Here is a 72,089-nt window from a genome sequence, read left to right as displayed (position 1 = left end):
AAGCAGGGTTCATGTTTACCCAAAGTGGGGCTCTAACTCACCATCTGTGAGATCATGACCTGAGCTGAAGTCAGATACTTAGCTGACTGAGCCACCCAGGTGCTTAAATGACTCCATCGAACATAGGATTCAGAGAGGGGAGAAGCGAGTATTGAACAAGTGTTCTGCTCATGAATTCCTGAATAGTGGGAACTAATGAGTGCCATTTTGCTCAGGAAACTGAAAGAAGGAAGGAGGTTCTTTTTCTAAAAAAAATTCCTAGTCTTTACCCGAGCCGACAAGACTTGCCCCACCTAGAACCAAGATCTTCTTGAGTTCTCTGCCCGCCCTGCGCCCCCCCGCCCCCAACACCATGCTCCTGCCTCACCTGCCTTCCTTCTACTCTGCCAACTGCTCACCTATTCTCTCCCCTCCTCTTCACCTGGCTGAATCCAATCCAGTTCTCCCAATCCCCTTCAGCCTTCAGATTAACTGTCCCTTCCTTTATTCCCCTTCTAAGTAGATTCCCCCTTATTCTCCATCACTGGTTCCTGGTTTATCCCACGACGGAATTCATCACAGTTCCCAGTTATGCTTTGTTGCTGCTTTTCTTGGCATACTGGTTTCCTGCTGGTTACTTCTCATAACGAAATATGAGTTGTGCACTAATATTACCTCCATTGACAGCTCCTCTGCTGGTCTTGGGGGAGACACAGTCCGAGTGAGATCTTGGTGCCTGTGCCAAAGGTTTACAAACTTTGCTATCAACAAAAACAGTTAAATTTTATTAAGCACTTACTATGTATAGGTACCAAGTAAATACTTTTTAGGTATTATTCAAAATTTTTTAATGCTTATTTATTTTTCAGAGAGAGGGAGTGCAAGCAGGGGAGGGGCAGAGAGAGAGAGGGAGACACAGAATCTGAAGCAGGCTCCAGGCTCTGAGTTATCAGCACAGAGCCTGATGTGGGCCTCAAACCCACAAGCCGTGAGATCATGACTTGAGCTGAAGTTGGACACTTAACCGACTCAGCCACCCAGGTACCCCTTAGGTATTATTGTTGTGGTTAATTCTCATTACAAAACTATGAGTTGCATGCTAATATCTCCATTTACAGGTGAGGAAATGGGGGCCCAGAGAAGTTAGGTAATCAGCTCAAGTTTGCAGAGTTAAGAAGTGGTGAGGTTACTTATTAAATCAAAGCCATGTAGTAAGAATCTGAGCTTGCAACTATCCCATTAGAAACCCTTGAAGAGATATGAATCCGCCTTCCTCTGGGCCGGGCTGGGTGCGCCTATCTTCAGCATGCTCCTTGCTGATTCTGTGCACACTGAAGTTTGAGGCCCACCGGCTCTAGTGAGAAGGGTCTAGAGTTCTAACAGCTTCCATGGTCTCAGCAGGACTTTTCTCTAAAATCAGTGGGATCCCCACCCGTGTTGAGGGCGGTGACTCCAAACGTCAGGTTGGAGGCAGAAGTGTGAACACTGTGTGCAGGACAGAGAACCCTCTTCAAACTCACAAATGTTGGAAGGTTTGGCCAGAATAATGCACCCCGTTGGGCTGGGAATGATAAAGGATGAGAATAAAGGAAAGCTTGATGAAGTCTAGCTAAAACACGCTGGGTGCTGAAAGACAATTGTAGTGGAAAGACAACGGGCCTCAGGGTCCAGATCGCCCATCTGAGTCCCAGCTTTGCACCTCACAAGTGGGGTGACCTTCCTGAGCTTAACCATTCTGAGCCTCAGTTTTCTCATCTATACAAGAGGGATAATGACTTGTATAAAACATCTGTAGCAACCTCAGTGCTTTCTAAAATGTGTTTCCTCTCCTGAGGCGCCTGGGTGGCTCAGTTGATTAAGCGTCCAATCTCGGCTGAGGTCATGATCTCACAGTTTGTGGGTTCAAGCCCCGCATCAGGCTCTGTGCTGACAGCTCAGAGCCTGGAGCCTACTTGGGATTTTGTGTCTCCCTCTCTCTCTCTGCCCCTCCCCCTCTCACTTTCTGCCTCTCTCTCTCTGAAAAATAAACATTAAAAAAACAATTAAAATGTGTTTCCTCTCAACCAGAGAGAGGAAACAAGTGAGAGGAAATGAATGTGAGTTCAGAAAAGAAAGAGGGGTATGAACCCGCACAAAAAACCTCTGCTGGTGAGGTCAACTTTGCTTCACTAAGCTCTTAAAATTCTAGCTCAAAAGGGCAGAATGTTTTGTTTTACAGATAACATTAACAGCTAGTATCGATTACCTATGAACACTGCTTTTAGGACACTGATCCATACTAGAGAAAAGCCAGTATGGAGGTGGATATTTATGACGGCATAGTATTGTTAAGGACGGAAATAAGAAGGGAAACAGAAGAAAGGATTGTCTCACACAGAAGTCTCAATGTAAGAGGCAGCTTGCTTTCATTTTCTCAGGTGACAATGTTTACACACACTCCTCTATATTCACATTACCCGCCCTAAAGAACCTTGAGGCCATCTGGTCACCCTTGTTCTGCTTGTGTGTGCAGATCACCATTCTGCTTATTTCTTGAGTTCCGTGTACCCGCCCCCCAAACCCCAGCCCTGAGGGAACAAGCTTGGGGTGTCATCAAGCTACCTTGCCATCCTGCTCAGCCCTCTCCGTTGCTTTGAAACATGCTGTTAAGAAGTCACATTTTAATATGCTTTGAAAAAAATATTTAGGTCCATGAGTATACAAGGCTCTTTTTTTTTTTTTAATGTTTATTTCTGAGATGAGAGAGAGCGAGACAGAGTGCTAGCAGGGGAGGGACAGAGAGAGAGGGAGACACAGGATCCAAAACAGGCTACAGGCTCGGAGCTGTCAGCACAGAGCCTGACACGGGGCTCGAACTCGGGAATGAGGAGATCATGACCTGAGCCGAAGTCGGATGCTTAACCAATTGAGCCGCCCAGGTGCCCCAGGCTGCGTTTTTAATAAAGTTAACACAAATGAAAATTTTACTACTATTGAGAACAGCTACAATTATTGAGTACTGACTTTAAAATCCTGGCAGCATCTTTAGGAAGCATAAGAATTATTACTTCCATTTTACCGATGGGGAAACTGAGGCACAATGAGGTTAAGCATCTTGCCCAAAGTCACGTGGCTTGTAGGAGGAGAAACCAGACCAGCACTCAGCCAGGTCTGCGGCCACATTTCCCTGGGCAGGGGTGAACTCCAAACTTTCCCTGTCTCAACTGATTTGAGGGCTTGGTGATTCTGTTCTCCATTGCCCTTCCTGCCTCAAGTTTTGAATCACCAGCCTAGAGGTTTAGTTCCTTTGCCCAGTACATACATTTATCTAGGGAATCTGTACTTACTATGTTCCGTCTACACATGATCACAAGATTGCAAGGGGGGTTTACAACTCAAAGCTATAGAACCAAAGATTGCTGATTATCAGGAGCTCCAGGGCTAGCAGTCCTCTGGTGGATGCTGAAATTTAACTATCAACCAGGGCGGAGTGCCTGGGTGGCTCAGATGGTTGAGCATCCAACTTCCAGTCAGGTCATGATCTTGTGGTTTGTGAGTTCGAGCCCTGCATTGGGCTCTGTGCTGACAGCTCAGAGCCTGGAGCCTACTTCGGATTCTGTGTCTCCCTCTCTCTCTCTGCCTCCCTCCCTGCCTCCCCTCCACCCTTGGCTCATCCTCTGTCTCTCTCAAAATAAATTAATTTAATTAATTAAATAAACAATAAAAATAAATATCAACCAGGGAGTTTAGCATATTCTATAGGAGGCTTGGAATGTATAACACCAATATGGCCTCAAGTTTCAGACCAAACTGAAGGCCTCTGAAATATGAAGGTATCTCCTCCTACCCAGCTATAAATCAGGCCCCTCAATGTCACATCTATGCCTTGGGTGATTCATTAGTGTCACCACTAGATATGCTGAGCAGCCCAGGGTGAGGCCATTGTTTGAGTCTTCAGAATTCCAAAGGAGGGTGGGTATGAGTAGTGAGGAAATGGTAGCAAAAGTCAGACAAGCATGGAATGCAGCAACCAGGAATGATGCCAACCCTTTCCCATCAGGACCCAGAGTGGGGAAGGCGAGCCTAAGAACACGGACTGATCACATCAAAGGCTGGTCCTCACATGTGAATGTCTGAGTTCTTTCGGAGATACTGGGTCTCATCCATGGTGCTGATGTATTCTGCATTTTTCATGGTGACCATAACTGCCGGCCCATATCAGGGTTCACCTGCATTCCATTTTCTTCTTGGTGTAGCAGCGATAACCATCAGCCTGCCTCGTTGAAGTATCTCATATTTGACAAATCATATGAGAAACCCAGGAACTAGCCCCCCCACCCCCGTCCCATTTATCTTTAGTTCAGTTAGCCCTTAACCAGATTACTTATGACTGGAAAAGAAGAAAGACCTTGTTGGCTTCCTAGTGTGATGTTTGATATCATCAGTAAGTCTTGTGTATTCCCAAAGATTACGGTTCAGAATTCAAGAGTCCCAGGAAGCATTTTGCATAATCACAGGCACGAGATGCATACTTCACACTCGTTTCTAAAGAAAATCTGGCATCTACAGTGTGAGGAAGTAACACCTGAATAGATGGTTACAACTTTAAGGTGGAGACACAGGTCACTGCAGAGATATTCGTCTCGTTCTGAAATAACTTATGGATGGACCACAAGGGCTTGGCACTCCAGAACTTTCCCTGAAGAGGCCGGGACCTACTCAATCCACCAACAGAACATGTAGAACGCATCCACCAAGCAGAACATGTAGAAATGATGGTAAATCTGCAGCATTTGACTTGCTGGCTTTCCCACCCTCTCAAGGATCTGCCCCGACCCTGCCACATCTATGGGTCTGGGGTTCGCACCCCTCTTTCCATAAATCCCAACTGCATGAAAACCATGCCGGAAATATGTTCATGTAGAGGCGGAAACAAGTTGATGGTGCCCATACGGCCTTTCCTGGTCAGTAAGTGATAAAGCCCATAACGTAAAGGAACTGAATCCTTGTGGAGTTTTCCCCTTAATCAGCAATGTGCCCATGTGCATGTCTGTGAATTAAGTGACACGTACACTCTGGATTTCTTGGCCAGATTACTAGCTTCTTCTCAGATCTCCAGAAGTAGATTGAAAGTCCCACCTGACCGAGCACATGGCTGTTTGAACAGTTCCTTCGGATGTCATGACCTTGTGCCCTGCAGCCAAACACCTTCTCCAGTTAATCTCCTTCAAGCACAGCTGTGTGCCAGCCACACGCTAACCCTTTCCACTATACTCCCCGCCCCCAGCATCCTCACCCTGCCGGCGGCGGCGCGGGGGGGGGGGGGGGGGGGGGGGTGTTACTCAATAGCTCCTCATTGTGGCTAAAAGTAAAACAAGTTTTAACTGACAGCTAAAGACGATTTTGCCCTTCAAAAAGTGGTCCAAACCTCCATCAGCAGCTTTAAAACACCCACTATCCTAATTCACGCCGCTTCTCAGCTACCCTGGGGACTGAGTGTGAGAACAAGAGATCCAAACGCTGACCCTGGGTGGGCCAATGCTGAGAGCACTGGACAGTGAGAGGGATTTAGCAAAGAAAGGCAGAATGACATGGCCAATAAAGTAGGATGGCAGAGCCAATGTTTAGCCAAGTAAACAGTGTCGGGGAGGAGGTCATGAGCAGTTTGATTCAACGTTGCTAATGGATGGAGCTGGATGAAGATCAGAGAGAGCGACCCCGCTGGGTTGGGCACTCTGAGCTCACTGGCGGTCTGGATCCCAGCAGCTTGGCCGGGCCAAAACCCTAACGGAAATAGCTTGAAAACAATGTGGGATGAGTGGACATGAAGACAGAGTATGAGTGAGCTGTTTGAGGCATGACTACACAGAGGCACAAAGACACAGGTGGAGGCTGGAAGGGAATGTGGAGCCAAAGGAAGTTTAGGCTTGTTTTTCAAAAGATGGAGGGTATTGCTGCATGTTTAAACACTGCATGGAAGTGCTTCCGTGGAAAGGGAGGAGGTGTGACGCAGGAGAGGGTGGCCGTTGCAGAACCAGATCCTTGCTCTGTTGGGTGGGGGTGGGGAGGAACCTTGTGTCCCAGTGGACGCCCAGGGCCAGCCATCCAGATAGTCACAGAGAGATGAGCAAGTGGTGGAGGTGGGTGCAGGCAGGAAGCCTGGGACATCAGGTGCTTGAAGGATGAGGAATTTTTCTTTTCTTCTTCAGAAAATGGATTGCTTCCATTTTCTCAACACAGTCGAAGGCTGGCAGGCAGCAGAAGGAGAAGGTGGAGAACATTCCTCCAGGAAAGAGCAGCCGGGTGACAGGTGAGCCTGCCCTGGCTCACCTGTTTTATATGTATATATATATAACACCCACTATCCTAACTCACTTCTCCGCTTCCCTGGGGACTGAGTGTGAGAACAAGAGATCCAAACACCGGTATATATAAACCCCTCACCACACTCAAGCTTTCTTGCTCCGATATTCTTCAGCTTCACCTCCTTGGGCCCCTTGGCCAGGCACATTCTAACCCTTCTGCTTCAGTTGCACTCCTAACCTCCCTCCTGGCTTAAGCCAGCTTAACTCCCATTCAGTCCTTAGGTCACACCTCATATATACCTCCTGTTCTCAGGAAAACCTTTATACCCTTAATCATCTTAATTACCCCAAACTGTGATAATCCAAATAGCTCAGATAACTGTAAAACCCAAGGTCAGTTTCAGGCTTGATAAAGGTCAGAAAAAGTCACCAGGACCTGATTATCTCCTGACCTCAGGCCCCATTTCCTTGGCGTTGGCTCCATGGAGAAGTTCAACCTTCATGGTGGCAAAATAGCTGCAGCTGGTCCAGCTTCCTCATTCACCTTCAAATCCAGTAGGAAAAGCGAATATACTTCTCCAAGAGGACGCCAAATAATGTTCCCATTTTCAGTTCCATTGGCTTGGGTTCCTTGACTCAAGGTATTTGCTTATTTTAAAACCAGTCATTGTCGCTGCAACAATGCAATGCTCTGATTGGCTAGGACTAGGTCATGTGTCGTCTCTGAGGCCACGAGTTTGTGTGTCGGTTGGGTCCCAAACCTAAACTGAGAGTACAAGAAACAGAGGCATGGATCCAGAGGCAAACGATATATGTCCAACATGAATTTTTTTACTACTGGTTTGCATAGCACCTTCTCCTTCCCTTTCCTAGCATTTGTGATAACTGTATATTTATGTATGCTATTATTTGTTCGGTATTTGTCTTTACCATGACCCGCTGCACTTGCTTTGAGAGGGACTGTGTCTCCTTTTTTTAACTCGTCTATGCCTGGTAGCCAGCATAGTCCATGGCACAGAGCAAATGCTCAATTAACATTTGTTTAATAACTATGGGACTAACCCCCACACCAAAAACCAGCAGACTGTAAAACAATATATATGATAGGATTCCATTTTTTGTTTTAGCAACTACGTCTCTCCCCTCCTCTGTCTCTACAGATTCCAAACCTGAAATATACCACATAGAACAGTGGTTATTTCTTGATATTAAGAATGGGCTTTTATTTTATTTTATTATTTTTTTATTTCTAGGAGAGACAGAGAGAGAGACAGCGTGAGCAGGGGAGGGTCAGAGAGAGAGGGAGTCACAGACTCTGAAACAGGCTCCAGGCTCTGAGCTGGCAGCCAGCACTGAGCCCGACGCGGGGCTCGAACCCACGAACCGTGAGATCATGACCTAAGCGAAAGTCGGACGCCCAACCGACTAAGCCACCCAGGCGCCCCAGGAATGGGATTTTAAAATAACACGTTTCTTGATTTTCCTAATCGATAATCCTAATTCCTAATAATAACCTACGTTATTTTTAACTGAAAATGTTTCTGAAGATATTCTTTAGAAATATATTAGAGAAGGTTCTACTTGGAATCAAAATGTCCTGATTTGACAAAAAAAAAAAAAAGGGATTTTCCAAAGAACAGAAGGCCTTCAACTAAATGTTTCCCCATGACAGGGTGAATTCCTATACCCTGCGGAAGGGCTTATGGGACATGTTGATTACTTTAGACATTAATAGGAGGGCACTGGGGACCAGCAGTGCCGGGCTCCAATCAAGTGTGCGCGTTGCTGTGGAGATATCACATAAGATGGCTTTGAAGTTGGCCTCTCTTTTGCTTCTTTTATTTTTTAAATTTGCAGCCTGACTTCTCTCAATCTATGGAAAGTGAGTATTTTGGTTTACGGACTATCGCTGTTTTACGTTTATGATCATGTCCCTAATTTGTCCCCTTCCCCCACCTCCATGGTTGGCAGTGGCTTTTACTGCTTTCTCTCCGTCTTCTGTTCCTGAGTACTTATGCAGCCATCCGAGGAGTGAAACTCATAAATCCAGCTGATCTATTCCCAGGGCATTGTGTTGTGAAGAAATGTACACAGAGTCTCATTCAGCAGCCCACAACCTCATCAGGAGCACGTTGGCTCACTGTGCACGCTGGTCTCTGCCTGTGACAGCAGATTTCGAATCTAAGGACCCCATCAGGATTGAATCAGGAGCCTCTTCTCAGGGTGGGACGTCTTGACCTCTAGGCTCTCTGGGTTGGGCTTGGGGTCTGCCTCCTTGTTAGTTGGTAGACCCCTTTGATGTAGAGTTCAAAAGGGAGTACATATGGGATAGGGAAGTCAAGACCCAAAAATGCAAGTTATTCCTCAGGGGCGCCGGGGTGGCTCAGTTGGTTGAGCGTCTGGCTCTTGGTTTTGGCTCACGTCACGATCTCACGGTTTGTGGGTTCCAGCCCCACATCAGGGTCTGTAGTGGCAGCGGGGAGCCTGCTTGGGATTCTCGCTTCCCTCTCTCTGTCCCTCCCCCACTCGCACTCACTCTTTCTCTCTCTTTCTCAAAATAAATAAATGAACTTTGAAAATGCAGGTTATTCCTCTGAGACACACAGGCATTCCGAATAAACATCGCTTACCGCCCACTGTTGTGTCCTGAGTGCATTTGTCACGTGTGAGGCTTCAGGAGGAATCGGCTAGAGGCTTGGTGCCGTGAGACCTGACTTAGCTCTGCCTCTTCTTAGCTGTCTGTGTTCAGGCTCTCATCTGGGCAATGGGCACAGTACCCCCTCCCTACAGTCTGTCTTGACACCAGATAAAATAGCCTATGTGACGGGTCCAGCCCCGAGGGGGATTTGGATGCAATGTGAGAATCTGCAGATCTTCCACTGTGCACCTGAGCAAGGCTATGAGAGAAGACAAAGGATGCTATTTGTTTGTTTGTTTTAAGTTTATTTACTTATTTTGAGAGAGAAAGAGCATTACGCAGGGGAGGGGCAGAGAGAGAGAGCGAGAGTGAGGGCAAGAGCATCCCAAGCAGGCTCTGCACTGTCAGCACAGAGCCCGACACAGGGCTCGATCTCAGGAACTGTGAGATCATGACCTGAGCCAAAATCAAGAATCAGACACTCAACCAAGCTGAACCACCCAGGCGCCCCAGGATGCTAATGGATTTTTAAGTTACATTCCCCTCATTTTCTAATCAAACGCTCCCTAACAGACCCTACTCTACAAGGGAGCTTTCTCTTGCTCTGATCTTTTACCTAACCCTCTAGGCAAGGGCACTGCGATTTCTTTATCTTTCAAGTTACACCTTCAGGACTCCAGCTCTTTGTACTCGCAATAAAACCCTCAAAGCAGGGGGCGCTGGGAGATTTTCACAGGCTCAGCAAGGCAGGAGGGGCGGGGCACAATCAGTGGAAAGAAAAAGACCCACCAAGGTTAGAGTTGGACAGGGTGAAGTCGAAAGGCCAGAGATAGGGAGAAGGCGCACAATCAGCAGCTCTCCTAAATTCACAGTGAGTAAATCGTGCATCACCTGTCAAAAGGCACCCTGCACTCACCCCGTTGGACTGCGATGTAAATTGTTAAATATCCTCTTCCACAACCCTCTGGAAGATGCCACAACACCAGGCAAGGGAGCCAACTGGAGGTGTGAAGCGTGATGGAGGTGAGCTTTGTGAAACTTTGAGGTTGGCATCTTGGTGGCTGTCAGCGTACATGATGCCAGAAAGCAGAGAACACCCACTGGCTTCTGGTTCCTGCTGTCTCTCTGATGTCCTGTCAAGTCCAGCCACAGGGACCTACTGTGTTGGGGTCTTTTGAAAGGGACAACTCTCTTCTTTTCCTTCCCAGCACGGGCTTCTACCCTCCAGGTGTTCCGTCACTGCGTTAGGGGAGGCCTTCCCTGCCCCCTGAGCTCAATGAATGTAGCTTTTCCTGAGCCCCTCCCAGCCATCTGCCCTTACCTTCCTTATTCCTCCTTTACCTTCCTTCTTTACCTACTTAACACTCCTCTTACTTTATAATTACTATTTTGAATCATTATTTATTTACCTGTTTATTATTTGTTGTCCCACAAGAGACTATAAGCTTCAGAAGAGTGGCTGGCTCAGTTGGAAACGCAGGTGACTCTTGATCTTGGGGTTGTGAGTACGAGCCCCACAATGGGTGTAGAGATTACTTAAAGAAATAAAAATTTTTTTAAAAACTTCAGAAGAAAGACAGCTTGTTTCTTCTCAGCTGCCCCCCGCCCCCCATGTCCCTTCTGTAGGACCTGACACACAGTTAGCACTGATAACTGTGGCATCGATGCATGGGTGGGCGGAGCATGGCTTGTAACCCATCTTCTCGGCCCACACCCCGTGGACATTACACTATAAATCCTAGGAAGGTCTTTCAGCAATTTTGGCTTCCAGGGACCACCCGGGCAAAGGTTTTTAACTTTCCGCCATGGATCTCTTTAGGTATTTGATAAAACCAACAGAGTCTCCCCAAAGAACATACATATAAACTCAAACTCTGCTTCCAACGTGCGGGTCTGGGGACTCCCACCGCCCCAGGTAAAAACTCCAGACCTAAGAAACATCAAGCGGAGAAGGGGACAGACCGGACACTCGTCGCCGCAAAGTCTTAGGAGAGACGTCCTAAAACCGAGCTTGTATAAAATGACCTATGTCCTGGGATTGCAGGATGAAAAAATACACAAAGACAGAAAGAAGTCGGGGGCGGGGGGGGGGGGAGACAAGAGATTGCTTCTAGTTCCGGCTCTGCCAGCCGCTCCCTCCCTTCGCGGCTTAGGACCAGCCAGCCTCGGCCACTTTCCCTAAGGGTATCCGCAAGCGCCAGGGCAGCAGATGCACATTTCTGGAACAAATGAAGAACACGGTCTCCGTGCAGAATCGGGAGAGCAGCACCCCTCGGGGCTCCCTGCTCAGGGGTTCCCAGTGGCCCTAGGGCACCTGCCGCAGCCGGTGCGCGCACAGGGCGGGAGGGCTGCGGGGGCGGGGCGGGGTGGGGTGGGGGAGGGAGAGCAGGGGGAGGAGGGGCAGGGGGGAGGAGGGAGAGCAGGGGGAGGAGGGGCAGGGGGGAGGAGGGAGAGCAGGGGGAGGAGGGGCGGGGGGAGGAGGGAGGGAAGGTACTCGGGGAGAGAGGGGAGGGAGGGGAGGGAGAAAGCGGGAGAGGAGGGAGAGGGGAGGGGCGGAGGGAGGGGGGGAGCCGCGCGGGGAGGAGTCTGCAAACTTTCAGTTCGAGGGCATTGTGGGAAGCAGCCATGGTCTGAGGCGCGCGCCTCACCTGTCGGCCGCCGGCGCCTGCGCTCGCCCTGCGCGCTCCTGACCGCCGCGCTCCTCGCTCCTCGGCGGCCGGGGGGCGGCGGAGGCCCGGCCACCATGGTGAGTGACCCGGGAGCGCGCGCCGGTGGGAGGCACCTGCGGCGGCCGGGGTGGGGGTGGGGGGGGACCCCGGGGGTCCGGGTCCGCCGCCCGACGGTGCGGACGCGCGGGGCTCTCCGGGCCGCAGGCGCCGCTCCTTCATTCATTGGCTCGTGCGCCGAGCGCGGGGTCCGTGCCAGGCGCGCGGCCAGGCGCAGGGTGTCGCGGGGCACCCCGGGGACCTTTGCTTGGCAGGGGGGTTGCGTGCTGGGACGAGGGTGTGGAGCCGAGATGGGGAGACGGGTGGTACACCAGGAAAGCCAAGGTAAGGCCGCCGCGACTGAGTGCTCCCCAAGTCTGCAGTGCAACCGGGTGGAGGAGCGGAGGGGCCACTCTGGAGAAGATCGCGGCGAAGGCCCTTTCCTGGAGGCGACATCGCAGATGCCGCGCAGGTAGTTGGGGCCGAGAGAGCAAAGACCAGCGGAGAAGGGGACCCTTGCCTGTGGCACAAAGACAGAGGCCAGGTCCAGTTGAGGCAGGTCGGTAGAAGCCACGTGAAGGAGTTCGGGCTTTACTCCCACTGAGTTGAGCCTTGGGAGCGTTCTAGCGAGAGAACTGATCTCGTTCCTTCTCCGCGTAAAAAAATGCCTTTGGCTGTTGGCGGAGAGTCGCCTGAAGGATGTGTGTGCGAGGAGGGGTTTCAAAGTAGAAACAAGGAGACCAGTTACGGTGCCCCGGGTCGGAGGTGGTGGCCTGCACTTGGGCGGAAGCAGTAGCTCCAGGGGCCTCTCTTCCATCGCCTTCTGTCCGGGAGTGGGGTTCTGACACCCCGAGGTGGCCTGAGCCGTGCCACCACACTTCCCCAGGTGCGCTCACTTCCCACATCAGAGAGGTTTGGCCGCACAGACTGGAGGTGCCTGTTGTTTCTTGAGGATTCCTTGCAAATACAACCTGATGCAAAAAGGAGGCTGTAAATAATGGAAAAGCTCTGTTGGTTTGCTTCTGGTTCCCAAGTACAAGGTGCCAGCGTGTGGAGCTCTCCAGCATCATTTGCCTGACGGAGGGCGGAATAAGGCCCTGGAATTTCTGAGTAGCAACAGGCTACCTCTACGCCAAGAGTTGGGGCAGCGTCCTGGCTCTAGACAACACTTGCCGTGGCGCTTTGTTGTTTTCTTGCTGGTGTCGTAGAATCAGGTAATCAGAAATGTGTGAAGTTTCGCGGCTTTTCCACCAGGCCTAGCCCAACAGAAAGGTTCATGCGATCGAGCACTTCTGGTAGGCCAAGCGGGGTGCCCAAGCCTGCCACTCACCACCTCAGGCAAATCCTTGCCAGCGGCCGAATGAAAGTAAGTGTTCTGCTCTCTGCAGTTGACCTGCTCCGATCTGCTCTGAGCAGTGTGTCCTTGGACAGTCCCTTGACCTCTCCGAGTCAGTTGGCTTATTTGTAAAATCAAGGTTATCATTCTTCCAAAGTTGTAAGAAGGGGTTCTCTGCATGCAGTCTGGGTGCCCTAGGGAGTCCCTAAAACTTTTCAGAGGTCCGTAAGACCCGATGATTTTCATAACAGTTTATCATAGCACTCTGATATTATTTGCCTTTTTCACGTTCAATCCTACAAGACTATATGGGGAGTTTTCTTGAGGCTAACCTAACCTGTCCTGGGATTATGTGACAGACTGAATACAGAAACAGCTAGGAGAATCCAGCCACCTTCTATTGAGCCAGATAATAAGAAGATTTGCAAAAAAGGTAAAATAGGGGCAGCTGGGTGGCTCAGTTACTTGGGCTCAGGTCATGATCTTAGGTTAGAGAGTTTGAGCCGCGCATCGGGCTCTCTGCTGTCAGCGCATAGCCTGCTTTGGATCCTCTGTCCCCTCTCTTTCTGCCCTTCCCACCCTCATGCTCTCTCTCTCAAAAATAAGTTAAAATATGAGGCACCTGAGTGGCTCAGTTGGTTGAGTGTCCGACTCTTGGTTTCGGCTCAGGTCATGATCTCTCGGTTCGTGAGTTCAGGTCCTGCATCAGACTCTGTGCTGACAGCTCAGAGGCTGCTTGGTATTCTCTCTCTCCCCCTCCCCCCTCTCTCTCTGCTCCTCCCGTGCTCTCTGTCTGTCTCTCTCAAAATAAATAAATAAAAACTTTTAAAAAATTAAAAAAGCATTTAGATTAAAAAAAAAAGAAAAAATGTAAAACAGTGTCACTCTCCTCACCATTTTTTCCCCCTTTGCTTTGGAAAATATTGCCACTGTTCATAACAAGTTCTTTCTGTTAATGTGTAATCCTGGTGTAAAAATGAATTAGTGGGGCGCCTGGGTGGCTCAGTCAGTTAAGCATCCGACTTCGGCTCAGGTCATGATCTCATGGTTTGTGGGTTTGAGCCCTGCGTCGGGCTCTGTGCTGATGGCTCAGAGCCTGGATCCTCCTTCAGATTCTGTGACTCCCTGTCTCTCTCTCTGCCCCTCCCCTGCTCATGCTGTCTCTCTCTCTCTCTCTCTCAAAAAATAAATGAACGTTAAAAAAAGAATTAGTAAATATCTACACTTTTTCCCGATTTAAATATACATTTCAGTCCATACCAAGGGTTACAACCTTTGGAGCTATCTATTTTTTAAGAATGTAAAGGGGTCACAGGCAGGTTCTGTGAGTCAGTGCAAGGGAATGCATTTAGAGGAGCAGCTTTGCTCCCTGTCAGGGCTCAGGAACTATAACATCTCGTCTGTCGTTACTGCCACGTGCTGGGAGGAACAGGTGTCCTCCCTATGGCCCGTTGGCTTTCTGGTGAGGGCCACTTTGTGACTCCGTGTCTTTCTCGTGCTCCGTTCTTGACTCTTGCCGGCTCTTCCTCTAGGAAACTGGAAGATGCTTGCACTCTCCCACCTGCTACCTCCGCACAGGGAATCGTTCTTCATTCCTGTGCCCATCGGCCAGGTGTCTAGCACCGAGATCTCATACCTTCTGAATCTGGGGACTGATTTTTTTTTTTTAATCTGAATTGTCTTGTTTGAACCAACTCTGTACCTCTGCACCCTGTCATTGTTTTAGAAATCTCTGCCCTGGGAAACAATGCGAGGGGTATTGTGTATCAGGGATCCCTGAGGTTTCTGAGCCCAGTGTGTTTAAACAGCTCAATGGGAAGCTGTTACTACTGAATGGTTGACAGTGTTGATGGAGGAAGGAAGATGTTCTTTTGTTTGTTTTTCCCCCCTGTAAGAAGATGGCAGTGAGGATTTAGAGGGTGAAGTTTGAAGAGCCACGGGACACCTTTAATTAAAATGCAAGTGGACTTTGCTTTAAGCAGTCCACATGCTTTGGATAAGTTGAAGAGACTTTTAAAACCACATTGTGAACAAAGTAGAGGAACTACCCATTGAAAGATACTCCAGGGGTTACTCAGTTTTGAAATGGGTCTTGTGTTGCAGATCATCAAAATGTATGCTGCTCCTCTAAAGTGAGATCGACCTATGCTAAAAAAAAAAAAAAAAACAAAGATTCATTGGTGTGATTTTATTTTTTAATTTTATTAAAATTTTTTTTATGTTTTATTTATTTCTGAGAGAGAGAGAGAGAGCACGTGAGCCGGGGAGGGTCAGAGAGAGAGGGAGACACAGAATCTGAAGCAGGCTCCAGGCTCTGAGCTGGCTGTCAGCACAGAACCTGGCGTGGGGCTCGAACCCATGAACCGTAAGATCATGACCTGAGCCGAAGTCGGACAATTAACCGACTGAACCACCCCAAGTTCTCCTCTTTGGTGTGATTTTAAATTGTACTTTAGAGAGAGGCTTTGCCGCGCTGAACTGTGAGGTCAATTCCTGATCAGAGTTGACGTCAGCACGAGGGCACCCTTCTCCTAAATCAAGTACATCAGAGTTCCCCACGTTCATCCCGATCTCACTGCGTTGCCCGGAGTCAGGAAGGATGAAGTGGGGTTGCAGTGGGTTGAGGAGGGAGAAACCTAACTATGAATCTGTAGATCCTGCTCTGATCACCCCCTCCCCACCCAGTGTATCAATCTAATCATCCAGGGCTTAAGTGATCTGTCACAAGCATGTAGTCATTTTGGCAGTTTAAATTCTAGTTCCAGGGTTGAGGTAGATTATTACAGCAAGGAGCGCTTTCCTGCTCCAAGGCCTGGTGTTGGCTGCTGGCCAGTCCTTAGTGTGGGGTGGAGGGGGTTGGGAATAAGGGAGGGAAGTGTAGCTTCAGGGTGTTCGGGTTTTCCCCAGAGGGTAAACCACGGACAGCCCTTCCTCCCCTCCCCCCAACACCACCGGTGAGGGTGAGACTTGTGTATTTACCCAGCCCCGGACTTGTGACTTGTGAGTTCCCATTCCTGGTTTCTGTGGCCAGTACTGTCAACAGCTTATGATTTTTGTGTGGCATTTCACAAACAGCTGGAAGGAAATGGTCCCCAGATTGTGTATCTGCCACAGGGTATTTTCAGTGTGTGTCCGTTTGGGTCCCATGAATGATTTCATTATTGACTAAGACTTAATAGATAAAGCGAACCCCATCCCCCTACACGAACGAGGAAAACTCCTTGACGAGTCCCCAGAGGTACGCATTTGGGGACATCTTCACGACCCATTCATTCCTTTGATAATATTTTATTGTTACTATGGTCAGGCTAGAAGTTCTCACAGTGATCAGAGACTTCGCTGTGGTTACTTCTCCCCGGGGGCCTGTCTGTGCCTGTCCTAGCCATTTGCCCAGGAGAAACCCGTTTTGAGCCTCTGGAGACCTAACCCTGCCCCCGATCCTGTCCTATGAGAGAATGCACGGGAAACCAGAGGCCAAGCCTCAAGGTCCTCCTGGTGTGGCTTTAACCTGTCTTGCCAGCACCTTGACCCTGTGAGAGAAGATGTGCTAATTACACCCTGACGGGCTAGAGAAAATATGCTAATTTCGTGGCTGCTGATAGCAGGATAAATGATGATTTTTAACTGTGAAAAGGAAGCACTACAAATCATTAGAGTTAGAGATGAAATGCCATTGACTATCATCAGGAAGCTGGCCTTTGAAACATCTCTGACCCAGTTCCAAGCCTGAGAACTTTCCGGCAGGTAGAAGTGAGTTCTGAAATAGCTCTGACTACTTTCTGAAAAGCGCCCGAGGGATAATAATCAAGCGTTCCTGAGTCTCTCGGTGTGATGGATCGTAGATCTACAGTTCGGTCAAGAATAGGGCGCTCAGGGGGGCGCCTGGGTGGCTTAGTCGGTTAAGCCTCCGACTTTCGCTTAGGTCATGATCTCACGGTTCGTGGGTTCAGGCCCCGCGTCGGGCTCTGTGCTGACTGCCAGCTCAGAGCCTGGAGTCTGTTTCAGTCTGTGACTCCCTCTCTCTCTGACCCTCCCCTGCTCACGCTGTCTGTCTCTCTCTCTCCTAGAAATAAGTAAATAAATAAATAAATAAAAACATTAAAAAAAAAGAATAAGGGCGCTCAGGATCTCCTGTGTTCATGTCCTTGTTGGATCTTCTCTAGTAGGGCTTTTGGGCTGGTAAGAAACGATGGGTGTGTGCTGGGGCTCAGCGCATCTACTTAAATTTCTGCACCGGGTTATGAAAGTGAAGCTAAGGCCATGGTTTGCAAGCTGGGGCGCCTTGTACCCAGTGTTGTAGAGAGGGGACATCATGGGAAAACCATGACTTACGCAGATCACTTTAGATTTAAAACTTCTTTGCGCTAAAACATGAATGGGGTGCCTGGGTGGCTCGGTTAGTTAAGTGTTCCGACTACTGATTTTGGTTCAGGCCACCATCTCACAGTGTGTGGGACTGAAGAGCCCATGTCATGCTCTGTGCTGATCTCCCCTCTCTGTCTGCCTCTCCCCCACTTGTGCGCCTGTGTGCCTAAGTCCTCTCTCTCAAAAATTAACATTAAAAAAAACTCACAAATGCGTTTGAGTCCAAGCTGCAAAATTCATACATACTTTAAAGATAAAGACCCAACAAATAGCTTGTGTATGGCCAGCTGCTTAAGACTGGCACCGTATAGGGGCGCCTAGGTGGCTTAGTCAGTTAAGCATCCGACTTTCGCTTAGGTCATGATCTCGCTGTTCGTGGGTTCGAGCCCCGCGTCGGGCTCTGTGCTGACTGCCAGCTCAGAGCCTGGAGCCTGTTTCAGTCTGTGACTCCCTCTCTCTCTGACCCTCCCCTGCTCACGCTGTCTGTCTCTCTCTCTCCTAGAAATAAGTAAATAAATAAATAAATAAAAACATTAAAAAAAAATAAAAGACTGGCACCGTATAGCTCACAGGCTACCTGCTTTTTCTGCTTTTTCAGTGATTTGGGTAGAAAAACTTGAGATGGTGTTCTAAGGCAGGGGTCAGAAAAGTTTTTCTGTAAAGGGCTGGATTGTAAGCATTTTAGGTTTTGTGGGCCCTAAAATCTCTGTCACTGTCACTTAACTCTTATAGAGTGAAAGCAGCCATGGGTGAGATGGAAATGGGTGTGGCTATGTTTTGATAAAACTTTATTTATAAAAACAGGGGGTGGGCCAGAATCAGGCTGCCAGCTGTAGTTCATTGACCTGCGTTCTAAAGTAGCTTCCATTAATTCCCTATATATTTGACAAGTGACTTGAACACCTGCCACAGGACAGGCAGTGCTCCACGTAGGACCAGCTATATAATTTGTCACACCTAATACAAAATGAAAATGTTAGGTTCCTTGGTCAGAAATTATTGAGAATTTCAGGATGACTGCAGGGCATTAAACCAAGGACAGGGATCTTCTGAACTCAGCGCTGTAGGCAGGAACCCGGTGTCCATGGGAACCAGCCCTGGGTCTAGGCCCCAGAACTTGTGTTAAAGAAACTAGAAGCTCGCTGCTGACCTGCAGTCCATGTTCTTGATAGGAAGTTCTCTAAACTTTCTAAATATTTTGTATTGATGACACAGAAGAGGACGTTATAAAGCACTGGTAAATCACCCTCTCTGTTTTACCTCATTTAAGTTAGAAGTGTTTCTGATGTGGGCAGTATGGGGACCCGGTGGGGGCATGTGGACTTGGGGGCAATCCTGGCCTTGGTGGCTACTTCAGGCCCTGCAATTTCACCCCTTCTTGGCCTGAGGAAGTGGATCCATTCATCAGGCCAACTCAGCTGACCCTTGGTCACTTCCTGAAGCAGTTATGAGTGGAAAGAGAGTTCAGGAGCTGTGTCCTTCTCCCGGGCATTGCTCTCTCCACGTCTCTGTGAAGCCTTGGGCGCAGGACATCAAGAGGCTTCCCCAGCGCCTCCCAGATTTGCCCTAAAAGACCAGGTGTGGTGTAATTTGTCAGCGTAAATCCTGGACATTAGTTCCCCATTTGTATAAAATAAGACTGATATACCCATGCATAAACTGGAGACTTCCAGGAGGATTTGCAAGAAGCAGTGATTGTTCCTGGGAAGGGCTCTAAGCATGTGGTGTGATACATTTTCACTTTGTATTGTGTGTTCTTATAGACACTCCAGTTTTCTCTATTTGAATGTAACATCTTCTAAATTTTATGAAAAATAACTTAAATGTAAAATATTGCCATTTACAGTAGTCTTCCAGCAAAGGAGGACTGTGTTTTGTAACTTCTTTTTTCTTTAAGTTTATTTATTTTGAGAGAGAGAGAGAGAGCATGAGCAAGCATGAGCACGAGCAGGTGAGGGGCAGAGAGAAAGAGAGACAGAATCCACAGAGCCTGAAGCGGGGCTTGAACTCATGAACAGTAGGATCATGACCTGAACTGAGATCAAGAGTCAGACACCTCACTGACTGAGCCACCCAGGTGCTCTGTGTGTTTTGGAACTTCTTAAGGTCGGATGTGTCTGGAATTGGGATGGAAGCAGAAGTTTCCTGAAAACACACACACACACACACACACACACAGAGAGAGAGAGAGAGAGAGAGAGGGAGAGAGAGAGAAGCTTTTCTCTAACTTGAGCTCTTGGCCAGACTTCTGAGATTCCTGTTAGTGCCTTGTTTTCATATGAGAATTGAGAATACCTGATGGGGGAGAATGTGATCCATCTTTCTCACTTCAGTGACTCTGAAAGCTTTTGGTAACGATATAGGATAATGTTTCTAGTCACTTCATAGGACTAAACCATTAAAGTACAGAGATGGTTGTCAGATCACCTGGAGTTGGACTTTCTGCATTCAGTAAAGAATCCAACATTCCAGCAAGATTAAGAAGTCACGCCCTGAGGGGCGCCTGGGTGGCTCAGTCAGTTAGGCATCCGACTTGGCTCAGGACATGATCTCACGGTTTGTGGGTTTGAGCCCCGCGTCAGGCTCTGCTTTGGACTCTGTGTCTCCCTTTCTCTCTGTTCTTCCCCTGCTTGCGCTTTGTCTCTGTTTCTCAAAAATAAATAAAAATTCTGATTCTCACTGATGTGTTCTGCCACCAATCTCAGTGTCTGCTGCACATCCCTGGCTTCCTGAGACTTCCTTAAAAAAAAAAAAAAAAAAAGAGGTAGCAACTTTTAATTATGGAGGTGAAACTATAAAAAGCTTGAAAAACGGTTTCTTTGAAGAGGAATGTCAGAATTTCATTAGGTGGCAGAATGCACTGTTGGAAGACACATCTCTGTTATGAAAATGCTTAGCTGCTGGTTCCCTGTGGAAATGACACACAGGGCATTTCGCCCATCTTCCTCCCCCCGCCCCCCAAAGCCTTCATGTGTTCATTTCCAGAGGCAGGTGTCAGATGTCAGTGCAATGTGTCCGGGAGGAGCACGTGATGAGGCAGACAGCCCCAAGCCCTGTATGTAAGCCCTGTGATCTTGACCACTTTGCTTTTCCCTTTCACACAGGGCCCACTTCCTCCATTTACCTGAAGATTGAGTGAGATAATCCAGTTCAAGCCCTTCTCATGCGGTCTGGCACCGACGACACATTCCATAAACATTAGCTCGGCTATTTTTAAGAGAAACAGGAAAAATCCCTAACAAAATGTTTAAAAATGCTTATCAGTTGATTTTCTCCCCCCATCCCTCCAGGAAACTTATTTGAACCAATGAAATTAAGAAACGAAATATCATGGACTGTAAAAACTGGGAGGTAGGAGAAGATGAAGGTGTTTGTAATATCATAGTGTTTTTCCAATTTGATTTAAATTGGGGTATGTATAGGACATTTTTCTTTTATTTCCTTAACAAGTACTTTCAGTTTCTTTACTAAGAAGCCAAAACCTCAATTTTAAGTGCACTGCATGTGTTTCCTACTTTTTAAAGTTTATTTGGCCTCATGACTTTTATACTGTAAGGATTCAGATAATCTAGTCTAATTAACAATCTTGGTAAAAAAAAAATAATAAGGGGGAAAGGGGAGACTTGATTATATAGCAAGGCAGGTCTTTCTCACAGGTTGAACCTGAACTTTGAAAGAGGATGATGGACATGCCATCTCCCACTTCCTAATAAATTTTATTCGCCAGTGTAGACCTTGTTATCAAGGTTTAAAGGCACTGGGGCAGATTTTTAATGAGTGCCAGGTAGATTGCAGTAGGAGGAAAATGAAAGTTCTTAATAAACATCGAAGTGGCCATTACCGTGCAGGTTGCTGAGGTTAACGTATGAAGCATAGCCTCTTAAAGTTGTTCCTGATCACAAAAAAATTCACATTAAGAAAGATCAAATAAGTATCGCTATAAAATATGAATAGGGTCCCAAGTTATTCATGTTTCGTTTGACTTCAGAATCATACTGAATGTTGTCTAGAACTTCTACCCACTAATTCCAGTTATCTTTTTGGTCCTTAAATGATTTGACACAGAACCAAAGGCCAGTCTGCTTTTCAAAAGACTCTAGAAGAAAATCTAATTAGAGGTATATTTACTCTAAGACAAAACCGAAACAATTAATATTCTTTTTTTTTTTTTTTTTTTTTTTACAAATAGTTTATTGTCAAATTAGTTTCTACATAACACTCAGTGCTCATCCCCAAAGTGCCCTCCTTCATGCCCATCCCCCCCTCCCCCCCACATCCATCAGTCCTCAGTTTTTGTCAGCATTCAAGAGTCTCTCATGGTTTGCCTCTCTCCCTTTCCCCCACCATTTCCGCCCTTCTTCTCCCCCTTGGTCCTCTGTCAAGTTCCTCCTAATCCTCCTATACGTGCAAACATATGGTATTTGTCCTTCTCTGCCTGACTTATTTCGCTCAGCATAACACCCTCAAGGTCCATCCATGTTGCTACACATGTCCAGATTTCATTGTTTCTCATTGCCATGTAGTATTCCATGGTATAGATAAACCACATCTTCTTAATTGATTACCCTGCCCAGAGGAGGGATGAATGGAGAAATAATATTTGAATCACTCGTCAGGTTTGTTTTTTTTTTCTCTCACTTGTGAATCCTTGAGCTCTTAACTGGGGAGGTTATTAGAAATGAGTAATTTCTCCTGGGTTGCTCTGTTGGTTGAGCGTCCGACTTCAGCTCAGGTCATGATCTTGAAGGTCACGAGTTCGAGCCCTGCGTCAGGCTCTGTGCTGACAGCTCAGAGCCTGGAGCCTGCTTCAGAGTCTGTATCTCCCTCTCTCTGCACCCCCCACCCCTTTGCTTGTACTCAGTCTCTCTCTCTCTCTCTCTCTCTCTCTCTCTCAAAAATAAAACATTAAAATCATTTTAAAAGAAAAGAAAAAACCCACAAGTGTAAGATGTTTCTTGATGACAAGAAACGTGTGTTGGGGTAAGAAGTTTCTCACATGCATAGCACATCTAGACGAATGCAGGAGTGGATAATTATGCACGGAAGTGTGTTGTCTGGGTTATAGAATTGCTGCAGGAGCAGGGCATGGGCCCGTGGGAGAGGTGGGCACCGGGCAGAGTCCGAAGGACAGGTCGCCCCTGCCTTCAGCTTTTCAGAAGAGCACGTACTGCAGGTATGTTGGATGTGCACGCAAGTGGGAAGGGTTAATAAGCAGACCTAGAGACAGGCAGTTTTAAGGAAATGCGAGTCCTAGAGGGAGCCGGGATTCTCATCGACTCCCCCTTCTCCATCTTGGCTCTTCTGTCAGTCCCACGAGGACGGATTCATCCAGTATCCTCCAGGATTCATCCACCATCATCCACCATCTGCTCCCAAGTGGATTTTCCAGAGAGCTAAAAAGGACCAAGTTTTGTTTTGTTTTGTTTTTAAATTTAGAGTTAAAAAAATGTTAATACCCTCCTCATGAATTTGAGGAAACGGATCAGAAGTAGCTTGAAGCTTGTCCAAAGTCAGGAGCAAGCCTCACTTCACTGCTTGGTTTTAGGGATGAGTTGACTTCTTAGCAGCCAAGGAACAATGTTACAGAAATTGCAGGTGTGTTTAGTGTGTGTGTGTGTGTGTGTGTGTGTGTGTTGTCTCCAAGTGGGTTAGTTCCCTTGCATATCTTTAAAACACCATCTGCTGTTCTTTCCCTCTACTACGCTGTATGTCTGCCCCCAAACTCTCTTCCTCCAGCCACTTTCATGTATGTTTCAAGAAGGGAAGGTCATTTAAAAAAAAATAAATAAAAGTTTATTTATTTTGAGAGAGGGAAAGAGAGAGAGAGAATCCCAAGCAGGTTCCACATGGTCAGCGTAGAGCCCAAAGTGGTGGTTCCATCCCATAAGCCAAATCATGAGATCATGACCTGAGCTGAAGTCAAGAGTCTGATGCTTAACTGACTGGACCACCCAGGCACCCCAAGGGTAGGGAAACTTAAGACCAACATCACGAGGAAAACAGAACAGAGCACTGGGAAGGGTTGCTGCGTTGGAAATGAGGGGACTCAGGGCCTTCACCGGGCTGTGCCAATAGCTGTGACCTTCACTGTTCTTCCACCTTCCTGGCTCTGTTCTTGCTGTCACGTGAAGCAAGCTTGGACCCGAGGCATAATCTTAAAACCCCTTTCTGGCTCTCACAGCCTGTAATCAGCTGCAAGAAAATCCCACATCTTTCCAAACTTAATGTACACTGTTTTCTGAATGTGTCAGAATCAGAAGCTGGCGGGGAGGGAGGAGGGGGCGGCAGGATGTTGAGTCGTTGATCCGTGTGTCCTTGTGTTGCCGTTGATCAGGGGCTGGACATGTCGTAGGTGCGGCTTGCAGGTGGACTTTCCCTGTCTGAGCTTGGCCTGAAGGTCTGACACCCAGCGCCCATAACTAGGCGGTGACTCATTGCGTTCCTCCCACATCTGTCTGTTTACAGGCACCATCGTAAGTGCAGTTTTGGCTTCAGTCAGTGCAAGTGTCAAAGAAGCACAGCATTATTATGTTCCTTTAGGTACAAGTTCACAGAATACCTACCGGGCTCTAACCCCAGGACTGGAGGTTATGAAGCACTCTAAAGGAAACAGAGCTGATGATGCTCCGGATCCCACGGGGAGGGAGACCTATAAATAGAGCAGCTTGTACGCTACCCTAAACTGTGGGTTTCTTCAAAGAACGTTAAAAAATGAAGATGTGGTCAGGAGGGACTAGGGTTCAGAGAGAAGTGTGAATTTTGAGAGGGGTTTTGAAAGGATGTTACTGACGTGCTTTGGTAAGGAGCGCATTTCAGATGTGGGGCGGGAAGGAGGAGCTCGCTGGGGGGGGGGGGGGGGCCAGCAAGACACGTTCATGTTCTAGGACGTGCAAACAGTTGGCATGGCTGCATGGGGAAATGAGTTGGGAGACACACACACACACACACATGCTGGGGAGGGGGGGTTCCAGCAAGACACGTTCATGTACTAGGGCGTGCAAACAGTTGGCATGGCTGCATGGGGAAATGAGTTGGGAAACACACACACACACACACACACACACACACACGCTGGGGAAGGGGGGTCCAGCAAGACACGTTCATGTTCTAGGGCATGCAAGCAGTTGGCATGGCTGCATGGGGAAATGAGTTGGGACACACACACACACACACACACACACACACACCCAAATACCCAGATATCTTGTTCCCAAGACAAAGTGGAGTACTTTGGTACTTTGGTGGAGGGCATTGAAAGACAGGAGACTTTCTCTGTGCTGTTCTGGAGAACAGCCCCAAAAGGTCTGACTTTTCTGTTTTCTGTTCAGAGCTGTCGTTTCACAGATGTGGAGTGTGAGCAGGGGACAGGCACTGCTTGAGACAAACACCTAAACTAAATCTCTGTCCCTCTGTAGTATTTTTGGATGGGAGGAGGTAGTGTGTTCACATATAGGTGTTACTGATTTGACGTTTTAGAATGAAACTTGAAGTCTTATATTCAGCTTCTTCATATTAGGTAACCACACTCATTTCTCAGAAGAATTTGAGCCTATCTTTGCCGATGATCATTTTAAAAGAAAATTCAGGCAATAAATATTTATTGAGCAGCTATATGTCCATACCTATTAAAATTGAAGCCATTACACTTACTTAAAAGTAAAAATTTTATATTTTATTTATTTAAACAATTTTTAATTTTATTTATTTTTAATTTATTTATTTTGAGAGAAAGAGAGATGGGAGGGAAGAGAGGGGGTGAATAGGGGAGGGGTAGAGAGATAGAGAGGGAGAGAGAGAATCCCAAGCAGGTTCCTCAAGGTCAGCGCAGAGCCTGCCATGGGGCTCGAACTCATGAAATTATGAGATCATGAGCTCATGACCTGAGCCGAAATCAAGAACTGGATGCTTAACCGACTGAGCCGCCCAGGTGCCCAGGCACCTAAAGGACTGGAAGGGAAAGCTTCCATTCTGGCTCCTTGTGTAAAGCATTGGCAAGGACTTTTATTCTTTGTGTCATTTACAAGATAAATAACTATTGCTCTGAGAAAAAAACGTTTTTTAAAGTGACCTTCTTTGAAATAACGGGCTTGTCTGATTAAGTGATGGTGATCCATATTTATTAGTAAAGTCAATAACAAAAGTGTCTTTTAAATCATGCTAGAAAGCAATTCTGGAGCACTGGCTTAGCATACAGTATGCCGAGAAAATTTGCATTGGTACAGTCTTTGCTCCAAATAAATCAGTTTCAGGGTCAAAATGCTGATATTTTAAAGACCACACTAAATCTTTCCAACACAGTAACGGTAAGACTTTTTAACAAAACTGACTTAAATCCCATTTTCCTGAGCTCTTTTCTACAACCAGTGAGTATAATTATATTTTATCAGTAAGAGTTCAGAGAACAATTTAAGATCAATAACTTTGCAATAATTATTATATTTATAGCAAATATTTACAACATGAATGTTCTTAAAATATACTTCCAATTTAGAATTGTATTCTGCAGTAGAGTCTTGAGTATAGAAGCTAAAGATTTTTAGGGGCGCCTGGGTGGCTCATTTGGTTAAGCATCCGACTTCGGCTCTGGTCATGATCTCACAGTTCGTGGGTTCGAGCCCCGCACGGGCTCTGTGCTGACAGCTCAGAGCCTGGAGCCTGTATCAGATTCTGTGTCTCCCTTCTCTCTGCCCCTCCCCCACTCATGCTGTGTTTCCTCTCTGTTTCAATAATAAATAAACACTAAAAAAAAATTTTTAAAAAGAAGCTAAAGATTTTTAGACCTTGAGCAAAAGTGACCCAAAAAAAGATATAAAGTTCTCTTTCGTTAACTGTGAAATAAGATAATCATAAACATAGTAGGACTTCCTTTTTCTTACAAAGCATCTTGTTTTTTTTCCCTCACCAGTTTTATTAAGTTATAATTGACCAAAGCATCTTGGGGTGGTATTTTTTTTTGTAACATCATAGATTTATAATTAAGTATCAGTTTTATTGTGAATATACGCAATTATTTATGGGTGCCAATGTCTTTAGAGTTTATTCCGTAACTACCCATTGCTAAAATTAGGTTTGATTTTTGAATTTTAAAGTAACTATTTAAAATGTTGCACAAGAAAAAGAAATGAGAAAATAGAGTGTACTTTTCTTACATTGCCAGTTTCTCTATTGGGTGTTATAAGGGATGGTGATTTACAGCAAAAGGGACCCCAAAACATCTGTTGTATTCTCTCGTAATAAAACGTTGTGCTATATGGGAAGCCTAATAAAAAGAAACACATGTTCAAAATTGAAGATGTTAAGCCCCTCTGTCTGCACATGGTAATTGCTATGACCCCAATATGGGTGAGGCCAGTGCAAGGTGAAGCTGGGTGCTCCCTGTACTACTTTTGGGTAGGGAGCTGGAGACCACAGAGTAGAGAAGAAGCACTTTGGCCAATACGTGTGTATATCACCATTCACCCTTAATCACTCACATTGTAAGGGTAGAAGGAACCCTGAGAGGAATCACATAAGGAGATGTGAGCAGAGGTCAGGTTCACTATCAAGCAATTAGCCCTGAAGTTACCTTAACAGCAATCATTCAACTATTTACCTGTGACTGAACCTTAAATCGGTGACACCTAAGCAATGTCACCTTAATGCATGTAGTCTGCACAAAATACCGTGCTGGCGGTTCTTAAAATTTTCTGGGATAAAAACCCTCCTGAAAATCTGCTAAAGTTTCTGGACCTGCTTTCCAGAGCAATTGCTCATAAACCTAAAATTCTGCTAAAACTTTCAAGTCTGCCAATACCTCGTTCCCTTTTAAATTACCCTTAGACCTTGGGCATTTATTTTAAAGGTACAGGATCCTACCTGGATTCCATACCTAGCCCTGCCACTTATATCTCGATGACTCAGGGAAGTCTTCTAAGTGTCAATAACTAATTTTTTTGGATTCAATATGATTTATCACCTAGGTATATGGATTAAACAATATGACACATATAAATGTGCCCCAGCATCTGCCATGCAATGGATTGTTTTTACTGATAAATAAACAAATTTGTCATGTGGAATAGTATGTTCATGTTGGTTGGTCTATTAACAGACTGAAGTCTTCCTGGAGAAAAGGGACCCTGAGAAGTTCAATGATGATCAGAAAGTTTCTTGGAAGAGTGTAGGATCAGAGTAGCAAGATAGGGGGCCAATGGTCTGATCTTCCTCAAAGCTATTGTGTCTACTTCCACTCTAGGGAAACAAGTCAACACAGGATACTCAGAGAGGCCAGACAGGTGCCTTTTCCCCTAGAGATGTGTTCACAGATTCTTCCGAATTGCATCCCCACCCCTTTTTTTTCAAGGACTCTAAGCAGATCACTGCTGCTAACACAGCTTTCTTCAGACCAGCTACTGTAGAATAGATCCGGGAGGCCCCTTCTGGTTGTCATTCTAGCCATGTCATCCTGTGACCACACTGTGGGTTGATCGAACCGTGTCTTCCATAGAGAGTAACCTCACTGCTGTGGGATATTTTAATTGCCGTAGTCTTTTGTGAATAGGCTTCCATCTTGTGGACTGCAGTGTTATGTACGTATCTATTTAGCAGAGACTCAAAAGGATCACGTAGTGTAACCAGTAGTCTCGTGTGCACTGTGCACATCGAGAACTGCCTTTAACTGGTGGATTGTGTGGGAAAACCTCAGGCTTTAGAGTCAGACGTATCTGTGTTGGAATCCCTCTCTGCCATTTACTAGCCTTTGAGCTGAGTCACTGACATAGGTATCATAGGACATGGATCCATGGCCTCGTATGAGCACTAACTGTTCCTTGCTGGTGGTTATCATGATCGCGATGGCTTGTGGCTACTCACATTTCCTGCTTCTAGCAACGCCACATGTTCATGGCCCGGAACCCTGGCTTTGCTCAAAAAGGGCCGTCTGATCTCTTGATTTGTTTTTGACAAGTTACCAGTTAAAGTAGTTTTTTTTCCCACTTGTAAAGGGATGAAAAGAATAATCATCCACTATTAGTCTTAGTGGTTTATCACCACATACCTTACACTGCAGTCCTAATTTAACCAATTAACCTAAGATGATAAAGTTCACTCTGATAGTTTTGTGTTCTATGGAAGGCAAAGTAATAAATGGTTTATGTGCTTGGATTATCTGCTATGGAGTTAAAACCTTTTTAGATTTTTTAGGAACCTAGGACATTGCTTTAGGTTTTCTTACAAGGTTCACACGTTAAGTTAGTTTTATATATCTGTGCATCATTCATTTTAAATTAGTACCATAGTCCTTAGGAATCTGAAGTTGGTTCATAAACTTAAGGGGGAAAGTGATTGTTATCTGATGCCAAAAGCTGAAAGCAGAAGCTAAAGACTTGTTACTGTGGGTCTTTCTGGAATTTATTAACCCAGCCCAGTCTCTCTGCTTTCCTTGGGTTGAATCCAACATCAGCCCTGGATGGTTTTTCCCGGACTCACCTTCCCCAGACTCTTCCTCCCAAAGAATATGTGTCACACGCTGGAGCCCAGGACTAAAATTTACCACGCAAGGAGAATCCAAGACTGTCCTTAGTTTTATACTCAAACATTTTCCAGTGTGGTTTATAGAACATTTACAGAATCAATGGCATTGTCTTACTAACTCTATCAATCCTATTGGTAAAATGGCTTAAAAGTCCAAGTCGAGAATTAAATTGACGTTCATTTAAAATAAAATTGGGTCTTCGTTATTACTGTCAGCCTGAACTATCTTGCACAGTCTTAGAATTTCGCTATAGTTTTTAGTTTAATGTGCAAGCCTTGGTTTGATTGAAGTACATCTAAGAGTTGCTGTATTTGAAGCCTGAGATTGTTTGGCAAATGGTGGATGTTCACATGATCAGTGAGAATTTTGTTCATGAAGTTGGTTAGGGTCTTTGGAAAACTTTTTCTGGGCACATGGCTCTGATTATTTTGGCCTCAAATGGTGACCACGGATGGTTTAAATATTACTTCTCAAGTACCTTTGGTTTCAGAATTTGGTCATGTCGGAGAAGCAGAAAGGCCAACCTGTTGTCATCATCGTCTCTTTATTAAACTCAACACTGATGGGTGTGCCTCTGTTCCTAGGCTGCAGGCTGTGAACCAGACAGAGCAGAATGAAAAACAAAAGGCAGAGAACAGCCATTTCGTCTTGTTAACAGAGCAGAGTGTAAGATGCCCAGTGATGCCACCTGTGTCCACTGTAGCCTCTTCTCTATGATTTTTCTCAGACTTACAGCATAGCCTTTCTCCTAGTGAGAGTCACAGTGGGTCAGGGCATGGATTGCTGGGGGTGGGGTGGGGAGCGGGGGGGACACAAAGCCCAGGCTACTTCCATGTTCTGAAGCCACTGGCACATGAAAAGAAACCAAGTGCCCAAACAAGGCTATAAATATTGTGGCACCTTTTCAAGCCTGATGCTTAACAAGTTAACACGTGTGGCATACATAAAATACCATGCTCTTTCATCTTGCCTTTTGCAAAACGTTTTAGGGATTTGTACAAAACATATAGATTCACTGTGTATGCCAGGAGCTTGGACTGGTAATAGGCACAAGTTTATGTCCATTTGAAGAACGTCTCTGGCTTTTGGCCTCAATGGGGCTTTTCTGTGACATCCTGAATAATACACAGTTTTAAGCTTGAGATCCTTTGTGGATGTGAGGCCTGCCCCTTCCTCCTCACTGCTGTCACTCAGATGGGTGCCTCTGATTCCGAGGATGACTTGACTGTCTTTGCTGCCTCACACATTGCCACTTATAGTCCATATGATAGAAAATGGCTTACAGGAGGTCAGAATGGCATTACATGGGGTAATGGTGGAAGGAAAGTAAATTTTTTCATTGGCTTTATTACTAGTTTTGATTCCAGTTTACTTTTTTTGGTGACTTTATGACACATTCCTGATTTCACTCCACCTCCTTCCTCCATTATTTGAACTTAATTAGACCGTAGTGTTCAAGCCAGGCTGCATGGAGAGCCCAGCATCTCTCTCACCATAGCTGCTCAGACTTCACTTTTTACTCTGTATAATTAACTTTTATTTAGATCGAGACATTCTGTGTTTGAAATAAAAGCCCTCTTGAAAACCACTTCTCTGAGGGCAAAGGGTAGAAGAGAACTAAATTTTATTGCACTTGCCTTACACTGGGTAAACAATGGCTCACCTACCTACATGCATCAATGGAGAAAGACTTTGGTCAGTAATTATGATACTTTTGTTTTTCTATAATATGTGATTTCTGAAAAATATGAAAATATGCTTTATGACTGCTGATCTGATAATCATTCTCTGCATCCCATTATTTTAAAGAATGTACGGGTATCATTGCCCTGTGTGATAGGTATCTAATGTCAGACTGTTGGGGTCAAAAGGAACTCTGGAAATTATTTCAGGTCCAATACCCCAGAGGGACCAGTCAAGTTGCATAATCCCATGCAACTGGTTCTTGGTTAAACCTGGGATTGTTACCACATTTTATGCCTCTAAGCCATGCTGTTTTTCCTTGGGCTATTATTTTACTGGCTCAAGAGTAAATAGGTAGAGAATAAGCAGGCTTTTAACTACTTATAGGGCACCTAAAAACTACCAAATCATATATTCTAGTTTCTACAGCTTATGGCCAGGAGATTGTATATAATAGTCTGTTCAGCTTTAGCATTTTGTGAACTTTCTGGTCATTACATTGGGATTTTTTAGTGCGTATACAGATTTTAAAATATCTTGCTCTTGACTGTTGATCCATATAGCTCTTTTCTTATTTCTCAATCAAAGAAAGTTCTCGAAGATTGCTTTTGAATGGAGTGTAGAAAACCCAGCAGACTCAGGTAGTAGCCCGGACCTGAGAAGGGGTATGGGGTATGTAAAAGCACCTTGTTGTTAGAAGGATTCTCTGTGTCGTTAGAGAAACATTTTGGTGGAAAGTACTCTTAGGCCCCCTTGATGCTCGTGCTGACGGTGTCCAGTGTTAACTCCTGCTGGAGATGTGCAGCCGGTGGGCCTTGCCACTGTTCTGCCATTCAAACAACACCTGGAAAAATCACAAGAAAAACATAAAGAGATGGATGGCGATAAAAGCTTGGCTCTCCATTCTGAAAATGCTGGCTTGGAAATTAAAACAAATTTTTTCTCCAGGAAAACAGAAAAATGAAATGGCTATCTCTAATGAGTGGTTTTAAGAAAATTCTCTTCCTTCCTACTTAGCTAAATTTTCACATGTCCTTAGAGGCTTGCGTTGTGCTTGCTGTACCATGGCAATTCACATAATCTAGGTACATGCTACACAACATGGCCCAGGGTACTTTTGTGTTGTCAAGATATTTCCTTTAGCTGTAACTCTTTCCTGAGAGTTGATTTTCTGATTTTCTGGGAGGGGTTCTGTTGATTGTCCTGGAGGAAGAGATATTTGGTTTTCTCTTGAAAAGTTAAATGTTAATCAACTAAATGTTATGTCCCTATAGCAATTATTTCATGATAGTCATATCAGTAAATGCACTAAGGGAGATTTTCTTTGACTATATGGGATGGATTATTCCTTTTTTTTTTTAACTATAAAATTTATAGAAAGAAAAATTCATCGTGCTCTCATGTGCTTTCTGTTGTCCTAGGCTTATCTAGGAAGATTGGCACCAAATATACTTGCATCCTGATCAGTATATGAGCATTCCCTAGAAGAAATTAATTTATCTTCTCTCCCCCAGGCAAAATTCTGCCATTAAAATGTGAAGCAATGATTGATTTAGACATAATTATGTAATAATGACCCATCAATATTATTCTAAGCATTAATCTTCTAAATCCCCACAGCTCTATTGTGAGTTAACCAAATAATTACATTTTACATGCTACCTTTTCTCTTTTGAATTATGGAACTACTATTGAGTAAATGACTGCTTCATCACTTTCCTACAAGAGCAGATCGGCCATAATCATTCATTCATTCAAAAAGTGTTATTTGAGAACCTACTATGCGCCAGACATTGTTCTGGAAGCTGAGGAGACTCAATAAATAAAAGACACCATGACTACCCCGTTGAGCATAAATTGTATAATGTGTACTGAGTACAATAAAATAATAAAGTCAAATACTAAGTCACCAATACTTTGAAAAATAATGGAGTACGATTGGGAGATCAGGAGTATTGGGGCAGGCCAATGGTGGGGTAGTACATTTTATGTAGAGTGGTCAAGGTAGGCTTGGCTGAGAAGTGGAGTTTTGAACAGGCTTGATGGAAGTGATCCATGCAGATATGGGGGGCAAAGTGTGCTGAACAGGGGGTATAGCTAGTGCAAAAGCCCTGAGGTAGGGTGCCAGTGTCGCTAAGGATAGGGGGAGTAAGGGGACAAGTGGTTGGTGATGTCAGAGGTAGGGAGGGCCACCCTGAGTAGGGCCGTGTAGGTCACAGTGAGGCCTTGGCTCTCTCTTGGAGAGAACGTGTTGAGCAGGGAGTGACGGGTCCTACGGTCACAGTCTGGCTGCTTTATTAAGAACAGACGGTAAGGGAGCAGTGGATGAAGTCATTGTTATGACCCAACTAATGAAAAGTCTCTTAAAACTTCACCAACCTGTTAAATTTTACCGAAAAGAAAATGTTGAGTATTCTATGGAAATTCAGTTGCATTGTTTTCCAGCGCTAATAGGAGTCTAGTGTATTCTGGTTGATTGACTGTCAGAGTATGAAAATTTAGGGGTCTTTTTTGGTCTGCCTTTTAATGAAAAGTTGACTATTTAAAAGTAGAAATTATACATCATGCAACTTTGCAAATGTGATTGAAAAGAGTCCTTCCTTCTACAGTGTTTCTGGTGGCCTATGGAATAACCAGAAGAAAAAACACCCCCCTACACTTCCACGTAGAATTAGATTAAATTCTCAGTAATAGCCTAGATTTTCAAAGGTAGCCCAAGGGAGGGAGGGGGGTGCACAGTGAAGGAGCAGAGGCTGTACTTCCCAGCCTGGGTCTCCGGGGGCCTGAGGGGGTAATGTTGGCCCGAAGCCATTGCAGCAAGATGGGAGGGGGCTCCGAACCCTGGAGCTCAGTTCTGTGTCACCTCCCTGTGTTCTGGGGTCTTACTTGCCCTTTGAGAAGAATTTATATTAATTATTTTTTCACTTCTGATGAGGGGAATGCTTACAAAACCTGGGTGGGCTGTTTCTCAACCTACAGCCTGCATCAGCAAAGGTGTATTTTCTCCGGCGGGGGTGTTGGGCAGGGGGCGGAGGTGTGTGGCAGAGTCCTTGCCCTGGTGTCCCTGAGTAACAGCTCTGCCTCCAGCCACCCAGCACCCCAGGAAGCCCCTTCCTGTGTTAAAGTCTGGACTGTGTTCTGTGTTTCCCTAGCAATCTTCAATTTTTAAAACGTAGAGATTTGGAAAAAGCAGGAATATAAAGGGGGAAATGCAGACCGCCTGAAATGACATCTGAGCAAATCTTGCAGTGTTGTTTGTTTATACAATTTTCCCTTCAAATATAAAAAAAAAAAAATGAACAATTATTATTGGGACCCCCCCCCCCAAAAGCACATTTACAGTCTCAGTCACATGTATATAAAAGAATATACATATGTTCTAAATACTGACAGTGTAAAGTCAGCTTTCAAAAGTAAGGTAAGAGGGGCGCCTGGGTGGCTTAGTCGGTTAAGCGTCTGACTTTCGCTTAGGTCATGATCTCGCGGTTCGTGGGTTCGAGCCCCGCGTCGGGCTCTGTGCTGACTGCCAGCTCGGAGCCTGGAGCCTGTTTCAGTCTGTGGCTCCCTCTCTCTCTGACCGTCCCCTGCTCACGCTGTCTCTCTCTCTCTCCTAGAAATAAATAAAAAAATATTTAAAAAAAAAAAAGTAAGGTAAGTAAAAAGGAGAATCTAAAAAGGTGTCAAATGATATGCATCCAAAAGATATAAGACCCAGCTAACTGACACGATATAAAAATAATCAGCCAAGTGATATCAAATATATAGGTAGAATGATATAAAATAATGCTTTGTTTATATCAGAAACTGAAATGTGACCATGAATTTTACAAAGTGTGGATTTCACTTTACTGGAGTGATTACCGGGAATGGTTATTTGGATTTGGCACATTTAGTAATGAAAGCATGTGGTCATTTGGAACCTGTCTGGTTTCTTTTTAACTTGGCAAGCATACCTGCTAGAGAGCATGAAGTTTTTCTAGTGTTTGTAACCAAGTCTATCTGCACTTTTGTTTTTCTAGAAGTTAGAAGTTTAACATTCTTTCTTTGTCTCTAACCTTTACTTAGAATTTTTTTTAATGTTTTATTTATTTCTGAGAGAGAGACAGACAGACAGACAGACAGCGTGAGCAGGGGAGGGTCAGAGAGAGAGGGAGACACAGAATCTGAAGCAGGCTCCAGGCTTTGAGCTGTCAGCACAGAGCCCCACATGGGGCTCGAACCCAGGAACCGTGAGATCATGACCTGAGCCGAAGTCGGACGCTTAACCGACTGAGCCACCCAGGCGCCCCCTAACCTTTACTTAGAACAATACCAATTCTTCTGTAACATTTGTGATTGTGTCCTTCAATCATTGTTAGAAATGGAGGTTTCTGGTATCCTCAGATGAGGCAAGGCACCGAAAGTATTCAGATTTAATCTCAGAATCATCATCATTTGCGAAAGTTCTGAAAAACATTATAACTAAATTATGTATATTACTTGGGCAAAAAGCATAAAGAAAAAAAACAACCTCAACTCACTGGAACTTCAAAGCAACATAGGGCTAAGTAAGGATCAACTGGCAAGATCAAACTACATTATTTTAATGTTTTAATTTTTAAAATTTTATATTTTTTAATTTAAGTTTTTATTTAAATTCTAGTTAACATATAGTGTAATATTAGTTTCAGGAGTAGAATTAGTGATTAATCACTTACATATAATGCCCGGTGCTCAACACAGCAAGTACCCTCCTTGGTACCTATCACCCATCTAGCTCCTCCCCCACCCACCTTCCTCCAGCAACTCTGTTCTCTATTCTTAAGAGTCTCTCTTTTGGTTTGCCTCTCTCTCTCTTTTTCTTTTCCCTGTGTTCATTTGTTTTTTTCTTAATTCCACTAGTAAAATCATATAGTGTTTGTCTTTCTCTGACTTATTTTACTTATCATAATACACTACAGCTCCATCCACATCATTGCAAAAGGAAAGACTTCATTCTTTTTGGTGGCTGAGTAATATTCCCAACCACATTTTCTAAAAGAAGGAGAAGCTATAATTCTCATCTACAACAAGGCATTAGCATATACTTGTTAAAGTAACTTAGAACAGTGATGGAGAGGCACCTGGGTGGCTCAGTCACTTGAGCATCTGACTTCGGCTCAGGTCATGATCAAGTTTATGAGCTTGAGCCTCATGTTGGGCTCTGTGCTGACAGTTCAGAGCCTGGAGCCTGCTTTGGATTCTGTGTTTTCCTCTCTCTGCCTGTCCCGCACTTGTGCTCTGTGTCTCCCTCTCAAAAATAAATAAATATTAAAAAATTAAACAAAAAAGAACAGTGCTGGATACACACCTGAAGCATCTCATGGATCACTTACTTGGCAGTGACTGAATTTGAGACTAAATGCTTTTGTCTTGACTTTAGAAATGTAGCATTGGTTGGGGCGCCTGGGTGGCTTAGTCGGTTAAGCGTCCAACTTTCGCTTAGGTCATGATCTCGCGGTTCGTGGGTTCGGGCCCCGCGTCAGGCTCTGTGCTGACTGCCAGCTCAGAGCCTGGAGCCTGTTTCAGTCTGTGACTCCCTCTCTCTCTGACCCTCCCCTGCTCACACTGTCTCTCTCTCTCCTAGAAATAAATAAAACATTAAAAAAATTAAAAAAAAAAAAAAAAAAAAAAAAGAAATGTAGCATTGGCTGTTGGAAATGTAGTGGTAGAAAACAAAACCTTTGGAAGCATCTCTGGAAGTTGCATGTAAACACATGTTAGGGCTGCAGTAGACTCTATTTCCTTCTTCCTAAGCCCGCTGACACGTTTGTGAGGCTTCTGTGCAATGCTGGCCTTTTCTTTGCCGGGCCATTCAGAAGCAAGTTCTTTTGGTGGTAGTTTCTCCATGAATATTTTCTCCTGGGATGTTTTTACTTGACTTACATTTAACATGTGTTTCAAGCCTATATAATCTCAGGAGTTAGCGATTTCCAGCTAACCAGCACCAAAGGGCCCATTCCCTGTGGAGCTGCTGGAAAATTAAGTCTTTTCCTAAGATGCAGTGTTGGAGATGGATGTATACACACAATTTGCAGATTTTACCATTCATATCCTGACTTTAAAAACTTCCATTCATTTCATTTGATCCAGAAGATCCTGGGCTTTTCTGTTGTCCCATAGTTTGGAATCAGTGGGCCGGAAAACTGGAAGAAAGGGAATTACGGCATGTTCACTTGAGTGTGCATTGTGACGATAATTAGTGGTTACACCTCCAAATAGGCGGCGCAGATCTGCAGCCACTGATCTGGAGCATTTGGGACATGTGCTCAGCCCCTCCCTGATGGCGGTTCTGTACCTCCTGAGCCATGGATGGGACCTAAATTTAGGAGTGTGAACCCAGACATTGACTGGGAGGCTCCGCACAGCCAACTTTACCTGGCTCTCATCGTGATAGTGTTTAGTTATTTTGTTTGTTGTTTTTATTATTTTTTAAATGTTTATTTATTTTGAGAGAGTGCATATGCCCACACATGAGGGGGAGAGGGAAGGGGAGAGAATCCCAAGCAGCGCAGAGCCTGACTGGGGGCTTGATCTCATGAACCCTGAGATCATGACCTGAGCCACCCAGGTGCCCCTGTTTTGTTTTTCAAAGGCCGTTGTTCAGCCTATGGGAAAGGGAGATGCAGGATAGGGTGCATCACAGTTGAGTATTCTAATTGAACTTGAATAATGAAAGCCTTGCATCCCAGGATGCTTCTGTCCAGTCCTCCTCTCAAAGGTGAAGAAAATTATATTTGTTATTAAATATCTGTTGGAGCTTTCTGTCATCATGGCTCCTTGCGCTTGTTTTAGTTATGTCAACTTTCCCACGTGTTTTCTGAACTCAGGCACATGATTTTCACCCCAGTGGTAAAATGATCTGCCACCCTGGAACTTTCAGAAGCAGTTTTCTTTGAGTACACAGTATGGCTGGACCCGTCACTTTTACCCTCACGCCAGGTGCCATGGTGTTAGGATAAAACCAATTAATTGTTGCACGAAGTGAAAAGCACTTACATGTGGAATTCTGACGGGTGACATTTAGTAACACTAAAACGCATGATGGAATTGGCACATTATGAACGTGACAGCATCTAATTTTTGTATGCCATTTTGGCTTCTCTTGACTCATCTTGGATATAAATGAGATTTTGCAAAAACCTACCGGCTGCTTTTGACTTTGAATAAACCTTTAGCTTTCTTTATTTCTTTTTCTTAAAAAATTTTTAAGTGTTTGTTTATCTTTGAGAGAGACAGAATATGAGTGGGTTAGAGGCAGAGAGAGAAGGAGACACAGAATCTGAGCTGTCAGCACAGAGCCTAAACGTGAGGCTCAAACTCATGAACTACGAGACTATGACTTGAGCTGAAGTCAAACGTCTAACCTACTGAGCCACCCAGGCGTCCTGAAGCTTTAGCTTTCTTAAAGATCTATATATGAATGTGTGATCTCTCTGAGGATAAATCTTAGAGTAGAGGTGGATTGTCCACATTGAGCACCAGTGATTTACAAGAAGAAAGAAGAAACTTGACTGCTGGTAGATGTATTTGTTCACAGTTGAGATCATTGCAATTTAAAGTTGCTTTAAGCAGGGTTCAGGCAGTCATGGAAGAATGTTGCCTTTCAGTGACAAAGGTGTTTCAATATCATGTTGACTTTAAAAGTGGTTAAGCCAGCCCAGTTGGTGCCCATGGATGTGTACTTGCTCTCTTTATTTTTATGTTTTTTTACATTTATTTATTTTTGAGAGACAGGGAGAGACAAAGCACAAGTAGGGGAGGGGCAGAGAGAGAAGGAGACACAGAATCCGAAGCAGGTTCCAGGCTCTGAGCTGTCAGCACAGAGCCCAACGCAGATCTCAAACTCACAAACCTGACCTGAGCTGAAGTCGGACGCTTAACTGACTGAGCCACCCAGGCACCCCTATACTTGCTCTCTTCAAGGAGGTGATGCTGTATAGCCATTTAAGGGGTGAGCTCTAGAATCAAGCCCAGCTCTGGAGCCTTCTAGCTGATTGACACAGAGCAAGGTACTTCACTTTTGGGGGACCACAATTTCCTTATCAGTAAATGGGGGTGATAATAACATGTTGACAAGGATTAAATGAGGTATTTTGTGTAAAGTGCTTGGTGTGATGACTACCACATGCTCACCATGTAAAGCATCGTGAGTAGGTTTCGGATGGTAGCAGGAGACTTGCTTGCTGATAGTTATTTGTACAAATAGAAAAAAAAATGAAGAAGGTTAATAATATTCGCTTTTAATACTTTTGGCTGGAAACCAAAAGGGGTTGAAGGCATCGAGTGCAAAGAGCCTTGGGCAGGGAGGCAGGAGACTGTTTCAACTCTGCTGCTTACTAGCTACCCAACGGAGAGTCCAGCCCCCTAGCTCTCTGGGTCTGCATTCCCCCATCTTCAGAGGAGAAGGTGTGCACCAGACCAGCTCTGTTGTCTTTTCTAATGTTGGCATTTTGTGAGTCCAGGAATGAGTGATTATTCCATTTAAAATACCTCACTGTGGTAGACACTGAATAAATATTTGCAAAGTTGAATGGAATCCGCCAACTTTATCTTTGGAATGTAGATGATTTGGTTTTAGGGTATGCATTGTAATGGCGTAGAAAGCAGCAATCACGCTTTTGGAAATTAAAAAAAAAAAAAAAGACCTAAAATTCAAAGCCACAGACAAGCTGCTGTAATAAAGTACCACAAACTGAGGGGCTTAAACAAAAGAAATGTATCATCTCAAAGTTCTGGAGACTAGAAGACCAAAATCAAGGTTTCCACAGGGCTGGCCCCTTCTGGGGACCCAGAGAGAATCTGTCCCACACCTCCCTCCTAGCTTCTGGGGGGCTGCTGGCCATTCTCACGTTCCTCAGCTTCTGCTACCTCAGCCCCACCTCTGCCTCCATTCTCAGGCATGCTCTCTGTGTACGAGCCTGTGTCCAAATTCCCCACCCCCACCCCCTTTTTTAGAATGGCACCTAGCATATTAGAGAAGAGGTTCACCATCTTCTAGTACAACCTCATCTTAACTTGTTACATCTGCAGTGACCAAGGTCACATTCTGAGCTACCAGGGGTCAGGACCTCAACATAGGAATTTTGGGGTGATGCAGTCTACTGCCCCCACTAGGCCACTCATTCCGTCCTTCCCCCCAGTAAGCACTACTGTGCAGTTCAGGTGGATGGATACCAGATAGACTTCTGAGGAATTTTCTTCATGGAAGGTATTCTAGAAACGGTCCCCAGCTAGTTCTCAGCACTGAATCCTTTAATTTGCGGATGACTGGTGACTTCTGTTTCTATCTCATTCCTTTTTCCCTTTTCCTTGCCGTCCCTCTCATTCTGCTCCCCCTCTTTTCTCCTCACCCCCTTCACGGAGCATGGCGCTTGTCACAAGCAGAGCATTCTGCCACCAGATGGTGTGCAAGGATTGGGAAACGAATCGAAAGATGTTGGCCAATGTGGCCGCTTTCCAATATTTTATCTCCGGAAAAAGGCTGGCACAACCAGCCAGAAATGAGATTCTGAGATTGCATAGCTCTGGCTTTCTGTAGAAGTTTTATCTTCTTTTATTGTGGAAACAGAAATCAGAGCTGGAAATCTTGCAGGAAAGAAGCCTATATTGTGTGATGAGTTAAGTTAATAGGAGATTCTGATTCAAAATAGATTTGACAGTAATATTAGGCAGAGATGTGGATGCAGGTTTCTTGAGCCGGAGGGCCACTTCCTCAAACAGAAGGCTCCAGGAATCGCAAGGAAAGGGAAATCCGTTGACTGCACAAATGCTATAAAATGACGATAGTGACTTCAGCAGTCCCTTGATTCAACACTGTCACATGAGGCCTGCAGCCTGAATGCCAGTAGAGATTGCAGCCACTCACGGTGTGCTTTGCTCAGCGCGAATACTGTTTTGTTCATATTATTATTAATATGAATTGCCAACATTAAGATAATCCCAATATTTTACATAATCACCTAGATTTCAGGCTTCTTTTGGAAAAGACGGAATCTGAAGACTCTGCCAGACCGGCTCATAGTTTTTCTTGGCAATACCTGAGCATGGCTGAGTTATGCCTGTCCCTCTAATCGGAATGTGTGATTCCCCGTTTCACTGTGTCCTCCACCCCCTCTTATATTACCCTGAACCTTTACCTTTGTTTAAAATGTTACCCGCCTCTGCCCAGCCCGTGAAAGGTATTTTAATATGTGACCCTGCTCTCCTGTTCCCTGGGTGAAGACACGGGCCCTGGAGAGGGGAGCTGGTGGCTGGCTCAGGGGCACACGGTTCCTGCTAACCCGTGCTGCCCCTGTGACTGGAAGCCGGTGGGGAGAGGGAGAGCTACCCAGCTCAGAGGAGCCTTACCTTTCAAACAAAGAGCTAGGAGAGGGGGTGCCTGGGTGGCTCAGTTGGTTGGGTATCCGACTTTGGCTCAGGTCATGGTTTCGCGGTTCGTGGGGTCCAGCCCCGCGTCGGGCTCTGTGTTGAGAGCTAGCATAGAGCCTGGAGTCTGTTTCAGATTCTGTGTCTCCCTCTCTCTCTGCCCCTCCCCCACTTGTGCTTGGTCTCTCTCTCTGTCTCAAAAATAAACTATTAAAAAAGTTAGTTTAAAAAAAAAAGAGCTAGTAGAGAAGCCAAACGGTAAGAATTAAAACATGAATTGCCAGGGGCGCCTGGGTGGCTTAGTCGGTTAAGCGTCCAACTTTCGCTTAGGTCATGATCTCGCGGTTCGTGGGTTCGGGCCCTGCATCGGGCTCTGTGCTGGCTGCCGGCTCAGAGCCTGGAGCCTGCTTCAGATTGTGTCTCCATCTCTCTCTGCCCCTCCCCTGCTCGTGCTCTGTCCCTCAAAAAATAAAATAAAATGTGAAAATCTTTTAAAAGCATGAACTGCCATTACTCAGGTGTAGAAAAGGAAACTGGAGCCACACACACACAGACACACACACACACAGACACACACACACAAGCGCATGAAAAAATGGGGAACCCTAAAGTAAACACCTTACAGAGAACTTGGAGAGAATGAATAGATACATGATCAGAAGACCACTGGTGAGCAGTCTCCAGAAAGGACGGAGCTCTGAATGACTTACATGCAAGTTTGGGCTGTCTTGGGGGCAAATTCATTATTTAAGCATGAGGCAGATTAATTAAGGCGCCTAGGTAGCTAGTAAGCTAGAAACTGGATGGTTTATTATTATTCAAAGAATCAGCAGAATGCTTCTGTGGGGACCTGTGGAATGTCTGTCAGAAACTCTTTCCATATTCATGTGGGAGCCAAGGAGGGAAAATGGATGGGAGTAGCCATGATTCTAAAGGAGGAAGCTGAGAATTTTGGGCTTGCCCCAGTGAAAATGAATGGCCATGTAAATGAGCGGACCTGACTCCTGGATGATTTCTTAGCGATGGCAAGATTTATTGAGCGTTCATTCTGCGCTAGACTCTGCACTGAGATTGATATGTGTGACATCGTCGCAACGCCCTGAGGTGATAAATGTCCTTAATCAAATTTGGGTTGGTCTAGCAGTAAATGCACAACACATTCAGGTCTTAATCTGAAATGGTGGTTGAGACACACAATTTTGGTTGGATGCCAGGTAACAAGTTTTATTTATTTTTTAAATGTTTACTTATAATTTTTGAGAGAGAGAGAGAGAGAGAGAAAATGAGCGAGGGAGGAGCAGAGGAGCAGAGAGAGAGGGATAGAGGATGTGAAGTGGGTTGTGTGCTGACAGCAGAGAGCCCAACATGGGGCTCGAACCCACGACCATGAGATCATGACTTGAGCCAAAGTCAGACGTTTAACGACCGAGTCACCCAGGAGCCCCTACAAGTTTTAAGCAAGTAAAATTACAGGGTGCCAAGGTAGCTCAGTCGGTTAAGTGTCTGATGCCTGATTTCGGCTCAGGTCAAGATCTCATGGTTTGTGAGATCGAACCCCATGTTGGGCTCTGTGCTGAGAGCACAGAGTCTGCTTGGGATTCTCTCTCTCCCTCTCTCTCTGCTACTCTCCCACTTGTATGCATGTGTGCACTCTCTGTCTCTCTCTCAAAATAAATAAATAAACTTTAAAAAAAAGTATAGTTTTAATTTCTGGCATGTAACAAATTGTCAAAGGATCCCTAAGCTAGAGGACTGACAGATTGTCAGCAAACCTTTATCCTGAAAGCATGTGGAGCTTCTGGGAAAGCGTTATCTGGCAAATCTTATTTCCACTCAGGGCATGCTGGTAAAATCTGTTAAAAGGGTACCTCACCAAAGACTTCAAATGACCTTTGTGGAGGGAGAGAAGAAACCTGGGCTTATAGAATGGGGAGCTGTATGTGGCTGCAGCCCTTTGAGCAGGGGAATGCATGGGCCGGTAAAGAAGCAGTGGATGTCCTTTCCCACCTTCGAGAAGCCTCTCTGATGCTTGAGAGGCAGCAGCTCTGAAGGAATGAGTGCCCACACCAGTTGTGAGTAACGCTTTTACAATCGATCTACAACAGTAGCTGCATCTTTTGGTCTGTAGATGCTATTAAGCTCTTCGGACCAGAGGACTGCTAAACAAGTCAGGAAAAGCTGCCAAAACTTCGGGCAGATACAAATCCTAGATGCATCTATTGCATCTGGAGAAAAGTGATTCCAGTTGTAAACTTACAATACACCCCATAAAACCCCAGGCGTTTAAAAGGTCATCTCAAGAAAACCATAATCTCTAAGGCTTAAGAAAACTCAGTTCTCAGAATATTTTTCCAGGACTACTTTCCATTTCTCAAAATTCAACAGCCCCACCAATATTTATTGAGTCCCTGTTATGGGCACAGAATGGAACAGGACATGATTCGGGAAGAAGCATGCAAACTGATCTTTTTCCCTTGCTTTCTTACTGTGTCCAGCGGTTTACTTTTTTTTTTTTTTCTATTTGTTCTAAGGGCACAGTCATACCCACTGAGTGAGGCATTTTCCTCCATTTTACTTGCTGTTTTAGTTTGTGTACATTAAGAAAAAAGGAGTTTGGATTCACTCCTTCTCCAAGGAGGGCATCTTTCTATATATTTCACAAGCGGACTTAGTTATTTGGCCTTTTGCTGCTCTTTTCAAAAGTCGGCTTTCTCACTGTTTACGATGCCCTGGGTGCTAGCCCCAGAATCCGCTCCACATGGCTGCTTCTCCTATTTGGGAAAAGAATTATATGTATGTGAGTATTCTTTCTGGTACCCAGCATTCTCTCAGAGCTTCAAATGTTAATACTGAATAAAGAGCTGTTTTTATGTTAAGATTTCCTTACTGACTACCCTTGCATAAAAATATTTTTCCTTGTTTTTACCTTGTGTGAACAACCTCTTCACTAGGCTCAGTGTCTTTGTATTTAACTCCTTCTCCATTTTCTCCTCCCCTTACTGGCCTTCTTTTAGCTACAACCAGTAGCAAGAAATGCACTTTATATTACTACCCAGTATAAGTACACACAATAGGAACAAGTTTCTTGAAACACATACCCTTAATATATGTGGTTGCTCTGCTATGTTCTGTTCTGTCCCTTTTCATTAAAAATATGCTGATTGGGAACAAACAATCATAAAATTTGTATGGAGCCACAAAAGACCCTGAATAGCCAAAGTAACGTTGAAAAAGAAAACCAAGCTGGAGGTATCACAATCCTAGACTTCAGCCAGTACTACAAAGCTGTAATCACCAAGACAGTATGGTACTGGCACAAAAACAGACATGTAGACCAATGGAATAGAATAGAGAACCCAGAACTTGACACGCAAATGGATGGCCAGCTAATCTTTGACAAAGCAGTAAAGAGTATCCAGTGGAATAAAGACAGTCTCGGGGTGCCTGGGTGGCTCAGTGAGTTAAGCATCCAGCTTTGGCTCAGGTCATGATCTCATGGTTCATGGGTTTGAGCCCCATGTCAGGCTCTGTGCTGGCAGCTAGCTTAGAGCCTGGAGGCTGCTTCATGTCTCTGAAGGCAAGGGAAATAAAACCAAAAATGAACTATTGGGGCCTCATCAAGATAAAAAGCTTTTGCAGAGCAAAGGAAACAATCAACAAAACTAAAAGGCAACCAACAGAATGGAAGAAGATATTTGCAAATGACATATCATTTAAAGGGTTAGTATCCAAAATCTACAAAGAACTTACCACATTCAACACCCAAAAAACAAATGACCCAGTGAAGAAATGTGGAGAAGACATGAATAGACACTTTTCCAAAGAAGACATCCAGATGGCCAACAGACACATGAATAGATACTCAACATCACTTATCATCAGGGGAAATGCAAATCAAAACCACGTTGAGATACCACCTCACACTGGTCAGAGTGGCTAAAATTAACAACTCAGGAAACACCAGATGTTGGCAAGGATGTGGAGAAATGAGAAGCTTCTTGCACTGTTGATGGGAATGTAAACTGGTACAGCCCCACTAGAAAACAGGGTGCAGTTTCCTCAAAAAATTAAAAATAAAATTACCGTATGACCCAGCAATAGCACTACTTGGTATTTATCCAAAGGATACAGGAGTGCTGATTCATAGGGGCACATGTACCCCAATGTTTATAGCAACACTTTCAACAATAGCCAAATGATGGCAATTGCCCAAATGTCCATCAACTGATGAATGGATAGAGAAGATGTGGTTTATATATACAATGGAATACTACTGGGCAATGAGAAAGAATGAAATCTTGCCACTTGTTGCAATGTGGATGGCACTGGAGGGTATTATGCTAAGTGAAATAAGTCAGTCAGAGAAAGATACATGTTTTCACTCATGTGTGAAATTTGAGAAACTTAACAGAATAGGAGGCCATGGGGAAGGGGAAAAGTTACAGAGAGGGAGGGAGGCAAACCATAAGAGACTCTCAAATAATGAGAACAAATTGTGGGTTGATGGGGGGTGAGGGAGAGGGGAAAGTGGGTGATGGGCTTTGAGGAGGGCACTTCTTGGGATGAGCCCTGGGTGTCGTATGGAAGTGAGGAGTCATGGGAATCTACTCCCAAAGCCAAGAGCACACTGTGTACACTGTATGTTAGCTAACTTGATGATAATTATATTTAAAAATAATTAATTAAATGCTGATTCTGGTCCACTGAGTTTGTCAGCCTGTTGTAAAAGCAATACTCTCGTTAATGTGAATAACCTATAGGTTCACGCTTTTGCGCCCTCTCCCTTTCTTCATTTCACTGTCAGAATTAAATAGCATTGTTTTGAAATTAGAGAAAAATAACTATCAGGGCGCCCATGTGAGTGTGGCAACAATGATCATTTGTGCATATTCCTTCCCTACCTTGTCTTTATGCTTGTGTAGTTGTGTAGCCGGGATACCAGCTATGAGCCCCACTTGCTGCTTACATAGTGCCTACCAGGTGTCTTGAGTAGAGTACAATCTCCTTGAGGTATAGTTCTGTTTGTTGCAAGCACCTTGACATTTACCTAGTGTTTGGCCGCCAGATAGAATGCTGACTGATGTTTATCGAACTTGCTAACACTCTTTTCATTACACACTTTTTTTCTAATTACAAAATCATGCATATGAATTTTGGAAATTCCGGGTAAGCACGAAGTAGAAAATAGCTTGTATAAGTCAGCTCTTCTAAGATAAACACTCTGAACAATTTAGTGTCTTTATATAATTTCTATGTGAGTATAGTTTTAAATTGTTGCTGTAAGACTCCATGTACTATTTTATATTCTTTGTTTAAACTTGACATTATACTATAGACATTCTCGCTTACTGAAATCATTTAACAAATACCATTTAAAAATTTCTCTATTACTGATAATTTAGGTAGTTTATAGTTTCATTTGTTTTGTGTGTGTGTGTGTTACTATAGAGACCTACAGTAAGCATTAGTGCCTAAATACTTATCTGCACTTTAAGGCACATCCTTAATATAGATTTAAACAGTAGGCTTATTGGATCAGAAGGTATGGGTGTCTTCTGGACTCTTGACACTGACGGCTGAGTCAGGTTGGCATTCTAGATCGGACCACTGTTTTTTAATTTTTGGTAATGTTTATTTATTTTTGAGAGAGAGAAGGGAGGAGGGGCAGAGAGAGAGAGGGAGACACAGAATCCAAAACAGGCTCCAGGCTCTGAGCTGTCAGCACAGATCCCAATGTGGGGCTTGAGCCCGTGGACTATGAGATCATGACATGAGCTGAAGTTGGACACTTAAACCCCACGGAGCTACCCAGGTGCCCTGAGGACCACTGTTTTTTAAACATGAGAGGGAACTTGGAATTACTCAGTATCCACATGTAAGGTGTGTCAGAATGGAAGGCCAATGTCAGAATGATGAATCGGTGAGGGTTGAAAGAAAGGGTAGAAGATGATATTTTGTCTTCTGACACAGGGAGAAAATAAGTTGGCAGGGGTGGGAATGACTGAGTTTGTGCGTGTGGGTATACAGGTGTGGTCAGGGGATGGAGAGCTAAGGAAATCCTACAGAATGATTTTTATCATCTTGACTTGTATCTTCCCAGGGTCAGGGAGTAAGGGTGGACATAGGGAATAGGAGGGGCATGATGGCGACTTTCAATAACCCCCGGTGGGAAATGGAAGGGGGAGTTGCTTAGCAACCCTTTACATGAAGAGGTAGTTGGGGAGTTTCCAAGTAACACAGGAGATTTCACTGAGCCAGACCATCATACATCTAAAGTAGTACCCATCCGCAAAGCCCTCTGTGATTTTTCTGTGATTGGAAGTGCCTGCTGTCTCACTATAGAAGCAGAGATGAGAGTGGCTGGGCTGATCTGGGCTAGGAATTTGTAGAGAGGCTGCAGAAGTTGGAAATGAGGCTAAGTAGGTAAGGACTCTAGCATTAGTGTTGTTTAAGTGAGGCATCATGGGATACAGGGCACCAGAGGGCTGTCAAGTTGATGGAATGGAGGAAAGGAGCATATTCTGTGTGTTTATATTGGCAGCTCAGATCCTGAAATACAGCCTGGGGTAACAGTGTTGGAAGTAGGAAAAGGTTCCTGGAGACCTGTCTTCTTGGAAGCCAGTTTTGGGTCTACTACATGGGTTCAGGTCAGGAGCCAGGGAGATTTGCAAACATTAAGAACTAAAGCCGCCATTGGATGCTTTCACCTTCTGTCTTCAACTAGAAGGAAGATGCTAACACTGGTTCAAAACAGCAGACTAAATAGTTCAGAAATGGCCTGCTTTGCACATCCTTCAAAGGTCAAATGGACATACTTCATAAATAAAAATAAGAAAGCGCCCAGAGTAGTTTGCATTCTGGGTTAAAGTGAGAGATTCCGGCTATCCTCCATTAGGTCAAGGATTATACTAGTGGACACTCTGAGGACCAGGAATTCTTGGGTTAACCTGACATGTTTGGATTGGATTCAAAGGATCATTTAGGACAGAATCAGACCCCTCAGGAGGGCTTCTGGGATAGGGATGGGAGATCTTGGTGAAGCAAAATGCCCACCTGAGGCCAAAGTATTTGGGCCAAATATAGAAAGCCAACCTTGCTCAACACACTTCATTGGATTGTATGGTTACTTCTGTGGTTGGTGTATTCCCAAAGAGTATTACCAGTCTGCCTTTCCATTATTCTTCTTGTCTCAGCATTCCTACAGAAGGGGAATGGTCTGCGTATTGTTTTCTGAAGTTGAAGTCAGATGAAGTTTGTATATGACATTAAACTTGAATGTAAGCTAGCTCTTTGTAAATATTGAAAAAACCCTTGCAACTGCTCTTTTCCCTTCTCTCAAACTAATGCTAATCAATGACCGCATTTGATTAACCTCTTGAAACATATTATTCAAACATGCCTTGAATGACTGAACTGATAAATTGGATAAAATTAGTTGCTGGAGGTGATGAACTCTTGTGCGTCACAGCAGTCCATACAGCTCATTTTGCTGGTTCTCTCAAGCTACACCATTAACTCTGGGGCGTGACGGACACCAGACACCATAACACAAGCTGATTCTCAGAGCAGAACCTGAGAGGGCTACATCTCTCAACACTGTCTTACGCAGTGCAATTATGGGATAAACTCGAATCAATTCGTTGCTTCTTTTGAATTTGGAATGTGTTTCTATATTTTATATGGGCTTTGTAGATGTGTGTATCATGTTCCAGATCATCCTTCTCTTTGCACTCATCGTTAGAGTAAGGAGTCGCTCTTTGTTCATTGTCCAACATCAGTGATCCATGTGTAAGAAGGAGACAGGGGCACCTGGGTGGCATCTGACTCTTTTGTATTTTTTAACTTTTTAATGTTTATTTATTTTAATTTTTTAATGTTTTTATTTTATTTTTGAGAGGGAGACAGAGCACTACTGGCGGAGGGGCAGAGAGAGAGGGAAACACAGAATCCGAAGCAGGCCCCAGGCTCCAAGCTCTCTGTACAGAGCCTGATGCAGGGCTCAACTCATGCACTGTGAGATCATGGCCTGAGCCGAAGTTGGACCTCAACCAACTAAGCCACCCAGGCGCCCCAATGTTTATTTATTTTTGAAGCAGAGAGAGACAGAGTGTGAGTGGGGGAGGTGCAGAGAGAGAGGGAGACACAGAATCGGAAGCAGCCTCCAGGCTCTGAGCTAGCTGTCAGCACAGAGCCCGACGCGAGGCTTGAACTCACAAACTGTGAGATCATGACCTGAGCCAAAGTCCGATGCTTAGCCAACTGAGCCACCCAGGTGCCCTGCATCTGACTCTTGACTTCAGCTCAGGTCATGACCTGAGTCCAGTCATAAGATCGAGTCCTGAGTTGGACTCTGTGCTGGGCATGAAGCCTGTTTGAGATTCTTTCTTTCTCTCTCCTTTTTGCCCCTCCTCTGCTCATTCTCTCTCCCTCTCTCTCTCTCTCCCTCTCTCTCTCTCTCTCTCAAAGAAAAAACAAAGACAGGGAAGCAATCTTGAGAGAATGTTGCAACGTGGAAGAACTAGAAAAGTATCCACAATTAAACTCAGACCTAGTTCCAGCCTTTCACTGGAACTTTGGACATAGATCTGAGTGGCCCCAATTAAAAGTAACATTTAGCCTGTGGAGTAATCTTGGAGGAATCACAAGAGTGATTTTGAGATCTGAAAATAGTACCAATAAAAAGACCACATGAAACCAGAGTTATTTGTTCTGGAAGGAAAAAGATTTTTCAAGGCATCTTCAAATATGTGAAGAGTTAGTTATTACTCCCAGGATAGTGAGATACTGTGTTTTAATATACTCTCTGAATAAAAATCGGGGGAAATTGGTTTAAATGGTAACAGCAGAGATTTAGGTTAGATGGGAGGAAGAAAAATTTCTGGCAGGAAATGGGAAGTGAACACTAACAAAATGTGCGGATTTCATTTCTCTAGTGAAGGTCTGACCATTTGCTAGTCATCGGACTGAATAGACTTTTCCATTGGTGGTGATCCACAGCCCATCCCCCCACCCAGCCTGGTTCTCAAGGTCCTGATGTTTTATGATTCTGCCACCATTCAACTTTGCCCTTTTAGAATGTCACTTTTAGGATGATCTCTTCTTGGAAGTAAAAACACCTTTCTCCAGTTAATTCTTAGAAAACAGTAATGATGTTCCATTATGGAGTTTATACCTGTGTTGATAGTGAAGTGGCTATTTAAGAAAGTGCTGTGTTCTCAACAGATATTTAAAACTCCAGACTGAGGGTGATTAAAAAAAAAATTAAATCCAGGTTAGTTAACATATAGTGTAATAGTGTTTTCAGGAATAGACTTTAGTGATGTATCACTTATATGCAATACCCAGTGCTCATCCCAACAAGTGCCCTCCTTAATAATGTCCATCGCCCATTTGGCCCATCCCCCCACCCAACATCCTGAGTGTGATTTTTCTTAAAGTTGGTAGATGAGGAGGGCTTTTATACTTGGTTTCCCCTCACATGTGATGTCTTGGTCCTCAAGTCCTTGTTTTAAGAGATGCTTTCTTTCTAAGACAGAATATAACCTTACTAAGACCTCAAATTCTACAGGTTGGGGGTAGGAGGAGCTCTGAGGGAAGAGCCTGGTTTCTCTTGGTTCTCAGATATCACCACCTAGTACATTTTTATGCCCTGACATTCAGAACCAAACCTCTTCCATAAAAGGGGGTGAATATTTTATTTATAAAAAAATTTTTTAAATTGTATGAATTTTGGTTTCCAGTAGATATTGTTCTTCTCTCCATGACACAGTTTACCTCTACAATGAATTTTATTTAAAACGAAACAAAGGAAAAAGTCTGATAAATCATGATTCTGAACTTTTTCTCATACAGTGCGTTGAGAAAACTTAATCTCCCATCAAATAAAGAGTGTGCCATGTGACAGTTTACAAGAAGCATACTGACCATACCTCCAAGGACCTAAGTAAATTTCTACATGTTATGATGTCTTCCACTCATTTAAAACTTTTAAAATCCATTGAAATATGGACGTTTATTTAAAATGCACATTTTGAAACTTCACTGAAAACAAGATTGGGTTGCTTCCTAACATAGCCAACACACAATCTAATTTGTTAACAACCTATTGTGGTGACAAAGACAATTGTGACATGAGATGGTTGATTCTAAAGCTCTCAGCCAGGTTACCCACAAAGTGGAGTAAAGAGCTTATATTTAAGACTTAGTTTGAGGGACACCTGGGTGGCTCAGTTAGTTGAGCGTCTGACTCTTGATTTTGGCTTAGGTCATGATCTCTTGGTTCATGGAATTGAGCCCCGTGTTGGGTTCTGTGCTGACAATGTAGAGCCTGCTTGGGATTCTCTCTTTCTCTCTCTCTGCCCCTCCGCCACTCACGCTCTCTTTCTCTCTTAATATAAATAAATAAACTTAAAAAAAGTTTGATCTTCACCAAAGGTTCAAGAACACACAGTGGGAAAAGGACACTCTCTCAATAAGTGGTGTCGGGAAAACTGTTTATCCACATGTAAAAGAATGAAATGGGACCTTATCTTAACTCCATTTAAAAAAATCAACTCAAAATGGATTAAGACTTAAATGTAAGATCTGAAACTGTAAAACTACTAGAAGAATGCATAGAGAAAGCTTCCTGACATTGGTCTGAGCAATGATATTTTCGATATTACCCCAAAAGGAAAATTAGACAAATGAGGTTATATTAAACTAAATTGCTTCTTCACCGCAAAGCAAACAATCAACAGAGTGAAGAGACAGCCGAGGACTGGAAGAACATCTTTGTAAACCATATATCTGTTAAGAGGTTAATATCCAAAAAATATAAGAAACTCAAACAGGTCAATAGCAAGAAAATAAATAACCTGATTTACAAATGCGCCAAGGGCTTGAACAGATATTTCTTCATAGAAGATACACAGATGGCCAACAGGTATAAGAAAAGATGCTCAACATCATCAATCATTGGGGAATGACAGTAGGAGATCGCCTCACACTGATTGGAATGACTGTCATCAAGAAAACAAAAGATAACAGTGTTGGTGAAGATGTGGAGAAAAGGGAGCCCAAGTACACTGTTGGTGAGAATACAAACTAGTGTAGCCATTATGCAAGAGTATGGAGGTTCCTCAAAGAACTAAAAATAAAACTACTTTATGATCCAGCAATCTCACTTGGGTGTATTTCCAAAGAAAATGAAGTCAGTATCTTGAAGGGATACCTACACTCCAAGTTCATTGCAACATTATTCACAAGAGCCGAGATATGGAAGCAACCAAAGTGTCCATTGATAGATGAATGGATAAAGAAAATGTGGTACTATGTGTGTGTTTATGTGTGTATGTGTTTGTGGGGGGTGGGTAATAATAGGATATTTTCAGTTATAAAAAAGAAATCCTGTCATTTGTGACATCATGGATGACGCTGGAAGACATCGTGCTCCATGAAATAAGCCGGGCACAGAAACACAAATACTGCCTGATCTCATTTACATGTGGAATCTAAAAAGTTAAACCCATAGAGGCATATAGAGTAGAACAGTGATCACCAGGAGTACGGAAATGGGGGAAATGAGAAGAGGTGGGTTGAAACCTACAGAGTTGCGTTGTAAGATGAGTAAGTCTGGAGATCTGCTGTTCTTGATGACGACTGTAGTTAGTAATGCTGGACTGAATATTGGAGGTTTGCGAAGGGAGTAGAATTCAGGGCTGTCATCACACACACAAAATGGTAACCGTGGGAGGAGGTGAAATGTTGATTAGCTGGACTATAGTAATCACTTCACTATAGATCGGGATATAAAATCCTGTTGTACACCTTAAATATATACAATTTTTATTACAAAAAAGAGAAAGAGAAGAGAATGTGGTTCCTTTCTCTCTTTCTTACTCTTTCTTCATGCTTGATCCTTCCCTTCTCTCCCATTTTTTCTCTATTATCCCTACGTTGCTGTAGTTATGACAGGCAAGTGGCATGTAATTTTTAGAGCAAAGTTTTAACACTTTATTTTTGGCTTGGGAAGGAAGATCTTGTTGTTTTCTCAAAAGAGTTACACGCTTCCTCCGTATCTTTCTCTCCCTGTAATAAATTTGTGACTCCTAAAAGGACTGCTGTTTACAAATCATATCTTTCCCCTCTAATATAAGCCATGTTTGTAATGTCCACATTTCTTTGTTCGCTGATGGGTTAAAATGTAATTTGTAGATGAGACATTTTCATCCTGGGAAGAATTTTTTCATTTGTTCGTAACTAGTATCCTTTGTAAACCCTGCCATTTAATTTCCAGTGTCTACGTAGAATGATATAGCTGATAAAGTTGTTTTTCTCTGTCCTTTATTTGTTCTAGATACATTTCATATTGCTTTTCAGTCGACAGGGGAAATTACGGCTGCAGAAATGGTACACGACTCTCCCTGACAAAGAGAGGAAAAAGATCACCCGGGAAATTGTACAGATTATTCTCTCTCGCAGTCAGAGGACAAGCAGTTTTGTTGACTGGAAGGAACTAAAACTTGTTTATAAAAGGTGTGAGTACCTTTATGAGAATTGTCTTTCTCATTATGGCGCTGGATTGTTTAATCCTGAACATTTTTGATTACAACACCGATTCCCTCACTTGCTGAAATGTTTGGAGTCTGGAGCCCAAATATTTATACCAAAAGACTCACAAGAAAGGACTCTTGTTTATTGAAAGGCTTCCCCTATGCCAGGATGGATTCTAGGTACTTCATCTACATGTGGATAATGTATAAGTGCATTCAATGAAGAGCTTACGGGCACCCATTGTATTTCCAGCGCTTGTACCAGCTGTGAGTGTGGTAACAATGAGACAGGGTACCAGGCTGCTCTCTCGGAGCGTCCTCATTGGTTAGGTAAACAAAGCCTTATCAGTTAGTAACTGATGCTGCAGAAAAAAATGTAGGTTAATGTGATAGAGAGATGGGCAGCTCTTATTCCTGTTATTATTACTCATATTTACAGATGAGGAAACTGAAGCCACAGAGAATGTAAGGATTTCGTCTTCAGTCACTGTAACTGGTTGGTAGAGGCTGGGTTCAAAGCCATATTCTTCTGGCTTATTTTTTTCTAAGTTTATTTATTTATTATTGAGAGAGGGAGGAAGAGAGGGAGCACATGCAAGTGGAGGAGGGCCAGAGAGAGAGGGAGAGAGAGAATCCCAAGCAGGCTCTGCACTGTCAGCTTAGAGCCCCACGTAGGGCTCAAACTCATGAATCGTGAGATCATGTGGTGAACCGAAGTGGGATGCTTAACCAATTGAGCCACCCAGGTGTCCGCATATCCTTTGGCTTTAAAGCATTTATGTTCTCTCGTGCTGGCACGTGCTTGCTCTAGTGAGACCATACTAGAAAGGGACCTTAGTTTACAGATGAGGAAACTAAAGCCTTAGGACGCAAAGCAGTTTTGCCCATAAAGGCCCAAATAGCTGATGCCTAAGCCAGGACCAGAACCCAGCTGACCTGACTCTGCACCCAACATCCTACTGCCACTCTTAGAAGGAAGATGCACATTAGGAAGCCTCTTGCAAGGGGTGTTTATAAAACCTGAAAGGAAACAACAGAGGCAACCTTGTGGACTATATTTAATGGAGTAAATTACCAGGACGTGCCTGGGCCAAGCTGCTTCTGCTCGGTCCCAGGATTAAAGCTTTTAGTACTAGCATCCAGAGGGATGTCAGTGAAGGCCCCTTGTAGTCGACATCCCAGGGGCAGTAAGGCGAAGTCCCTGGAAGCACTTGCCAACAAGAAGCTTGTCCTGACTCTCTGCCTGCTGGGTTTTTAAAACTTTAAGTTCATTTGTAATTTAAACCATCATATAAAGAAAAGGCTGTAGCAGTTTTCTCAACAGATATTTGCAGCTCCTGGGTTTATGATAGCGAGCAAGGCAGATGGAAGACTGTCTTTGCGAAGTCAATGGTCTAGTGGGGCAGAGATGGGCCCTGAAATGGGCAGTGCTCTGATGAGGAAGGCACAGGAGCGCACAGCAGGGCATCCGGTCCAGTCGGAGCGGTGGAGATTTCCCAGAGTTTCGAAATGACATCCAAGCTGAGAGCGAAGGGAGAAGTAGGCGGTTACCCACACAAATGGGATGGGGAAGAGTATCTTCAGCAGAAGAAAGACATGCAGAGGGGAGACTGGACAGACTAAAGGTGGGACACATACAGAATGACACCCCCATTTCAGTGGGCCAAGGACTCTGTCTCCCTGATAATAGCTCCTCAGGGTAAACTGGCATTGAGAGTCTTTCATATAATTAACAGAAATAACCCAATGGCCACCATCTTTTTACATATGCTATTTCCCATTTTGGGAGCATGTTGGATGTGATGAATGATGGTAGCCTTCTTTGCTTTGGATGGTTGGGAGAGAGTCCCTAGAGAAGAGGTCACTTCGCGTGTTCACTGCAGAAAACAGCGACTTCAGGTTATTTGATGTGTCGTCATATTTTACTTTTCCTTCTTTCTTTTTTTATTTCCAAGGTATGCTAGTTTATATTTTTGCTGTGCAGTCGAAAATCAAGACAATGAGCTCCTGACCCTAGAGATCGTGCATCGTTATGTGGAGTTGCTGGACAAATACTTCGGAAATGTAAGTGTTGTTCTGGTCCATTTAAAATCAGTCCGTATTTCAGTTTTTCTGTCAGCGCTGTCTTTCCTTGCGTTTCTTCTCAAGTCTAAAGGATGAACTGCACTGGGACAGGGATCAGAATGTGAGGTGTTCCCCCACTTCCCGTGATCTTTGTAAACAAAAGACCCAAAGCTTCCAAGAGGCAGGCCGCGTCTCTGTCTTCAGACCCCAACTGCACTGGACACCTTGTTCAATGAGCTGGAATTTTATTGTGAAGGATTCCTTGATCTCTTCCTCTTCATTCCTCGTTGATGGTCATCTCTCTTCTATTTTGACTTTTTCATCCCCTCTCTAACTTCTTTTATGAAGTTCCAAGTGTTCTTTTATATTATTTATACGTTGAAAAAATGCCAAAAAAAACAACAAGAAAACCAAAATCCTTTTCCTTCCAATTGCTACTTAATCTCCATTCATTTATTGCCAGGTAGTATTCCATACGAGGGGGGCGGCATCCTCAGAACCCGTGCTCCCTGGGGTGGCTCAGAGCTGGAAGCCCACCTCTCCTGCTCTAAGGAGATCACAGAGGTACCAACAACCCCTTCCTAATGGTCAACGCCAGTGATGCTTCTTAAACCTTCACCTGCTCACCTCCATGTGGTGCTGGATCCTGGCTCGTCACCGCACCTCTTTATTCTGCCACAAACCCGAGTTCTGATTCTCATCCTGTTTCTGAAGGCCCCTCCTTGGTTTCTGCCCCAAGCTCCTTTCCACGCCCTGCCCTTTCTACTCTACTTGCGTGTCTGCCCGGCTGTCCCTTCCAGAATCCATGACCACATGACTCTTGCGCTCTGCCAAGGACAGTCTTCACTGCGCTTCTCACAGCCGTCTCCGTGTTCTGTTTTTGTCTTACAACCATCTCAGTCTTAACATGGCGAGAACTCTAATCACCTTCTGCAAACCCGTTCTGTCCTGTGATTGAGTCTGTTATGTCCCGGGATCCTCCAATGTTTCTTTATTCTTTCTCCACCCTTTGCTAAAGGCTGCCTTTTTCTGTTCAAATTGGACTAGAGTCCATCTCTTTCCTTGCACTCCCACCTAGTATCGGTTTCCTTGGGACTGCAGTTTTACTTTTCTTTGGGACCCTGTCCCTGGCCCTTTTTGCCTCTGGGCTCATCTCTGCCTTCCTTTCTTGGCTTGTTAGTCACCATTTTCCTTGCAATGCACAAACCCAGGGTGACAGATGTCCTCAGTCACTTTCCGTCATCTATAACAAATAAAAGCCAAACATCGTTGCCTGGCATGGCACGTGAGCTTGCTCAACATCTGTCCCAGGCCGCTTCTCCGACCTCCTCGCTTTTCTCTCTTTTTAGCCCTGAGGTGCTCAGTGCTGCAGCAACATGGAACAGCCTGGTATTATCCGTAACTTGTGCAGGGTTGATATGACCCCCAAATAGCACGTCTCTTGAGAGATCATGACCTAGGGCTTGAATCGTTTGATTTTTCAACACCTGTAAAGCATTTCTGGGCCAGATGTTAGCAAATGTTCCAGAAACATGTCATGCAGTCCACAGTCTCAGGAAATAAGTCATTGGATTTGGAGCATGTTTTTTCCCAATAATGCTCTCTTCCCGTTCCCCTGCTCTCACCGGTTTCTATTAAGTGTTGTTCGGAGAGTTCGCTTCCATAAGACATTCTGTGCTCTGTTCAATGGAAAGAGTAGCATTTGCAGTATTGGTTGGGGTTGTATCAGATTTCTTGCAACGATTTTCACAAGAGTGAGTACTTGAAAGGTTTTTGAAAGAATTTTCTCTCCCTCCCTCCCTTTATCCTTTTTATTCCCCTTTATTTCCCTTCATAAATGATGTTAAAAGATGACCTTCAGTGTTGCTTCAGAGATACAGGTTGTTGGTCAGTATACAGAATAAGACAGACCATTTTTCTTTCTCTTTCTCTTAGGTTTTCTCTAGGTTTGTTTTCTTTTTTTTTTTTTTAAAGAGAGATTTGCAGATATATATTAGCATGTCTTCGAACTTGAGATCGTTTAATTTTATGCTTTCCATTATTCAAATGAAGCCTGACATTTTGAAATCCACTGCAGACCTGGCCTTTTGTAAAGGCCTGCAGGAGTTTTTCGGAGGCCCAGGCTTCCCTAGGACCTTCTGCCCCTAATTTCTGCACTCTGGTTTGAACTATTATGTTTTCCTAGATTTACCCAACTGTGATAACGTGAATTGGGGTTGAATTTCCATCTCAATCTTATCTGACCCAATTTCAGATATTTCAGGACACACTGCTTTCTTAAGAGAATCTAAATTACCTTCGCCAATGCTAAGCTCAGTTGAGATATAAGGAGAATCAGAACGAATTCCTATTTCTTTGACATTAATTTTTCATCCTATTTTGGCTTACCTTTAGAAGCTCTGTCTTTGCCATGGACCAAAATTTAATTCGCTAAAAAATTCAATGAATCTTTTATTAAGCTAAGAACAGCTAAGAGCAATTCAAGGCTATGTGCCCGGTAGGCATTCAGTTCTTATTAATTAACTGCGATGAGCAAAGGCTACCAGTACTGATTCTCATTGACATCGTCTAAAGAATAACATTTCTCTCTGGCTTTCTTTCTTGCGTTCATTCTGAAAGTTTCCTTGAATTCTGCGCTTAATATTATCCAAGAGAAACTTTGTACCGAGCTTCTCTTATATCATTGGAAAATATTACCTTCCTGTGGCAGATAAATCAAAATCTCTGGCTACTAATTTATGTATTTTTTTGAGCATTTTTCAACTCCAGGGAGATTTACATGGATTAGCGAGTTAATCTTTCAATCTTCAGTAAACAGCATTAACGCCAACTTACAGAGGCTAAGAGGAGGTGCCCCTGAGTCTATTTGAGGATTTAGCCATTTTCCCATTACAGACTACGGAGTGAGTTTTTGCTGATGTGCTCAGAGGGTATGGGGGTTGCCATCCCAAAGAGGCTTGGTCTTGGTTTAGGAAGTTTTCTGGTAGGAGGAGGAAGGCTCTGAGTTCTGCTAGGTCCTGAGTGAGTGGTGTCTAGTCGTTCACTAACCAGACCTGTGATTTGGCTCGTGATAGATCTCTAATCTTACAGATAAGAAAAATAACACCCCAAAAGGTTAATAGAAATATTTGCTTTGCTAATCTCATGGGGCAGTTGTGAAGATCAAAGAGACAGTATAATCAGCAATACTTTATGAACTGTCAATTGCTATGTCATTGTACCTTAAACTGTGATTATTATTTTAGTATGGTTTTATACGTTTACTGTGTATAATTTGAACTTTTTGTATTTACTTTAGAACAGAATTCAGTAACAGAAGGCTCTTCCTAGACTCTATCCAAAAGTACTTAGTTAATGCTGAGGGGCGCCTGGGTGGCTTAGTTGGTTAAGTGTCCGACTTTCACTTAGGTCATGATCTCACGGTTCGTGGGTTCGAGCCCCACGTCGGGCTCTGTGCTGACTGCCAGCTCAGAGCCTGGAGCCTGTTTCAGTCTGTGACTCCCTCTTTCTCTGACTCTCCCCTACTCACGCTGTCTCTCTCTCTGTCTCCTAGAAATAAGTAAACATTTAAAAAAAAAAAAAAAAAGTACTTAGTTAATGGAATGTCAGAAATAATCTTACTAAGGCATGTATTCTGCTCTAAGAGAAGACCCTCAAGCCAAATTAAAGCACAGGCTAAGAGATCAAGGGTAAAATTAAATTATCAATGGTTCTGCCTTTTAGAAGCTTTCTTCCAGAATATAGATACACAAGAAAATGAGAAAAAAAGTTAAGATGCACACGTGTTTATAAACATGGAAACCATCTGTTTTTGCATTATTAGATGAAATGTGGTAATTTAAGCACCACAGGCACATTCCTGATATAATGGGACAGTACCCATAAGGTGGCATCACCAGGATTTGGGTAACTGGGCAGTTAGCTGAAGAAACCTGCATTTGGCCTAGGATGCTCTGGGAGATGTTTCCTGTTCCTTCTCTAGGATACAGTTACCCCTGGGGGTTAGGCCCAAAGCATAACTCTAGAAGCAGCCTTTTGGAGCTGCTCTATATGAAATAGTTGCTCATACATGACATTCTCTATAATTCCAACAGAACTTGTGCGTCTGTTTCCTTATAGTCTAGAGATAGTCACTGTACATTCAAGTTGCCTCTGTGTGTGTGTGTGTGTGTGTGCACGCGTGTGCACGCGTGTGCACGCATGTGTGTGTTTTGTATTGGACTTCGTGTGCTGTGTTACTTTATTCCCATCCCTTGAAACTAGATGTGGTAAATTAATTGCCCCATGGCTATCTGAGAGTGGGGTTTGAGATGTTCCTAGAGAACTTGCATTAGTATCTGTCAGGTTCACCTTGCAGGATCCCAATTGCTGGTTTCTCCTAACGAGGCTGCTGTCTGTCTCAGATTCCTGTCTACGCCAGCCTTGAGCTCTGAGGTTCCTCAGCTCTTGCTACTATTACTCCTGACTTCCTGCCTCTACTGACCTCTGGTAACTGCTTGCTCCTTGGACCTTCTTTAATGTGCATGGATGTCTGATCTACTGTGCTTTCTTTTTGTTTATCTATATTGTTTAAAATTGCAAAAGAATGCATTGTTTTTACGTCTCCTTCTAGACATATACAGGTTTATTTTTAAATGGGATTGCATGATGCATGTTAATTCTGCAACTTGCTTTCTTTCCTTTTCCCCCTCCAAATGTACCTTGGAGCTCTTTCCCCATCTGTCCATGGAAATCTCTCTCATTCTTTCCAACTTCCACATGGAATTTCCACATCATCACAACAGACAGGGAGACAGACAGACTGTTGAGGGAAGGAGGAGGCAGCTGTAGGTATATACACCCATATGTCGTGTTGTTACCCACTTACTGTTGTTTTCTAGTGAATGGGGAGACCATGACCTTTGCAGATAGTTAGAGGAGTGTTTCTGAGCTGGCCATTTATGGCCGGGATGTTTACCTAACCCTTTACCTCGTGAAGTCTGCAAGTTCACTGACCTAAATTCCTAAACATATGGAGCACTTTGCTAAGATGCTGACATCCATTTCATGTAACAGCCCTCAGTGGATCAGAGAACCGTTGATCTGGAAATCCATTAATTCTCAACCTCATAGAAACAAGGCCTAAATAGTGATGGATTTGTCCTATGGACATGCACTGCATCCTATGAGGTCCTGGATACCAGGGAGGTTAAAGATGACTAAGGTCTGTGCCTGAGCTCACAGTGCTGGGGGAGAGATCGATAAGCCAGCATATAGTAGTGCCCGCAAGATGGAAGAGAGAACACAGAGCAAGTGGTGTGAAATCTGAACGAGGGAAGAGAGGCTTTGGTGGAATCACTGTACTGCTGACTGTTGAATTTGGCCTTGGAAAACGAGCTTCATTTTGCCAGCAGAATAAAGAAAAGGACATTTGGGGGACATCCCTGGAATTGCTGGGATGTGCAAAGGGTAAAGGCATAAAAGAACACACTAGTGGAGTGTGGTCGTCACATGAGGGTGATGCTGACCCAGAAAGCTGGAGAGAGGGGCCCAGGCTGGGTGGCGAAGAGTCTGGTATGCCATGTAGAGGAATTAAAACGTTGTTCTGAACACAAGACCTTACACAGGAGAGGAATGAGCTCAGCACTTTAGCAGAGTGTTAGTCATTGTTGGCCATGAGTGGGGACAGACGCCACCTAGAAGGTCATTGCAGTGGCCTCGGCGAGAGAGGTTGCAGGCCTGAGCGACAGCGGTGAAAGGGTAGCAGACCGAAGATGGGAAGGATTGTCGTTCATGTATATGAAGGAATCAGTAGGAACTAGTGACCAAACTGAGCGGAATGAGACTGGAGGCAGGGGGAGAGAATGACGGGGAGGGAGAAATCAGTGGAATTCGGCAGCATGAATTCAATTGAGCCACAGATCGAAGTTTTAGCTACTAAGAAAATGGTCTGCGGGGGAAAGACTATGCTTAGCCCCAGTGTGGCATATGGGGGCTCGGACTGAGGAATATCCAGACAGACATGTCTCCTGAGCAGGTGAGGATATCGGACTCACTCCAGAAGGAGATTGGGGCTACACATCCAGGTTGGTTAAGACACCTGCATGCTAGACACAGCCGTAGAGAGTCCGTTGGACGGTCTAGAATGTTTGTGCTGCAAAGAGAAGAGGTGCTCACAAGAAACACCAATGCTGAAGAAGAAGGTGGATCGCTAGAATGTAAGCGGCACGCAGCAGTGGGGTTGGTTTTGCCAGTGGATGTCCTAAGGCCCCCGGAAATACTTCGTAACTGAATGCAAAGTAGGGGGAGATAAATCATCCAGCGAGCCTGAAAAGGAACCACCAGAGGTGTTGGACAAGAACAGGCATTGAATGGTACAGCCAAAGTCAGGGAGCGAGGGAGAGAAGATGTTTCAAGAGAGAGATGGTGGAGTGTGTCCAGTGCTGGTGCGAGGTAAAGGAGACGGAGGGCGAGAAACTTACAGTTAGCAGAAACCTTCCAGAAGGTGGGAACCAGGAACAGGAAGTATTGGGAAGGTGAGGAAAAGGCGAGAAGGAAAACCCCAGAAGAGTGGCTGCATGACCATCTGGTCAGGGAATTGGAAACCAGCCCCGTTCAGATATGAGGGGCGGCTGCTCTTACCTCTAGCTTCACTTGAACCAGAAAATCAATCAGGCTCTGCTTTGGTCTGTGACAGTGTTTCTCCCACTGCAGTCCCTAGACCCTCATCATCAGCATTGCCTGGGAACCCTTTAGAAGTGCAGACTCTCAGGCCTTACCTAGACCCACCGAATCCGAAAGTCAAGGGCAAGGGCACACCCAGCAGTGTGTCCCTTCAGACACCTTCCTTTTGAGTGATTCAGATGCGCTCTGAAGTTTGAGAGCCACTGGCTTGTGGCACAATTTTGAGAAAAATTAGCACAGGTTAGCTACTTTGCCTCTGAAGAGTGAGCTTCTGACAGTCCTAGAGCTAGGAGCCAAGACTTACAGACCAGAGGGCAGGAGGAAGGAGGCACGGCCTTCATGCCTGATGTCACTGGGGACTTGGCTTCCATTAGTGCAGGTAGAAATAGGAGCTGTGCTGCCCGATTCCTCTCCCAAGTCTCAAATGTCTTGTGACGTCAAAGAATATTATTTAAGGACATGGTCTGCCTAATAGAATGTGGTTTTACTTTTGCTAAAGGCCCTGGGATTCCCTACTTCTATTTTTCTTTCTTTTTTTTTTATTTTTCTCTTTTAAGTTATTACAAAAAATTTTCTAACATATGACGTAGCAAACAAAATGGCTCAGTGAACACCCATATATCCATCACCTGAATACAATCATTGGTTAAAGCTTGCCATGTTTGTTTAATTCGGAGAGGGGGTTTGAAGCATTTTGGAATAAATTATAGGCTTCATGATATTTCATTCATGAAATACTTCAGTAATAGATACATTATGTCTAGCATAGGTCATTTTCTCACATAAACAACAATTTAAAAAATTAAAATTAACAATAAGGCCCTGATATCTAGTTCATGTTCATATTTCTTCAGTTGTAGCAGAAATGTCTTCATAGTTTGTTTGAACCAGGATCCAATCAAGGACCATGCCATGAATTCTGTTGTTACCTTTCAGCTCTCTTTTTTTGGAGAATGGTCCTCATTCCTTTTTATTTTTTTCCCAATGGTATTAACTCACAGAGAGACTGGGCCAGTTTTCCTATAGAATGTTCCCCTTGGGGTCACTGTGCTGCCCTTTGACTTGTCATACTCTCCCTTATATTTCCTATAAACTAGTACTTAGGTCTAAAGGGTAGACTAGATTGGGGGCAAACATTTAATCAATCCTTCATGGGTGGTGCCATGTGCTTCATTTTGCCTTGTGTCAGGAGCTCCACAATGTCTTGCTGTCCTGCTATTAATGAAGCCAAGTTGGATTTGAGGTGCTGACCACCCCTCTCCATGTTAAATGCCCATTTTCCCTCTTCCCACCAGGACCTTATGGGTTTCCGGTTTCTCATCCATTGATGGTCCTTGGCTGACTCAGTTATCAGAGGCTGTAAAAAGATTTTCTACTTTTGCCTTTTTATGTGTATTTACTAGCTCGCATTCTTTCTTTGAGTTTCATTAGTCATAAGTGAAGTTGGCCATCTTTTCAAATGTTCGCATCCATTTTTTTTGTTTTTTTTTTGTTTTTTTTTTTAATAGTTTATTGTCAAGTTGGTTTCCATATAACATCCAGTGCTCATCCCCACAAGTGCCCTCCTCCATGCCCATCACTCCCCTTCCCCTCCCCCCCCCACCCTACTTCTATTTTTCTATCCTTGTAATATCATCTGATCCTTTTACCTTCGGTACGCCTCCTGGGTGTGACTGTTGAAAAAACTTGGGGCTGACTCACGTTTCCCCTGCTGCTCCTGCAAGTTCATCAACACATCCGTTTTTGTCCCACCAGGTCTGTGAGCTGGATATTATCTTTAATTTCGAAAAGGCTTATTTTATCCTCGACGAGTTTATAATGGGCGGCGAAATTCAGGAAACGTCCAAAAAATCTGCTGTCAAAGCCATTGAAGATTCTGATATGTTACAAGAGGTCAGTACATGGGGAAAGACAATGAAGGTGATGGCGATGATTGTATCTTGGCCGACGCTTCTCGAGTGCTTTACGCTGTGCCGGGTGCAGTTTCTAAGCAACTGACCTGTATTCCCTCATTTCACTATCACGGTAACTCTAAGAGGCGGGTAGCCTTTTTACCCCCGTTTTGAAGGTGAGTAAACAGAGATACAGAGAGGTTAAACAACCTGCTCGATGTCACATAGCCGGAAAGTGTGGAATAGAGATTTGTACCCAGGGACTTGGGCTCCAGAGTCTTGCCTCTGCATGTTTGGCCAAGCTCCTTAGTGAGGGCACCTCAGAATCAAATACTGGGTGCTATTTGTTTTCAAGCATTTTATGAGAGATATAAAAAGACTTTAATTAGAATATCTGTGCTACCCTGGGAAACGAGAATTGAGTGCCTCATCATTCCATTTGCCAGGGTTATTAGAACTTTATTACTGAAGGTGGCATTTATCATTTTAATTAAAATTTCTTATACCTCCTGGCGAGGCTGCGTGTGTGCTCCTATTTGCATAAATAAATTGGGAATCCTGTGGCTTGCTTGCCAAGGTGCAAATGGGCCCTGAAGCATCCACATGGTCGTGCTCCTGGCTCTGTGATATTTATATAAAATACAGTGGGTCTTTTATTTTATTTATTTTTTATTTGAGAGAGCAAGAGAGCGTGCACACATGAGTGGGCATGAGTGGAGGAGAGGGGCAGGGGGGTAACAGAGAGAGAGAGTGGAGGAGAGGGGCACAGGGAGAGAGAAAGAATCTTCAGCACAGAGCCCGAAGCAGGGCCCGATCCCACGGACTCTGGGATTGTGACCTGAGCCAAGACCAAGAGTCAGATGCTTAACTGAATGAGCCACTCGGGCACCCCCCCATGGAGCCTATAGATGCAGATTTGCATCATACCTAATAAGGGAACTTACATCAGCCCTTCACTGCTCCCAAGGACAAGTCACCCGATTGGCCTTTGGACTCCCTCATGAGGTGATCGCACCAACCCCAGCACAGGCCACTTCTAGGTACTTCATCCTATAGCATCACTGGGCTGTCCCACCTGCCCGTCTTATAACAGCAGGTCATGAGATTCCAGAGGATTATAAACTCTCATAAAAATTGGCATTAAAGCCATTCTTCCTGCTGGTTAAGAAGAGGCTGAGTTAATTAAACAGCATCAGGCCTGGTTTCCCAGCAACTTTTTTGGCACATTGCTGAGCTGGTGACTTGCTCCTGCCCATCCAGGGGACCGGGGCTCAGCTGAACAGACTGAGGAAGACGTCTGTTGGAGTAAGTGCCCATTGAGTGTCCGCGTGTCCCTTTTAGGAGACTGGTGCATTTCTCCCCAGAGGTGTTCTCACCGCAAGAAATGCATTTAAAGTTTTTGACGTTTGCCTGGCTCTCTCCAAATGCCACAGGAAGGGAATTTTACAAGGTACTTGAGAAATCAGTGGTTTGGAAATTCCACAGAACAACCTTTCTTAAAATATGCCAATGGTTATTTATAACCCTATCCTCAGGGCCCTCACTGTGGAGTCTACTTACGGGAGAAAGAGACTTTGTAGCGAGGTCTTTGGCACTTACAGTAATTAAAGCTTTTTGAGCTGGGGCCAAGACACAATCTGGGTTATTTTGAATTCTTCTCTGTAAGAAATATCGAGTTTTAAAGAGCTGGGAGTACATCTGGTGCTGCTAGTTCCACAGAAATCTGGGAAGCAGGTATTTCGAGAAAAAGCCCTTTAAGAATTTACCACTAACTGGTAGTTCACGTCTCTGCTGATGGAGCGGAAGGTCTTGATGGGCAGGCCTCAGGGGCCCCTCCATTTAGCCTCTGTGTCCCTGTAGTGAATAGGCAATGTCACGACTGCCCTCTAAATCTCTCTGGGTGAAATAACAGTACCTGCCAAATAGAGACAACGTTATCAGTGTTCTCTTGGGCTCTGTCTACTTCAGCTAAGGCAATGAACATTTTGAGAGCTGTTTGAAAAACTGACTTTGTGTATCTGGTCAAAAAAGTTTAGAATGACTAGGCTCAAGCAATACAATTACATAAAGAAAAAAAAAAACAACAACCACTGCTTCCTTTTTTTCCTTGGACCTAAGCTCGTATTTTAGCTATTAAAGGTTAAGGGAAGCCTTTGTAACATTGCTTTTGCTTTTAGCCCCTGGAACTTTCCCTGACCCCTAACTAATAAAGGTTTCTCAGAATAAAAAGGCTATCCTTGCGTATTTAGTAAGAAGATACAGAGTCTTAAATTTCCAAATGCTCAAAGATTATTCTGAGCATACTGGGGCTTGGTGTTAGTAATGTGGATTAAGAAAAGAACAGTTTAATTGGTTGGGGGTGACTTTAGGAGGTATCTTATTTTGCGGGTGACAACCTATGGACAGTGATAAGAAAGGGAAAGAAACTCAAAGAGGAAGATGGTTAACTTATTACCTGCAGGGCTGCAGTTCCTGGCATCGCCAGTGGGGGCGACGGACAGAAGAGAAGCCAGGGCCAAAATGGTATCCCATCGGCTCAAGCAATAGAATACCTTGCCTGTGTATGTGTATGTGTGGATGCGTGAGAAATGGCTGGGTGCATCCCAACATTGTCACCCTGAAAAGCACAACCCATGTTGGGGTACCTTGGTGGCTCAGTCGGTTAAGTGTCCTACTTTTGATTTTGACTCAGGTCATGATCCCAGGATCCTTGGACTCCACACTGAGCATGAAGCTTGCTTGGGATTCTTTCCCACCCTCTCTGCCCTCCCCTGCTCACTCTCTTTCTTAAAAAAAAAAAAAAGTACACCCATGTTAACAACTAAGTAAAGCCACAAATCAGTAAAAAGTTATAGCATATACGGTGCTGAATCCACAAGAAACCCAGAAGTGCAAGATGCATAACAGAGGGGGTCCTGAGGTACAGATCCTGAGCCTCTTGTGAAAGGCCAGGGCAGAGCTCTTTAAGGTTGTGCCAGCCTTGAAAATCGATTCCAACCTTTAAAGTGGTAAGCTCAAAAAAATGCCAAGCTCGTATGCTATTGGTTCGTGTAATTTGAGTAACAGCACAGCCCAGGAAGAGCAGCCAGTGTAGTGTTTAGCAGACTGAATTAGCCAGTGGTGTAAAGCAGTGCCAATAACTAGGAGCCTATGAGCCATGAAGCCAATAAAGTGACAATTCCAGAGCCGTTTGCTGGCCCACGCCCTTTCCAAGGGTGCGGGCTCCTGTGGTGAAATTTACAAAGGCAAGATATCTGAACTGAAAAGCGTATGTAGCCATACAATGAATATACTATAGAAGTGTGTCAGGTACTTAATGAATGAAAACCATATACTGTTGTTCTGGATTTTGTGATACTTGTCATCTTTTAAAAACATAATCTGTTTTTTTCTTTCCTCATTCTAAATAACCTTCATATTCCAAGTTTATATTTGTAACTTTGGATTCCTTTTCAAATGGTATAAACTCTAGGTGCTAGAAAACAGGCCTGGGCCCTTAGCCAATGTGATACCCCTGCTAAGTTTAAAGACCCCATCAGCATCTGCAGTAGGAGGTACAGGGCAGATGGCTTATGGTGTGGGCTTCTCTTGGCCAGTGTGCTCATCTAGGAGGCGTAAGAGCTTTATAAGAAAGTGTGGATGACAGCACAAGCATTTCAGCATAGGAGCCCTGGAATTCTAAACAGAGCTGGTGAAAACCAGTTAGAACACCTGATTTCTAACTTTAGTCCCTCTGAGTGATGTTGCTTAGGCATGGCCGGGCTCTGTTTGCCCCATGCTCATCACCCGTCTTCCCTGGCAGGTGCGAGTGAATTATATACCCTGAAGTTCAAGCTTAAGGACAGTTTGAGCATTGCTGATTGAGCGGACTTCAGTTTACACAGAAGAGGCAGGGGCGTTACCCAAGGCTGCTCCCCTTGAACTTTTGTATCGACTCAACACAGGAGCCACTGTGTTACACAAATATATGTTTCCAATAGAAGAGAATGCAACAGAAAACCCATTTATCTTGCATGGTAAAGGGCTTGCACGTCACCGTAGATTTCAACTCTACCTATAATTGTAAATCTGCCCAACTGTTTTTTTTAAGGGTACTGGAAAAAAATTACAGCCTTCTGGCATGTTAACAAACTTGCTAGCTAATAAGGAGAATGAAGAAAGGTTGTGTACTTTGGAGGAAAGCTTTTTCAAAATACATGGAAGAAATTCTTAAGAATCCTAGTCTGTTCATGCTTTATATCTTGCCAGGAAGTGTAAAAAGATGTTTTGCACAGTATCTGTAGCAATTCTTATGTTACACAAATACAGTTGAGATTTCTCTAATACATGTGCCTGGAGGTGGGGCTCATGATCATTTTTGAAGGCACATTTATCTGAAGTGAACAGTGGTATATTGGCAGCTGCTGTTTTAGAATTTTTCTTATCAGACATTCCTTTTATGACCAAGCTGAGCTTTTTCTGTTGAAAGTTCTTAAGTTCCAGCCACATGGATGTGTATGCAAATTATCCCCAAACCTTGAACCACTGTTCTTGATCAGAATGCAAAGATTTGTGCCCACGTACTTCTAGATAACTAGAAGTTTAGATAACTTCTGTTCAATAACAGCAAAAAATGAGTAAGGAAGGAAAAGGATGAAAAAGGTTTCACCTTCTGCTAAAGGCTATGGCTGAAGGGGACATGGTTCTCATTTATTGTTCTCTTTCAGACGATGGAAGAATATATGAACAAGCCTACATTTTAACTGTGCCTCTCTCTACTTGAAGACTCCCAAGTGCTCCACACCATGAGCCCGTAAATTAGCAGTGCCTGCCATCCAGTTCTTCGACCGAGCCTTTGGCATCATGCCAAAAATAACCTAAAAGGGATCCTTTGTTAACTAGCATTAAGTTGTTTCACATAACGTATTTATCATTATTACATATCTGTATTATGCTGTACATAACTACTTATTGTAGCTCTGGATGTAGACTGGATATCTGTCTGCAGTGCTCTAACTCCATGTGATATTTTTAAGCTAATTTAAATAACGGTGTTGCAATATGTGTTTCGTTGCATTCCATCCTCTACTAACAGCTGAATAAACAACCCAGCATTTTGATTGTAAAATATATGCTGTATGAATAATTCTTTTCTAAATGTTTAGCTTTTAAAATTGTATGATAGTTCAAAATTATATTCATAGCCCAGAGTTCATACATTGCGCTAGATATTTTTGATACATTTAGTAAAATATAAATTTCAATCCAGATACAACGTATCTGATTTTAATGTCCTGCATTGATTTATTTGTTCAGGGTTGGAATTAAGGAAAATAACCAAAGATAGTCAGGGACTTAAGTAGTTTTGATATCATGGAAGCTGCTATCTAGTCAAGGTTTTAATTTTACCATTTAATTGAATATAAAGGGCATTCCATAATGTTGTGTTTTCCTATAAATTCTCTATATTTATTAAGGATCTGAGACTTCGGGAGATAACGGTGTCTATGACTTCCCTTATTATAAAAATAGTATAATAAAGATTAATAACAAAAGCAGTAATTATTATTACTACTACTATTTTAATAAGTTTTAAGGTTCCAAGCACTTAGTTGCTTGAGAGATTTTGCTTCAAATATGTTTTTTAATGTATATCAGGTATATTTGAGACTGATTGTTTATTAGACTTACTTAGAGAACTGAAAATTATTAGAGCCCATATAGTAGATGCCCTTCCTTCTTTTTTATTTCCTCATGCCCCAAATTAAATATTTGCTGCTGATCACTATTATCCTGAGTATGTTGCGTTCCTGACTTGCTGGAATGGAAGTTGTCTATAACCAGGTAGTAAATGTGATCAGGCATAATAGGGAACTGGCTCTTAATACTCTATCTTGATGTCCCATCTTTGACATCCTACTTGTGTATTTCAATGTTCATTTTGAGGTCTGGGATCATTCCTGTTGGAGTGGTTAGGGACCCACATGCTTTTCTTAAGAGAGGAGTGTGGTTGCTGTTGTATTCTTTCTCTAGAAGATCCTCTGTGGTGGACCTTTAGAGAAAATGAAGGGAAAATGTCCTCTCTGATTCATCTTGCCATATATATTTAGGGAAAAATAAGACAGACCACAAGAACAAAAGAAAAACGTCACCAATTCCTCAATAGAGCCGTTACTAAAAAGAAATAACTCAGATTAGTATACCAAGGAATTATTGGGCTTTTAATATCTAATATTTACTCCAGTTAATCCTGTGATTGGAATGATGGCATTGGATTGAAGTTTCACTGTCATTTTTGATCACTCTGTTTATTTCATGTCTTCAGATTTGTGTTTTTGTTTTTTGTTGTCAGTAGGGTGGAACTCTTTATAAATTTTCAAAAGTTTTGTAGGACATCTTGGTGGTTCAGTTGGTTAAGCATTGACTTTGGCTCAGGTCATGGTCACACAGTGAGTTCAAGCCCTTCATTGGGCTCTGTGCTGACAGCTCAGAGCCTGGAGCCTGCTTCAGATTCTGTATCTCCCTCTCTCTCTGCCCCTCCCCGGCTTGTGCTGTCTGTCTCCCTCTCAAAAATAAATAAATAAACCTTAAAAAAAGTAAAAAGTTCTGCAAAAGTAGACTTCATGTAAGTCGTTGTGTTTTTCTGGTTCTTTTGAAGTTTTCCACCATTTTTGGGTGAAGGTATTTATTCATGTATTCTTGCAAATTGGATAATTCCACATTAGACACTGTCAAGCTATACACTAGGCTTTCAGACTCTGTGTCAGTGTCTCACATAGAAAATGAACATAATGATATAGCATGCTGGGTAAATCTGAGGTATTTGGGGGTCATTTTATGTGGGCCTTTGTGAAAGTAGTCATTATTATTTTCTTTATATTATATAATTATAATAAAACTACCAAGTGAAAGATAATAAATACTAAATTTGTACAAAACTTCCAAATAAAGTGTTTTTAAAATTTTTAATGAGGAATTTGAGTGTGTTGTTATGAACAGAATTGGTTTTTAATCAGATTTGATGCTTGAAATTTCTACTCATAATTCCTGGTGAAGTCCCTTTAATGTGATCTTTTTATTTTCTTGGTACTTACCATCAAGAAGCAACTTCACAAGCAGGTGAGAGCAAATGGAGAGAATGCTTTGCTCCTATTGACCTCTTTCTCCTCATTCACCCACTTTTTGATAATCTGATCTCTTTGCATGTAGTTAATGATGCAATCATTCTTCAAGTCTAGTAATTTCTTTCATGAGCAAACGTAAACTTGGCATTTATTGTGACAAAGTAAGTGAATTTTTCATTCAAACTTTTTTTTCCAAATCAAGTCTCCTAAAATAATGAAAAATCTTTTTATCAAACACACAGACGTTGTTCCACTAGACCTAATAATACCTCCTTAAGATTCATACTGTAACCCCTATGAAACATCACTGAGGAACTGTGTTTAACTTTACCTTTCTGAGATGTAATCAACGAACTTTGTTGGTAAATGTTAATGTATTCTTTCACATGGTCTCTGCAATTTGGATTCAGTCCAGTCAGATGCCCTGGGAAGTAAGTAAAATAAGCCAATGACTGTTTTCCAGTAATTAGCCAAGGGTGGGGCATTAAAAATGTCTTCAATTCCTTTTTTAACTTTTGACAAATTTGAAAAAACTCTGCCTATAGACAGTGCCCTTTGGTATTCAACAGTGATACTGAATACTGTTTTTGTCACACAAAGCTAAAAACAGAAGGGACTTTAATAGCGAAGACTGTATTAGCTTCACCTTTGGATAGTACTATTTAAAAAATATTTTTTAAATGTTTTATTTATTTCTGAGAGAGAGAGAGAGAGAGAGACAGCGTGAGCAGGGGAGGGTCAGAGAGAGGGAGACACAGAATCTGAAACAGGCTCCAGGCTCTGAGCTGGCAGTCAGCACAGAGCCTGACGCAGGGCTCAAACCCATGAACCGTGAGATCATGACCTGAGCCGAAGTCGGACGCTTAACCAACTGAGCCACCTAGGTGCCCCTGGATAGTACTATTTAATATGGAATGTAAGCCTCCAGACGTACTTATTAGAAGTT

At 43.9% G+C, this 72,089-nt stretch overlaps 1 protein-coding gene across 1 annotated transcript; it reads left to right on the top strand.

Moving 5' to 3' along the window:
- Positions 1–11,550: 11,550 nt before the first annotated feature.
- On the top strand, positions 11,551–69,215 carry AP1S3 (adaptor related protein complex 1 subunit sigma 3). Its single transcript, XM_039236836.1, has 5 exons — positions 11,551–11,647; positions 53,226–53,404; positions 55,377–55,485; positions 63,904–64,041; positions 68,747–69,215. Exons 1-5 carry the CDS (start codon positions 11,645–11,647, stop codon positions 68,780–68,782), a joined length of 465 nt encoding a protein of 154 aa, XP_039092767.1. The 5' UTR covers positions 11,551–11,644; the 3' UTR covers positions 68,783–69,215.
- Positions 69,216–72,089: the final 2,874 nt, after the last annotated feature.

The sequence above is a fragment of the Hyaena hyaena genome, unplaced genomic scaffold, assembly GCF_003009895.1.
Source record: "Hyaena hyaena isolate Hyena2069 unplaced genomic scaffold, ASM300989v1 scaffold_117, whole genome shotgun sequence".
In the NCBI taxonomy this organism is placed as follows: Eukaryota; Metazoa; Chordata; class Mammalia; order Carnivora; family Hyaenidae; genus Hyaena; species Hyaena hyaena.
The sequence above is the reverse complement of the archived record's forward strand: the minus strand, read 5'-3'. Positions and strand labels throughout refer to the sequence as shown.

What these genes read in the sequence shown, in the direction of transcription:
- AP1S3 (XM_039236836.1), top strand. An exon ending in CTAAAACTTGTTTATAAAAG is followed by an intron (nt 53,405 to 55,376) that starts GTGTGAGTACCT and finishes TTTATTTCCAAG; the next exon opens with GTATGCTAGTTTATATTTTT. An exon ending in TGGACAAATACTTCGGAAAT is followed by an intron (nt 55,486 to 63,903) that starts GTAAGTGTTGTT and finishes TTGTCCCACCAG; the next exon opens with GTCTGTGAGCTGGATATTAT.